At 34.0% G+C, this 72089-nt stretch overlaps 2 protein-coding genes and 1 pseudogene across 5 annotated transcripts; 2 read left to right on the forward strand and 1 right to left on the reverse strand.

The window, feature by feature from the left end:
- Positions 1 to 5520: 5520 nt before the first annotated feature.
- LOC104589093 (protein DMP6 pseudogene) lies at positions 5521 to 6351 on the forward strand (annotated as a pseudogene). The gene has a single exon (XR_016081416.1). The product of XR_016081416.1 is annotated as a protein DMP6 pseudogene (transcript).
- Positions 6352 to 22899: 16548 nt separating this feature from the next.
- Positions 22900 to 41609, forward strand: LOC104589094 (homeobox-DDT domain protein RLT2-like). Of its 3 annotated transcripts, none has more exons than XM_010247285.3 (18): positions 22900 to 23495; positions 23598 to 24062; positions 29817 to 29893; positions 31260 to 31784; positions 31870 to 31959; positions 32044 to 32208; positions 32302 to 32524; positions 34200 to 34300; positions 34455 to 34541; positions 34667 to 34819; positions 34920 to 35075; positions 36001 to 36210; positions 36288 to 37004; positions 37086 to 37622; positions 38161 to 38799; positions 38947 to 39051; positions 39941 to 40204; positions 40532 to 41609. In XM_010247285.3, exons 1-18 carry the CDS (start codon positions 23363 to 23365, stop codon positions 41393 to 41395), a joined length of 5511 nt encoding a protein of 1836 aa, XP_010245587.1. In that variant the 5' UTR covers positions 22900 to 23362; the 3' UTR covers positions 41396 to 41609. The 3 variants fall into 3 exon arrangements, with proteins under 3 accessions (XP_010245587.1, XP_010245586.1, XP_019051807.1); XM_010247284.3 differs by having other exon boundaries at positions 23201 to 23495; positions 29814 to 29893; XM_019196262.2 differs by having other exon boundaries at positions 23201 to 23495; positions 29814 to 29893; positions 40535 to 41609.
- Positions 41610 to 49256: 7647 nt separating this feature from the next.
- LOC104589095 (DNAJ heat shock family protein) lies at positions 49257 to 53053 on the reverse strand. The gene is made up of 3 exons (XM_010247287.3): positions 52615 to 53053; positions 51782 to 52206; positions 49257 to 49829 (listed from the first exon to the last, which is right to left on the reverse strand). The coding sequence occupies exons 1-3, from the start codon at positions 52777 to 52779 to the stop codon at positions 49391 to 49393; spliced, it is 1029 nt and encodes a 342-aa protein (XP_010245589.1). The 5' UTR covers positions 52780 to 53053; the 3' UTR covers positions 49257 to 49390.
- Positions 53054 to 72089: the final 19036 nt, after the last annotated feature.

Below are 72089 nucleotides of genomic sequence, written 5' to 3' on the forward strand. Positions count from 1 at the left end.
TTAGTGTATATTTTCTTTTGTTCATTTGTTAAAAATAAATGTAAAATTTAAAGAGAGGGAATTGAATGGGGTAAAATTTGTAGTTCAAACTACATTTTAAACCTCACAATTAAATAGTGATTAAATTCAAAAAATGAGTATTTTAATCAAAATAAAGTTTCAAAATATTATTCATATTTTTAATAGTAGTGTAAATATGGAGTTATAGATGTATTCATTTTTTTCTATATATATATTTTTTTTTATTTCTATGTGTGTAGAAACAATATTGTTATGTACACTTATTTTTATTTAACATGATAAATATACGATACAATGCATGTGTCCAAATGTTGTTTCGTAAACTTTATGTATTTTTTATTTTTGTGTTTTTTATATTTTATTATTTAATTATGACACTATAGATTGATAGGTTTGACCCAATAGTTGAACTATTGATCTTTGCTAAATAGGAAAATAATTTCATTTTTGGTTAGTTTCAGATTATATATTTCATTTTCATCATCAATAAAATAATTATTTTTTATTACACTTGTTTTTTTAATTGGATTAATAAAAATATCATAAATGTGTCTATTTTTATCTACATTTTTATAATTTTCTATATTAATTTCAATTTAAAAATTTTATTATATAACTATGAATTCATGGGTTGGCCAATTTGATTCGGATGGTTGAATTGCTTAGTCATCACTTGGATAAAGAATGGTTTTGTTAGTGAGTAAGTTTTAAAATATATGGGTTTATATTATTAAAAGTAATGGACATAGATCTAATCAGTAGCATTTATTAGTGAAAAAATAACTTAAATATGGGATTTAATAAGAGAGAATGAGAGTTAATACCTTAAATGAGGTGAAAGGCATTAATTGAAATTACATTTTCAACCTTCATAATTAGATATGGACTAAATAACAAATGTTGGCATTTTTTAGTCAAGAAAAGTTTTACGCCCTCATTCGTACTTTTTGTAATAGTATAGATTAGTGTTAGTAGATATCTTGATCATATTCTAACTACCATTTAGTATTTATACATTGGTGAATGACTAAAAGAGATAGGGATCCATCCATTTAGATCTGAATACCAGCCCCTAGCCATTAATTTATGGTGATGGGTTGTTCTCCATTTTAGAACTATGAAAGCATAACTTCTTTCAATACTAATGGCTAAGAGGACAAAAGGAACTCTCATACCTTCTTAGGATGAGGAAATAAGAGGAAGAAATAAGATATGCAAATGGATCAGAACTTTATGCCTTTTCTTATTTGAGTGATTGGTGCGGCAATAACATTGTTTGCCTATATACAGACCCCCCACCACCCAATGCGTTAGAATCTCCTTGTATTCGAGGACCAAAAAAGATGATAATATACTTGGATAATACAATATTTTGATTTTGGTCTACAGTCTTTTTTTTTCACTCATTGGTATGTTAATGGCATCTGCTTGACTGCCCATGGCAAACAGAGGGAAGGAATAAGGCTTGGTTTACAATCGGTTTTCCTTGTTTAGTCTCTCTATCCCATACCTCTCGAATCACTATTTTTTATCACAAATTTTCAAATTTGAAATGTAATGTATTAATGGACTAACCTTGCTAGTAATAATATTAGTGGGGACCCATGCGAAGCTCGTGCTTTGTTAAGTGAAGATAAACAATAGAAATACATAAGAGTATATAATTGTTTTACATTTTAACTTTTTAAATAATTAATAATTATTTATATTTTATATACTACTTATAATAACTTTTTACAATAAAAAAATAACAATAATTAATTTCATATAGGATTGTTCATCAAACCAATGAAACCGACTAACCCAACCCAACTTGACCTGAGTTGGGTCAGTTTTTGTTTTTAATACGAGAAAGTGAAAAAATTCTCATATTTCTTAGTCTAAAATATTTTATACCATAAACTTATTTATTAATAATACCATTGTAATTTTTAAGTTTTTAAGTTTAAATCTTTTGAACTAATCGACCAAACCGAAAATCGGCCCAAACCAATATAACTCAAGTTGGTCGATTTTTCACTAATGGTTAGCCAACTTCGGGTGACCAACTCCCCAACCTGACCAAATCAATTTGGTTGGCCAAACAGCCTACAACCAAACCTAACTGAACCGTGAACACTCCTAATTTCAGTTAAAGTACTAGTCTAATCTCTAATAAATAATAATAGTTTAATCTTCGATAATTATTAAAATTTTACAGTGAAAATACACAATTATTGAAAATAATTTTATAGTAAAAATACAATATATAAATAATAAGATTATAATAATTAAAAAAGTATAATATATACTAAAAATATATTAAATTAGTTAACAAATAGTATAATCTCAAATAATAGTTTAATATCTAATAAATATTAATCAATAAATTATAAGAAAATTCATAATTATTGAAAATATATTTATAAAAAATAGAAAAAGTAATTACTAAAAATACAATAAATTTTAATTTTAGTATATATTAAATAAATAATAAATATAGATTAAAATTTTAAAATTATTAATAATAAATTTTATTTTTTTTAGTTATTTTCTAGAATTATTAATTGATATAAGTGAAATTAGTTATTTACAATATTAATTAGTTATTTAAATTATATCATTTTTAAAATTTTTGACATACTAATTTGGGACTATTAATTTTTTATCAATGTTTAGATGGTTGATAAACAAAATTAAATGACACTTCAAGGGCATCTGCGTCTTTTTCAATGACACTTAACGGCTAGTTAACCGGTAGTTAATGGTGGTATTGGATTTGTCACATTTCGAAAGTTTGGATACTTAACTGTCGCATGTTAAAGTTCGGGGACCAAAATGTCACTAGACCCAAAGTACAGGGTAATAACTGGGAATTTTCCCTTAAATATATTATAATTATTTTTTGTGTTTTTAATAAACCTTTTAAAGTTATTAGGTAACTTATTTAAATAGTTCTTAATTTTTTTTAATTCAAACTTTCTTTATATAGATATAGATAAAAAAGTGGGGGAGATGATAGATAAGAATTAGAGATAATTTAGGCGAAAGTGGGAGATAGTAGTGCCTAGTGGTGTCAACGGTATTCAAAAATCCGATTATCAATTCGAGATTCGACATAATCGAATCGAATTCGGATAATTCGAATATCTAATCGGTCTAATTCGGATGTCCTATTCATACCAAATAGTTAATCAGATTTGGATTTGGATTTGGATTTGGATATAACCTGCTTCGATTCGATAAACATTTGAATTCGATCGATTATTTAATTCTTATATATAATATATAAAATATTTAAATGTTTTTATAATTTATATAGGATAGTTAAATTATATAAACAATTTATATATATTTATATACCTTATATAAATAAAATATTTATTTTATATAGTTATTAATTACTTTAAACAATCAATTGGTTGAATTCAAATTGAATTGAATATTAGAATATTTAATTGAATTTGAGTTTGAATTCGAATTCGAATATTAATTTCCAATATCCATCGGATATCGAATCGAATTCGAATATTGGATTTTAAATCGTATTCGAATTCAGATATTGCCTGATTCGGCTCTATTTCCATCAATTTACACCCCTCTAGTGGTGCCAGTTGGCTAGACATTAGAAAAGCAAATCCCTCTTTCTTTGTCTATTGGTTGTTAGAAATAATTTAGCGTATGTTGTTTCTCATTGGTTAATTAAAAAAACAATAATTCAAAAAAAAAGGAAGTGAGATTTTTGTAAATCCATTTTGCTTAATTTTTCTAAATTAATAATTTGCCAAAAATTACTAATTAGTTTTTGTAATTATCAAACAATAATTTTATTAATTTAATAACTTTGGTCATTCATTTAGGGATAATTAATTTATGTAAATTATTTTTGGTAGATTTTATAATGAAATTTGATCTATTTTTGTAAATTAAAAAATGAACAAAAAATATTATTTTTATAATTTATGAGTGAATAATTTTAGTAATTTTGTGAAATTATTAATTTATTAATTTTGTTAACTTTGGAAAATGATTAATTTATAAAAGTAAAGTAATATAGCTAATTTTTGTTGATTAATTTTGTTTTATGGAAAATTAAATTTGTGATCCATTTTTGTTATATTAGTTTTGGTAATTTTGTATATTAATTTATCTAAACTTTTAATTTTGATAAATAAATTTTGTTAGTGTTGGTAATTTTAATTTTGGTTATTTGAAAAATTAATTATGGTAATTTAGGTAAATTAGTTTTAACAATTTTGTTAAATTTTGGTATATTCCCAAAATTAATTTCACTAATTAATTTTTATTTATTTTTTGTAAATTAATCATTAACCAATTATTATTTTTTTATAATTTACGAATAAATAATTTTTGTAACTTGGGAAATTATTAATTTGTTAATTTTGGTGAATTATTAATTTCTGAAAGTAAAGTATTTTTGAAAATGTTGGTAGCATTTGTACACTAATTTTGTTAACTTTAGTGATTAATTTTGTTATATGGGAAACTAAATTTATAATTTGTTATATAAATTTTGGTAATTTCATATATTGATTTTTCTAAAAATTTTAATTTTTGATAAACAATTTTTTTTTGTAATGATGGTAATTTGTGGTAATTCAATTATTTAATTTTGATTATTCGAGAAATTAATTTTGATAATTTAGATAAATCAATTTTTATAATTTTGAAAATATAATATGATGCGCCCATTTGGAATGTTATATGCATGGTTCGTTTTAGTTCAATTTGTCTTGACCATGCCCGTGGATGCATAGCACGGGGCGTGACGTGACTAATAAAAAATAGATTTAATCTTCACGTGCAATAGCTTTATGCGTTTTATCATTTCCTTAGCTAGGGCAAAACATAGAGGGCTAACAGCATAGGACGCGATGGGATCGTCTATAATATATTCCTACACTGCCCAGGCCCATCTCTTTGTCCTTTCACTCAGGGTATAGGGAGAGACGGGTGTTTCTCTTGTTCATCAGGTATTTCACAGATATGGCCAGCCTCTTTGTCTCCAGTCCGCAAATTCTGAACAATCTGATATCAGGGTTCAGAATCCCAGATCCTCTTATTGAGTTATGGAAGTTAAAACTTAAAAGAGAGACCGAATCCTCTATCTTCAATGGAATGGCATGTGGTGCGTGGATTGTGGTTGTCAACTACACATAAATGTTACAAACACGTACTCTATCTTCAATCACCAAGTATATACGACCATGACCAAATTAAATTACATATATACTTTATGTACAGAAAACATCAAATTAATTAAGCTGAAAGGCAAAAAAAAAAAAGTTCCCCAGAAAGCAACTACTATTCCATGATCATTGCGTCTCAGCAATACCAAGCAACATCCTAACACTACATTAGCAAGAATCTCTTAGTTTATATTTTATACTAACAAAATTCCTCTCTCTCTCTCTCTTGCTTCCCAAAATTTCAGCTTTTGTTTTGGTTTCTGTTTCTTGCAAGATATCACTTAGCACACTTTCTTCTCCGTCACTCAAAAAAACCATCGCTGTTTTCAGTACTTAATTATAAGCAGCCCCAATCGATCCCTTACAACGGAATTGTAACAACAACAGAAGAAAGAGTACTGCACAAAAGAGGAATTGGGGTCATGGAGATTAAGATAGAGAAGGCAGAACCAGAGTATCTCGATGAACAACGCCATCCCCTCCTGAAAGATACGACGGTACCAGCAGGTTCTGAATCAGAGCAGAATAGCAAGACAACACCTGACAACGAACAGAAGACACTGATACAGAAGGCCATTAGCCAGACATTTAAGAGCACAGCCCATTTAGCAAATCTTCTCCCTACGGGGACCGTGCTTGCGTTCCAGCTTCTGGCACCCATATTGACCAACCAAGGCCAGTGCGACATCGTCGGTCGCTATATGACTTCCAGTCTCGTGGCTCTTTGTGGGTTCTCTTGTTTGCTGCTGTCCTTCACGGACAGCTTCAGGGATGGGAATGGGGATGTCCGCTATGGAATAGCAACCTTCCGAGGGCTCTGGGTCATCGATGGGTCTTGCACCATTTCGCCGGAGATGGCCGCTGGATATCGGATCAAGTTCATTGATTTCATGCACGCCTTTATGTCAATACTGGTGTTTGCAGCAGTTGCGTTGTTCGATCAGAATGTGGTCGACTGCTTCTACCCAGCACCATCGGACGAGACGAAAGAGCTCCTCACAGTATTGCCCGTCGAGATTGGTGTCATTTGCAGCATGTTATTTGTTGTGTTTCCCACTAAACGCCATGGAATTGGCTTCCCTCTCTCCCCTCTGTAATCTCTTCTCTTGTCGACTCAATAATATTCATGTAGATTCCATGACTGAATGCCCCTTAATTTTGGGAGTCAGAGATCTAGAGAGCTGTAAAAAGACAAATTAAAGTTTGCTTAATTTCCATTTGATCAATCGAATTCATCAAACTCTATGAAGTATGGACAAATACATTACTTGACGAAACAACTTAATTGCTGTGGCTTCACAAGTTAGACACACAACCCAAGCCATAGAGAGAGAGAGAGAGAGAGAATCAGTAGAAGCCCAATTAATTTGATCCCAAGTTCCCAACTGTAACATGCACCTATAGTGCCAGTAAAATTGCTCAACCCAACTCAATACAAGACGCACAGACTGAAACATGCATCAGCTTGTAATTAATCCAAAAGTCCAATTAGCTAGGCAAATAATAATGTAGCGATGAGCCTTTCTCTTCTTGCAATAAGCAAGATTCAAGTTTAATTGCAACTGGGTACAAAATGCATCCATTTTTTAACCCATTATTGATATATGCTAAATTCTTAGAGTTTGAACCCACTTTTGAAAGTAAATAACCTCGAACTCGATCGCTAGAGATGTCCTAGTCCTACCTCAACTCAATTCTTGAAACTTAGAAAATCTTCAATCTAAGAATAACCTTGCTTGCAAGTTAAAGAACCTATTCATTGACAAAGAATTTATTACAATATAAACATTCACTATTGAAGAAACCCACTAAGCCCATTATAATAACGTTTGCCAAGTTTTGACATGAAAATACTAGGCTGGAGATTTGGAATATATTAATATGCCAATATTGGTGGCTACACAGTATGTGCATACATATATGCGTTGAATATATATTATACATATATAATTATTAAAATACATATAACTTTATAGTAGAGCGAGCCGTCAATGGGTCGGGTCTGGTTTAGTACAGGGTATATCCATCTCATTCCCATTATTAATTGGGATAATAAGAAGGACCGAGAAGGCCTAGGACCAAACCAATTGGATTCGACCTGATTACACTAATTTTTCATAAAATTTACTCTTTCAGGCATAAAATATAATAAAAATTATAAAAAAAAATGGATATTCATTAACTATATAACCAGGTCAAGCTACTGAATCGGTTTGAAACAGCAAAAGCCGTCCCAACCCAATCGTTAATCAGGAAAAACCATATAACTACAAGTCTAGAACCAACATAATCAGTTCGGTTGGTTCCGTTCTATTGGAGAGACCCGACCAATTGGCAACCCTATTCTCTAGATATGCTAAATTTTCATTCAAGAGTTCATTTTTTCTAGCAATGCCGGCTTCTTTGAGGAAACCGGCCCTCAAATGGTTGGACATCATTTCTCTGTTGATGAGTGAATGAATAAAGGATAAGTCTAACCGAGGTCTACACTTAAAGAGATTTGGCTTTCTGGTCAAGATTCGTCACACAAAACTGTGCTACAAAGATTAGCTTTTCCTTGGATCCTTTAGACTATGTTTGGTTTGAAGGAAAATGAAGAGAAAGGTAGGGAAATCTATACAAGGTTTGTAAAGGTTTTTCTACCTTTCCCTACTTTTTCCTTCAAACCAAACATAAAAAAAAAAGAAAAAACTGAAGAACATGAATAAAATTCCAATTTCTGTCATCAGGTTTCCTCTGTTTTATCGTGATGAACCACCACTTAAAAGAATACTAGCGGGGCCATGGGATGCACGGAAAAAGGCTATGTCTAATGTGCTAACAAAAGGAGTTCAAAGGAAATGTAAATCTTATATCATTTGCCCCATGGAAAAAAAATAATGAAAAAAAAAGTCATACATTAATATAAGCAGAGGTGCAACTTGGGCGGGCCTAACCCGAGCCCAATTAGACACGAGTTTTTGTATGGGTTGGACCTGCATTTTAGGGTTGTGGGCTAGGATTGAAAGATAAAAAGCATGGTTTATAAAACCGAACCGGTTAGGGGTCTGGTTACGAGGTTGAACGGTCCGATCGTTCGACTTGAACAGTCGGCCCGTTCTGACAAAAAAAATAAAAAATAAAAAAATGGTCAAAACCGTTCAAACGGTTAACCACCTGGTTCAGTGGTTTGCTGACCAAAATCAACGTTTTTGTTTTTTTTGAGAAAATCCAGTTTTGGGGGGAAACGGAACCAGTCACCTGACCGGTTCCTGTTTTTTCTCGGTCTGGTCTGGTTTTGAAAACAATGATAAAAAGACTCAAGCCTGGCCTAAACTTGGTTGGGCTTGGGTTGAGGCTTCAGGTAGCCCGAGCCCAACACAACTTGGGTCTGATCCAACCCGAGCCCACCTGAACAAATACATACATACATGTATTACATTTATATAAAGTCATCTTTTTTCTAAACTTGTATATGTACATGTTTTCAATCATATCTACTCTTAAATTGGGTCATAATGCCCAATGAAAAATGATTATATAAAAATATATTCATTAATTCTTTCAAACCTAACCAACCCACCCAAACCAAGCCTGATTCAACCCAAATTATATTGGATTAAACTCAGCTTGGGCTTGGGTTGATAAACTTGGACTTGACCTTGGGTTGGGCTAATCCCAAGCCCGAGGTTTGCACCTTTAGAGTTAGGCATAGGTTGATCTTGATTTATCATGGGGCAACTTTGTATTTTAATAAAAAAAAAACTTTAATTGAGATAGTAAACCAAATGAACAACATTTATGAACAGAAAATCTAAGACTCCATCTATATTACTATTAAAAGTGTGAACTAAAGTGTAGGATTTTTTGTTTGACTAAAATACCTCAATTTTTATTTTGGTCACTCTCTCATTGTAAGGACATAAATGTAATTTAAACAACCACTTTTCTCCTCATTCAAATCTTTCTCGTTAAGTCTTATATTTAAGATATCAACTCCTAATTCATTTAATCCTATTCTTAACTATAATACCCCTATTTTTTAATTTGGTTTCTCTAATTCTAAGGGCATAAAATGTAAATTAAACTATTACATTTTTCCCCATCAATTCCCTCTCATCAAGTCTTTTATTTTGGGTATTAATTCTCATTTTCCATTGACTCGGTATTAATTGACCATATTAATATTAAAAAAATAAGTGTGCCAAATAATAATTATTTTATTGATGATAGAAATAAAATACAAATTTAAAATCAACCCAAAATGGAGTTGTTTTCCTATTTGATAGCAAGTCAACAATTCAACCTTTTAGGTTAAATTGCAAACTCTTGATGTCATAATTAAATAATAATAATAAAAGCTAAAAATGATGAAATCAAACAAAGTATAAAAATATAAAAAAAATTGTAGAAGAGATTTGGGCACATCTCTAATGTTGTATATTTATCATACTAAACAAAAAATAAGTGTGATAAATAAGAATAAAATTATGAAAAATTTTAAAAATATATTATTTACTATCATCATCATCCTCAAAAGAAAGCATAACTACATAAGCTGCCTTATCCTTCAATGAACCAATTTAGTTGATTTTGCTCTTAGATAGAGAAGTTGTCTCACGACTCTCACCGTTATCAGCCATAGAGTGGCACTATTCTGAGTGGCATTAAACTTAAACACTAATAAACAATAGAGCCCAATAACCCATCCTGACATCATTTTCAATAGAGAATGCAAGGAATAACTAATATGGAACTTAGATTTGAAATTATCTTTCCCTGAAAATATTACTTAATCCACTTTCTATAAGCTTTTAAAAGCTTTGTAAACATCTGGATCCTTCTTTCTCAATCTCAAGAAGTAACTTTGTAATCTGGTGCAAGTTAAGCATTTGTGTTCTACTTTGACAGTTTGTCTGGAGTTGGTAGTTAACAATATCAATCTCATTAAAAGAATGAACCAAAATAAATGGAAAATAAAGCATGCATGCAGAGATCTCTCTAAACAAAAAAATGTACTCAATCCCTCCAAAACCATGCAATTGAAGCTTCAAATGCATATCTATTGAAATTAAAATAAGGATCCTTGCTTGATTGAACATTTTCATTTAATCGTTTTTATAGTCAACCTATAAAATTCAAGAAAATACCCAATAATAATGCCACAACTTATTATTATCTGTTGAAATTAAAAATAAGGAGCCTTGCTTGATAGAACCATTTAATTGATTTTATGGTCAATCTACAAAACTCATGAAAATACCTTATAACACCACGGTTAATTTGAAAACATTAGTTTTGATTTAAATGCCCAAAGTCAGTAAAAAACACAAAATCGTAGAGCATCTTATGACAAAGTGAAGTTAATCTCTTTAGTAATTAAACTAAAAGGTTTGATTCTTTGCAATAAAGGAAATGGCAAGATTTCAAACACTCAAATTTCAGATATGCAATATTTGATTCAAACCCTCAAATCTTGGATTTCAAAATCCTCCCCTCCCAACTCCCAAGTAGTTAAAATGAAGCTAAAACCTGAATGAGTGGCATCAACAACAACCGAGCAGCAATGGATCTTAGATTATTAGAATAATGGCTAAATTGAAGTCAAGGAAAATAAAGAAGTAAAAAAGATAATGAATGTAAATATTACAATCTTAGAAATAATTTATAAAATTCATCACTTGGACGATGATGATGGGGCCATGTATATAATGGTGGGTCATACTTTTTTCAAAGCTCAATAGATGGGGAAATTAGCTTCCTCAAAGACTACAACTTCTCTTCATGTAGCCTTATCATAAATCACTCCTAACTTAATTTGTTGATCAATTTCAAAGAGCAAACATTGTTTAGTCATCATCATAACACATCGGACTCGAAAATTCCTTCTTGTCATAGTATTGATGCCAGGCAATAAGACCCCAACCTCTAGCAATGTGGACATCGATAAGGGCTTTGTAGTCACTGGTAAACCCCCTAGAATCCAATTTCTAGCATGCAATTGTCAATATGAGGATAAAACCAATGAAATCCTCACATGGAAGAAGATCACTTCTTTATTTGTTTCTCTCATTTTTCAAATCTAAACCCTTTGAGTCAAGCACAAACGTGAGAAGAAGCTTCAAACAAAAATGTGATGTACCTGTTTGAATACAGAAATGAAGTTATCATTGTTTCCAAAGTAGTTCCTATTAGTTTTCAAAGCATGAACTAAAAAAAAGAACACAAAGAGTTGTATTTTACTATATTGGAGCTGTTAGTTCTTCCTTACCCCAACCAAGCCATCAAGGCCCTTCGTTCACTCTCTCATTAGACCAACCAAGCCAGTAAGGGAGCTGTTAGTTCTCCCTTCGTTCACTCTCTCCTCATTCGTATCTTACTCCATTGGGCTAAGAAGGGCATAATGAGGAGAGAGAGAATGAAGGAGAAAGCTTGATTGGGGTAAGGGAAAAAGGAGAGAACATCTAATATGGCCAGCATTGTTTCTATTGTCTAACTGCTAGCTTTTTCTTAACAAAGTCCGTGCATTGCATGGGTCATCACTAGTGTGTGTTTGTGTATCTATCTATCTATCTATCTATATATGACTATTTTATATTTTAACATTTAAAATGATTATTAATTATTTATATTTTATATACAAATTTAATATATTTTTGCAATACAAAAATCCCAATAATTAATTTCAACTAAGGATGTTCAAATCAATAAAACTAACCAACCTAACACAACTTGATCGGAAATACTAGAAAACGGACCAATTTGAGTTGAGTTTTGTTCGGTTGGTCAAATTGTGTAGGGTTAGTTGCGGTTTAATCATTTGTAAACTGACAATCGAACCAACCCGACCATAGATATTATTTAAAATTGAAGCATAAGGAGCTTATGACATTTCTAGTTAGGTCAAACCAACCTGAGTCTATATTAGTTCTTATTATTTTAAATAAAAGTAATTTAAAATTAATAAATATTAGTTTTAATCGGGACCAATGCAATCTACAAACTTGCAAAATTGAAACCATGCATGATTAAAAGGACACTATATACAATTGTCAAAAGAACAAATTTAATGCAACATGTAGCACATGTCATTAAACGTGGTTTTGAGAAATGGTTTTGAAAATGGGTCATTTAACACTAATCAAATATGTTTGTGGTTTTGAAAAAAGGATCGTCTCACACATAGCATAACCCATTTTCACCATCTTCTTCACCCATAATGTCAATATGGATTTCCAAAAAACCCAAATTTGTCACAACGTATATTCAAACAATACATTTGAGTCGGCTTTTGACCCAATGCATTGTTGAAACATATATAGAATGTTTACCGTCATTTGATTGTTCGAAATTGATAAATTAATTAGGTTGTATATTTAAATATTTTGTAACAAAAATATGTAAGTAAAAGCATAAATCAAGGACCTATCTTTGCACTGCAGAAGCGGGTGTCTTCTATGTAGATTTAATCTCCAAAATCACTTGTATTTAGAAATTAGAACATGTTAAAAAATGACAGATCCAACGAAAGTAAAAAAGGAAAATATTATTGATCTCATAGATTTTGTTTTTGAAGCAAACGTTGATTACAGAAAATTCCTATCCACACTCCATAGGGACTAAGAAGCAAGGGTTTGACTCAATGAACATTGGGTATCGATGCAACTGTTGGTTTAGATTATAATCTCGTAGAAAAGTAAAAACCAAGTAACAATAATTTATGTGGGCCAATTTTTCAATCATTTATGTTTCTAATTAAATGGGTGGGATTCTTTTTTAAATCGCGTATTGACGGACAATGAGAGAGTTGGAATAGGGTAAGGGAGAATGAAGAGAGCATTCAACTAAAGATGAGAATAAAGAACCAGAGAAGGAGAGAGTTGTTGATGTGGCCTTCAATTCTATATAATATGGTATAGACTATAGACTAGTAAGGGCTCGTGTGGTGCACGAATTTTCTTATTCCCAATTCAAGTAAAAGAGATTTTGATGTTTGCAAATGTGTGAGGTTGACAAAAAATAATATTTTGTTAGTAAAATTAATATACTTCCTTTGTTTCTTAGTTTTTATGATTTTAATTATATAATTAATTTATGTATGGTAAAAAAACTAAAATACATATTTTATAAACATAATAAAATGTTGAACTTTAAACCTTTCAATTTGTGAGAGATAATTTCTTACAGAACTTAACTTTAAAATTCATTTACCAAAATTAGTCATCAAACATGCCACAATTAATCACCAAAATTGCAAAAAGTTTACTTTCTAAAATCCCCAAAATTATTGTTTGATAAACTATAAAAACTATTAAATTAATTCTACAAAACAGGGGTAGAGTTCAGGTTCGATTGTTTGTGAAGTTTAGATAATAAGTAGATGAATTTGAATTTAACTATATAGAGGGTTTCAACTTTTATGTGTTCCCATCCTTTTCCTTCTCCATTGATGTTTGTTTTGTGCTTGCAGGTTTTCATTGTGGGTCATGTTCCACATCGGTCGTTAATTCAGATAGATGACCCAAGGAGACTGAAGACGATCCATAATAGTAAGAGGCCCATGTGCCAAGATGATAATCATCATCAACCATTCAAATGCTCCAACCTTGAGGATCAATTCGACCAAAATCAACTTAAATTCTAATGAAAGTGAAAGGTTTTGAATACAAAAATTTGACAAGGTGGAAAAAATGTTTTACTTAATAGCTCTAAAAATGATATTTATATAATTATATCGCATTGGTCTCGCAACTTACAACACTACTGTCAAATGAGTTGAGATCTTCTACCAACAAACCATGTTCTAACCCTCTACCAATTTCATCTAACACCGCACATCTCACAATGAGACTAGGACCCGCCATTTATAAGATATGCGGTGTAAGATCATGTTGGTAGAGGTTGGAACGTGTTTGTTGGTAGGTGATTCAAACTCTCCCATCAAATTTAGAAAATTGCTTGTGCTTACTATGGGATAACTACATTATGGCTATGGATCTCCTACCCACAAGGTGCTACAACCACGCCTCTGGAACATCTTCCATGCACGATGACATACAAATAGAGGAGATGTTTCCATTGTGTAGTTGCAATGCCATGTGGATAGGTGTAGGTGGCAATATTTTAAAATAGACTTGGTGGCTGAGTTGTTTTTGTCTCTGGGTTATAGTCATTGGTTTAATCATTTGGGTCAGATGGTTCAGACCATGACATGTATCAATAAAATAATTTATAATTGTATCTACCATGTAATATATGTATATACGTGAATTATTTTGTTTAATTTGTATTTCATACTTCGGTTTCTATTTTTTTTTTATTTATAAAAATGTTAAAATTTGGGATTTGGGACAAAAAAAGGGTTTTGGGGCAAAAATAGCAGGAGGTGCCTTCACCACCTTGGAATATGTAGATCTCAAAAAATTACACAAAATCAAAATAAAGATTAACCCAATTGAATAACCAAGTGCAAGGTTATGAACTTATGGTCTCAAAAAGTCTCATTACATCTCATTGGCTAACTTGTGACTTAGTTATTAGGTTAAATGGGTCAATAGTCAATCGCTTGGGTCAAACGATTTTTGATGAAATCATTGGTTCTCGGAAATTTTCAAGAGAATTGGATCCAATAATGACCCGATGATAGTTCAATGATAGGTTCAAGTTGTTAGGTATGATTCTAGTGGGTAGGAAACTCAAGTGCTTGCATATTACCTTTTTCTCAAAAATTTGGGTTCAATGTTTTATTTGATTTAAGAAACTAATAGGTCGAATTTAGAGTAAAAGACTTGAAACTTCCTTGAAGTTTCTCATAAATACTAAAACCTCAAACCTCCCCTCTTTTTCTTGAAGAAGGACTAAGACCTCCCTTCTTAGTTGTTGTCATTAGATTGGGACCTTCCTTTTGTTAGTCATCTATCAAGCTCCATTTGTATGTAACGTTAAGTATGGTTGTTTTTTTTTTTTTTTTAAAAAAGCACTTTTGCCTTTAATGGTTGTTTATTTGTGTTCACTTCATTGGACAAAAACCTCCCCTTATAAAGATGGTTCAGTTTCACCTTTGGTAGGGATTCAGGTTCCTGATCCAAATCACTATACATCTTAAAACACAATGCCAATCCTCCTCTATAACACAATGCCCATGTGAGAATCATTGCAGGAACCATGACTCCAATTACCTGCACCAAAATAATGATAGTGACGAGGAGTGTTAACATCCTTGATTCCCATTACCAGCACACCATACAGTAGTGTTAGCACCACTTCCCAAACATATATTGGCATGAGAAGAGATTAAGCAAGAGAGACAAAAAGAGCAATGGATAAAACAAATAAAAGTATAAAGTTCTACTTCATAATTTTTCTTGAACGGCCAACCAGAAATGAATTATCGATCAAAACAAACTTTGCATTTCACAAAGAATTGATTTTGCTTACTAATTTTGCTTGAACCCTTATTGGAGTTACAATTTCTTCATATCCATATCTATGTTTACTCTTTGTAAGTTACATCTTTCTTAGTGTGATTGCCTACACAACTTAAAAACCTATCCATTTCTATTCTTAATGTATTGTTGAATCTTAGTAACCAAACCTTATTAGCTCACTTTAAGGTCTTTAGTTAGTAGAGCTTCATGTCTTCTTTGTTGTGGCATACTAGGTGGGAACAACAAATACTTCAAAATCAACTAAAATTTGAATCAATATTTAGTATGATGCCCTACTTAGCTATAATTTATGGCCGAATTTCATAAAAAAAAGTTTGTGAACTCAAGAATCAGATTCTCTAGATTTGGAGAATTAGATTCTCCTATGATTGATTTAGCATTGGATTGAATCATATTTGAATTCCAAAATTAAACTAAGCATACCCGATACGAACTCAAGAAATTGCAGCTCCTAGAGTGGTGGTTTATGCCAAAAACTCATACCCAAATCAGCCTCCCAATTGAAGATGGTGCAGTTGATGTTGGAGGTCAATCCTACAACAGGTCTTTATCCAAACTACTCCTCTAACAAGCTTAGGTTTTGTGCATATGTAAACCACTTAAAAATTGATGTGTTGCAGAAGAAAACATGGCAAAAAGCCAAAAGCATTGAGAGAACAAAGGCTCTCAAGGCTGGTTTGATATCATTGTTTATGGGAAGTAAGAGAAAAGGGAAAGAGTGCAAGAGAGTAGTAAGACTAGTAGTGGTCAAACTCTTTCTTGTGTCCTTAACCTCACTCCAAATGTAATTGAGACTTATCCAAATTGATTTGGGCATATCTCTAATTACATCAAATAATATGGAGAAATAAACCCATATATGATCAATGTGACTAGTCTTACTAGTTAATGGGATAAGGCCAATTTCTTTAAATGATTCATTTACATAACTTTTACAAGCCCTATTGAGCTTGAATAAGATATGGCATGGGGCCTACAAAGGTTTTATATCAGTCAATATGAATTTAACTCATGTTTAGAAACATATAGGCTGAATTCACTGAACAAAGGTAGTGAACCCCTTGGCCAATCAAATTGGGTTTAGTCTGGGCCCAACACTTAAGTCTAAGCAACCCTTTGTTTCAGCCACCCTATGAAGCATAAGGATAATGGATTGGCATACAATTAAAGCCCATTAGGTTTTAGCCTTGTAATGTTCTTTTTTATTCAACCTCTTAGCCCTAAATGATCAAAACACTTCTCACAGGGAATGACCTCTTTGTTGACTACTAATACAATATCACACTCTTGTTCAAATGGATTCTGAGATTAAAACTTTTTGTAAACTTTTTTTTTACATAAAATATAGTATATTGTAAATACAAATACATTTGCAAAGAGATTTTAGAAATAGTTAAAATCCATTGTTAATCGTTTTAAGTTTCTTAGAGAGAGCGTAAACCTTGATCTTCTCTTTGTGTGACAAAGAGACCAATCCTATCACAATGATCACTATACTTGTTCATTGGCTGGGTAGTGGGCTTTTGGAAATTTTCTTCACTAAACTACCCCTCTTCTTGAATTTGGTTCATCTCCATTGAAAGGTTACATTTAAGTCATTAAATAAATCACATTCCCTCATTAAATCCACCATTTATACTTTTATTTATCATCACTAAATTCCACTAATAAATTCATACACAATAATTTTTAGAGTTAATTAATTACATATACCCTATATATTTAAGAAACTATGTACCCTAAACTTTTAAAACCTACTCATATATACCTTATAATATGGCCCCACATAACACAAATAAGCCATCTATTAAAAAAGTGTCAGAATTATTAGATAAGCCATAATTTTTTTATAATTTCATTTTTACCCTTGTTCGTCCTTCCTCCCCTATCCAAATTGAATGAATAGAGGTGATGCAAATATGGAAATATAGACAAAAAAAAGTCATATTGTCAAAGACAACCATATCTGATGAGAATAAATCAAAGGACGTAGTCATTGATCTAAAACAAGATGAACTTATAACAAAAAACAAAGTAGATGAAATGTTGAAAATATTGTTCATTTGTCAAGGAAATGTTAGGAAAAATAAGAAGAAAAGCGACAACACTAAAGAAGGCATTTGAAAAGGTAAAGGAACCAAATCTCTAATACTTTTGATTTTGTTCTGACTCAGAATGATGATTATATGATCAAATCACATTGCTTCATTCTTTTCTTAAACACCTCCCAAGAACTACGACTATTCTAACATCCATACCAATTAATAAACTTCTTTTGCCTTTAATAAATACATTCTCCAACCCAAACTTGCTCTAGCAAATTAAAATAATAAGGAACTAATTTTATGGATACTTCAAAGGTGGAGAGTAGTGAGAGTTGAAGTTGTACCATTTTGTTCCCTCATAAAGACTTACAACTAGATTTGCTTGGGTGAAATTCTTGCTAATTTTGCTCATTTGAAGTTTTTTTTGTATAATTTGTACCTCTAATCGTGGAGTCTTAGATGGATTGAAGCTTTTGTTAAAGATCAATAAAAGACATTGGTGGCCCCTTTTTCTAGGCTACCTCTTCTTTTTAACATTATCACGTCAAATAGAAATTGCAGTGGTGGTTGATTGGTTGTGTAACAAGTGGGAGAACCATTTATTCATTGTTAAAATCCCCATAAAGAGAAAAATAGCTCTATGGATAATGTTCCTACTAAGGTTCCACTTTTCTATAATATTTTAGTGATTTCAAGTTTCAAGTGACATTGTACATCGAGACAATGAGGGCTAAAGAAGCATAAAATAAAGGGCATATTGGTTTGACTTATCAGGTCACTACAATGAAAACCTAGAAATAATCTATTTTTTCTTTATTTACTCAACTTAGTTCTAGCAGTGGTGTTTACAACATTGAAGAAGAAGAAAAAGAAGGAGAGAGAGAATAAGAATAAGAAGAAAAGAAAAACAAATGAAAATGGCATATTTTGAAAATTTAATGAATAATTAGGGATACTTGCATCTTTTTACATTTAATCTATTAAACTTAACCCCAGAAAAATCAACAAGGTATATATAAGTTGTTTTTAAAAGTTCAGGGTATATGTATATAGTTTCTCAAGTATATGGGGTATATAAGTAATTAATCCTAATTATTAATAAAATGAATTTTTATATTTTTAAAATAAACCTAAAAATGAAATCATATTTTTCATCCAAGTGGTGGGTAAGTAGTTCAACCATTTGGGTCAAATGGATGATTTCATGATATCCTGAATAAATAATACAAATTTAAAAATATAAAAATACAAAAAAGAATGAGATTTTGAAAAAAAAAATTGGACATGTTTCTATTATTATATATTTGTTATATTAAAAAAATAAGTATGGTAAAACAAACATATTTTTATTAGTGATGGGCATGGAATATATAGCTTAAACCTAATAAGAAATGATTGAGAAATGTAATTTCAATAATCATTTATTCCTCATTCAAATCCCACTCATTTAAGTTTTATATTTAAGGTATTGACTATTTTTGTATTTGGTCCCCCTCTAATTGTGGAGGCACAAAGTGTAATTTAGTCTACTGCATTTCTACTAATTCAATTCCCTTTAAGTCTTATATTTATGGTATTAGCCCATTATTTCATTGAATCTTATATTGATTGATCATATTAATATTAATATTAAAAAGTGTGTCACAAAAATAATCATTTTTATAGATAGTAGAAATGAAATATAAATTTAAAACCAACCCAAAAAGAGAGTTGTTTCATGTTTGGTGGCAAGTCAACAATTTAACCATTTGGGTCAAATGTATAAACCTTTGATGTCATAATTAAATAATAATAAAAATTTAAAAATATGAAAATATAAAAAAAAATTAAAAATCATTTGGGCAAATATTATTTGCTATCATCATCATAAAAAAAATTACCACGTGCAAAGCACATGAACCCTTACTAGATGTATGTATGTATATAATATTTCTTTTTCTTTGTTCCTCTTCTCTTTTTTTTTCAAGTAATAGTGCGATCATTTACTACTTTTGGGTTTTAAGGTACAAAGCAATTTTTTGTTGAATAAAGAAAGAAAAAATATTTTTCAAGCTTCTGGTTGGGCTTGAGTTCAGGCCCAAACTTTGGGCTTTATATGAGGGCTGGGCTTAGGCTCAAAACCTAGGCCTAGTTCGAACACATCTTGACTCGACTTGTGAACAAGTCTAGTGATCACCCTCTCAAGTAATATTATGAATTTCTCCAACATACCCAGGTGTTTGACCCTAAGGCTCCATTTGGTTTGAGGGAAGATTTTGGGTGGGATGGGATGAAAAAGTGTAAAAGATGGCATTGTTCACCTTCCTCCTTCGTTCGAGACGAACAACGACACGATTACCCCTTCAAATAGAAGACACCACCATATTGAAAAACCCCTTCAGGAACTTCCGTTCGTCCTTCTTTAGGAATTTCGCGAACAGAGGCATGACTGTTCGTCGCTGTTTTAGTAGAGTATGTGGCTGTTTTAGTAGAATGGGAAATATAATATATTCGATTGTGGCTATTTCAACCGATATCTCTCTGATTAAAATACAATGATCCTATATCTTTTCTTCTACTAATATTGTAACTCTTGCTTTTTGAGAAATTTTTGTTATTTGCATTGTTTTAACTGAAGTTAATTTTGGGAATCAATCAACTTTTAAGCAGAGTATCTGGGTTACTTTCACATTAAAACCGTGAATAAAGGAAAAAAAAAGGAAAATAGTATAATAGTTTAGAAGAGATGATTCTGGGTGACATTGGGCTGCGAAATTGAGGTCTATACATTTCTAGGTAGGACAATGAAGACTATACAAACCTCTGCGAAATTGAGGTCTATATAGACCTCAATAGGATGACGATGAACACTGCGAAATTGAGGTCTTCATTGTCGTGCCAAGACTTCGACTCCAATCGACCTATTGATGAATTAGAGTCGGAGTCTTGGCCTGACGGTGAAGACGATTCCCCAATTCGTCATTCCTCAAAACATGCGCACTCTCGCCAGCCCCCGACCCCCTCCATCCGAGCCAAAACTTCCTGTTGAGCCTGTTATAGTTTGAAGAGGAAGAAGAGAGAAGACGAGGGAGAAGAGAGAAGACGGTGAGGCAGAAGAGAGAAGAGGATGACGGAGTCACACTGAGAAATGGAGAACAGGACAGAGACAGGGGGGAGAGAGAAGAGGAAGACGAACCCAGGGACAGAGATAGGGGACTATCGTCTGTTCGTTGTCGTTGAGAAAGGGAGAAAGGGAGGAAGACGGAGTCTTACTGTTTCTCTCCTTCCTCTTTGTCGTCGCTGGTTCGCTTTTCTCGGCCTTCCCTCCTCTGCTCATCGTGATGGTAAGTGGTAACAGTGATTTCCCATTTTTTCCACCGGGGTCACACCAAAACAATGCGACCCCAATTCCATAATTTTGGGATCTGTCATCCCACGTCTTTCCCATCCCATCCCTCTTTTTCCCTCAAACCAAATAAGAGAAAATAGAATATTTTTGGAATATTTCCTTTTTCTCATCCCCATCCCACAAACCAAACGGAGCCTAAGAGGATATGATTAATTAGCATATTAAAAAGAACTTAGTGCAAGACCTAGTGCAATATCATTATCAAATATGAGGTTAAGTGCAAATTTTCGATTTTACCCATTCTTCGAAGGTCCAATGCATAATTGGAAATTATTCAATGTTTAGTATTTTTTGCAAACACTTTGTAAATGTATTTAGGTCTAATCATAGCAATCAAGACAAGCTTCTTTATCATTTTGGTAATACACCAATGCCAACATTGTAAAAATAAAGTCCCCAAGTCTATCAAATAGTTAAAAACCTTTTAAACTAACATAAATCTCATAGATATTCGATTTAAGATGTGATTTACAAAAATACTAATATGAATATAAAACAATAATGAATTAATATAGTTTAGTTTACATTAATCTGATTGGAACTAATTAGATTTAAAGGCATGTATTCTAAGAGGGGAAGTTTAACTCCAAAATAAAAAAAGAGAGGGAAAGTTCTAGTATTTAGGAAAAACCTGGGGGGTTTAATAATTTACCCTCCAATTTATAATTAAACAACAAAATTTATTCCCACATTTAAATTTTTTGGGGGGTTTTACCGTTCAGTCCAGCTCTAACTGCAACTACTACTACATTAGGGGTGGACTGAATCTGCCCGTGGATTCATGCCAAATTCAATTCCTGAGATCTATGTAGGGTCTTCACTTTTGATGTAGGGCATGAGCTGACTTTAATAATACCATTTTAGGGGTAAAGTGGGGCCTACGCAGCCATGCGTTTGAAGCAGCTGTCGTCTGATTCAACCTATCTCTGCTACGTGGATAAATGACGTGAGCAATCTGATTTCTGGCAGGCCACGTGTTCAATATTAAGTCCATTTCAAGTATTCAAACCTTTTCACACGTATTTTGTCTCCTTGAAATTCGATAGAAATGGCTGTCTGGTTCTGGCTGATTCCTTACGTAGGAGACGAATTTTATGAATGAACGGTTTGGATTCAAATCCTCAGTTCTAAGTGGTCAGTTTGGATTGGACTTCGCTATGGTCCATCAGATGGTTATTGTTATTTAAACATATCAGATGATGGGGCCCCACAAGTTTGGTGGTCCAAAGTAGCCATTGGGCCGGTGGGCTACGTTTCTTGCTCCCCGGTCCATGGTCTCCCAAACTAAAAGAATCTACTTGATTCTTTCTCAACCAAAAGTTGACCCAGCAGCAGCTGAAAGTTCAACGTCAAATCCAAATTGGGGAAAAGCCTTCGAGCCTCAACATCCAGCCCAGTTCTAAAGTTCTTCAATTAAAAAAAAAGTAATCAGTGGGCCCCACGACATCAGGCAGGGCCCACTACCCGACAGACCTGAGCTTCAATCCCAGCCCGAGCTTTTACCCGTAAAAACTAAACCCGCGAAAACGAGGGGCTTGGATTTAGAGAGAGAAAGCAAACTACAGATAGAGAGAGAGAAATGGAGAGAGAGAGGAACAAACAAAGATAACTCCAAAATTCAAAGATTAAAATAAAAAAGAGGAACCACAAATGGATTCGTGAATAGATCGTCCGATTTCAAAGCATCTTAAGCTTAGTAGTAATCCAACACCGAAGAAAAAAAATAGAAACTTTTAATTTTTAATTTTAATTTCTTTGTCATATTTTTTTACAACAGAAATTACAACGCGCGTTGGTATTTTAGATTGATAGGATACAAAGAAAAAAAATAAAGAAAAAGAAAAGATGGAAACGAGAGAGACTGTTCGTTGTTTCTCATCTTTAATTCTTGTTTCAATTACGATCTCTTGTTTTCTAGTTTTTCTTCCTTTTTTTCTCTCACAATCTCTTAATAATATTATTAATAGTAATCTCTTATCACAACTCCTTCAACAACTATTACTCCTTGTTAGTAATTATTATTATTGTTTATTTTTATTCTCCAAATCTCACCGCACATCATCCCCCACTTTTTTCTTCGCTATCACGACTCAGAACAATTCACATTCCCTTTTCGTCAAAACCCAAAACATTGTTATTATTAATTCTACATCAGAACGGGTTCCCAAATCTGTCTCTCTTCGCTTGTCTTCTCTTCCGAAACCCTAGTTTGTTCTGCTTTCTGGGTCTCGATTTTTAGGGTTGGAAGCGGCTTTGAATCTCTTTCTTTTGTGGGGTTGATCTTGTTATTCAATGGAGGCCGGTTCAGAGGGGGAGAAGAAAAAGCCTCCTGAAGGAGGAGGTAGCGGAGGCGGGGGAGAACAGAAGGTGAAGCGCAAAATGAAGACTGCTTCTCAGTTGGAACTCCTTGAGAAGACCTACGCTGGTCTGTTAAAATTTTGAATTTTTTCTGGTTCTTTTTAGTTTGGTATGTTTGCGTTTTTCGATTTCTTAGGGTTTTGATTTATTGGGTTTGGATGCGAATCAGTGGAGACGTATCCGTCGGAGTCTCTGCGAGCGGAGCTATCGGCGAAGCTGGGGCTGACGGATCGGCAGTTGCAGATGTGGTTTTGTCATAGGAGGTTGAAAGATAGGAAGGTTGCGCCGGTAAAGCGACAGAGGAAGGATGCGCCGGTGTCAGGTGGGGTTGGAGATGAAATGATGGTGGGTGGTGAGCTGGGTAATGAGCCTGGGTCGGGGTCGGGGTCGGGGTCCAGTCCATTTGGCCAGGGTGAGCCGAGGAAGGTTGTTGCTCGAGCGTCGTCCGCTGTGCCGAGGATTGGAGCTGATATGCCAATGATGAAGAGGTATTATGAACCGCCGCAGTCCATAACCGAGCTACGTGCGATTGCTTTTGTGGAAGCTCAGTTGGGGGAGCCGTTGAGGGAAGACGGGCCCATTCTTGGGATGGAGTTTGATCCTTTGCCACCAGATGCATTTGGCGCTCCTTTGGGTACTTATTCCACTCTAATGTTCTCTTCTCAGAAGTTGGTTCTTATTACACCTTACTTTCAAGTTCTTAATTTTGTGTGAATTGGTAAGGTCATCCGCATCATCTTATGGGGATTACAAAGTGTTTCATTACCAACATTTAAGGGCTTAGTTCTCTCTTATGTTATGGGTATCTGTTTATCTTATCAGTTGCAAGATCTCAAACCAAAGCCTTGACAACCTTAACCAAGGAACTGAATTGAACAAATGCACTGCCTACTAAGGAGTTTATATCATTGGTGATGGATCTACAATAATGCCCACAACCTGGGGACAAAGTGATGGTCATTTTATTTAAAAACGACCGTATTAGCATTTTCACCCACATGTAGATGATCTTGATAATCTGAACTGAAGGTTGACAAGTAATAGGACAAAAGCTTCATGCAAAAATGGAACCAGTGTTTTAAAAGTTGCACCTAATTTCAGAGGTCAAACTGATTTGTGGGGTGTGCCTTGCTTAAACCTAGGTGCTTCTAGCCTGGCTTGATATGTTTTGATGAATTAACTTTAAGTTTGATGTTTGAATGGGTAATTTAACATATTATAAATATAAGTTGTAATTATGATTTTTACGTTTAAACGTTTTTGCCTATATATAACTTGAACCTTCAAAGCTATAACCCTCATTTCTAACATACCACTCTAGTCAATTGAGCTAACAGATTTTTATTTTCTTTAAGAATTTTGGAATTGCATACTGTTATATTTTAAGTTTCCTTTTATTTTTTCATAGGATGCAACTCACTTTATTCAGGCCATGCCTTGTGCCTTGCACCTTGAGCTCTAAAGGTTTTAAATTTTGGAAACTTTGTCATTTATGTAGCGTTTTTTTACAAAGTTTGGAATTTTAGATGTTTTTGTTGAAATTTTAATTAATTTATTAATATCTTTAGTAATAAATCTTCATATGCTGTGTTGATGGTTAGGTCTGAACCAAAATTTCATTTTTGTTTTTTTTTGTTTTTTTGTTTTTTGTTTTGGGCTACACAACATGGGGGATTGCCCTTCCCTAACTATCACAAAAGCAAATGTAATTGAAAGATCAGCCTAGACCTAACCCTATCTCTAGGAAACACTTCATGGCCAGCACTGGCGAGCCCATCTACAGCAGCATTTGCCTCCTTGTAGATGTGAGCTTAGCACATGGTCAACCCATTTCTGCTACAAATCAAATGGCATTCTTCAATAAGAAATTTAATTTTCCATGGTGACTCATCTATCCCATTTAAGCAGTCTATTACAATTTTAGAATCACCCTCAATTGTAACGTTTAAAACCATAGGCACTAGGGACCCCTTGCACTTTAGTTGCACTTTTACCGGGAACCTTTTTCGTTGGAGGGCCAGAATAAACTGTTTTTGTAATCCCTCTGAACTTCTCTGTATCTTTTTTTCCTTTTCTGACATTCATTACAAACAACAATATCATCACAATAATGATTTAATAATCCATTAAGTCTAAAAAAAATGTTTACAAGCTTGTCATATAAATCAAACCTATCATTAATGAAGTAAAACCAATCCAAATCAATCCTAAATTAGATTTCTAAATAACAATAATTTATCTTTTCAATAATAAAAGGTAGTCTGGCTTGATAGAATGATTAAGAATTGAGAATGGGTATGATAACTCTTATCTTTAGATTGATGGGAGTGAGGATGACAAGAAAGAAATCAAAGGTGGGTCCATGGGTGTTTTCTTGTATTTTATGTTCTTGTTCAAAGTGACTCATTCATGTAATTCAGTTTTGTGGGGTAGGAAACATTGTTAGTGAGGGAGAGAGAATGGTGGTATAGTGTCTTGTTTTCTTTAATTTTTCTTTGAGAAAATCTAATAACGAAAGATGTGGAGTGAGAATAACAGGTAATGGTAATGTAGGTGGTAGGTCTTATCCCTTTTTTATCAGTAACATGAAAATTTCATTGGAATTAGGAGAAAATAAAATTTTACAACACGGGCTATAACAGCCTGGTCCATTAAAGATGTTACATTACATTACAAAACAATTGATCCCTAGAAACCCCTTGCTTGGCATACCATTTGCAGATGTTGTGGGCGGTAGGTCTTATCTTGGTAACCAAAACCATGCCAAGGGTGCATATTTTATGTTCAAACCATTGAATTTACCATTAATGACTCATTTATAGGATGCAAAAGCAATAAGTACTTGACCGCCAGGCATTGTGGGACTTGCCTGCTTATATTTTAGGATCCCCAACTCAATTGAGCCTTGTCCCAACTTTATGGGGTTGGTTACAATTACATGAATCCAATGTTTTAGAAAGTGACCTGGAACCGGAACTGTTCTGGCCACCCGTTTCTGGGTCGACGGTTTGACCATTTGGTTCGAATGGATATCCTGTTCCGACAAAAAAATAGTTAAAATAAAAAATGGCCAAAAACTGTTGAATGGGTCAACAGTTCAACTGCCCGGGTCAACTTGTCATCGACTGATTCAACGGTTTTTGGCCAGGGACCAGGTTTGGGGTAAAACCGAACCGGTTGCCTGTATGGTTCCTGGGCCAAACAGTCTGACCATCTGGGTCAACGGCGGTTCGAAAACCATGCATGAATCCTGTTCTGCCATTCCTCTCTGTTCAGTGTCATATTCATTGTTAAATAATTGGCCCTTGAATCATTTTCCTACTACTTCAACATATGTCCTTTTTGTTCTGCCCCTGGCTCATCTTGACTCTTCAACTTGTAAGAGATCACAAACCTCTCCTGTCTCCATCCAATAATATAATTATCTTTACTCTATGATGCCGATACTTGCCTTGGCTTTACATCGAGGCCATAAAAGTTTAATCATAATATTTTAATAGTTTATATTATGCCAATGATTGCAAAGAGCAGTTGTCCACAAATATTTTAATCTTTAAATCTAATCTCTGGGCTAAGACATTTAAAGTGGTACAGTAAAAAAACTTTTTCAAATTCTAAATGTCTTTTATTTTGACTTTTGCATGTGCATGGTACACTAGTCATTTATAAAAAAAAATAATTGAAGATGTGATGGACTATTATATAATGCAAAGAATAATATTAAAATGTTAATGTTTTTTATTGGTAACTTAGAACTTTATTGATTTTGATAATAAAAGATAGGAAAAATCTATGATACCAGAAAGACTTTGACCAATCAAAACTCACAGTGATTTTTTTGATAGTAACTCACCATGAATTTTGATGAAAAGCTACTTGATTGGTTACCATTTTTATGATGCTAGTTGATTGGTTATAAGTTTTTCTGGTATCATGTCTTTCTGACATCGTAGTCGAACCATAAAAGATATGTAAAACTGCCATGCAGTTGCCTAAAGGTCTGACCCAAGCAGCCAGGCCTACCCTTGAGTATTATCAACGAAAGTAATGGTTACTGGTTGTTGTGAGTATGAAGGTCTTTTCATACACTTATAGTACCTTTTTTATTGATCATCAACAATCAGGGTCTGTTTGGTTCACAGTCGGAATCAGAATCGGAATCTTGAATGGTCTATTCCCATAGTCTGTTTGGTTCAGACAGGAATCGAAATGGGAATTGGATTCAGCTGGAATGGGATTTCATTTTCAAGGGAGGGGGAGAGGATTCCATTCCTCTCATTTTATCATCTATTTGAGCTACTCCTAGGTTCCTTTGGATGAGTTCATTTTTTATCAGATCCATGATCGTGAGAGTTTGGCAAAGTTTTAGTTTCGGCTGCCAACCTGCTGAACAAGGTGATGTGGCAAGAGCAGAACTATTGGCTACAGTATATGGGGTTGAGAAGGCAAAGGAGCTGGGTATTGATAGACTAATCATTTAGGGTGACTTGAGAACTGTTGTGAAATGGCTAAAGGAGGGGGGGGTGACATGGCATTTGAGGAATTAATTCAGGTGATTTAAATGGTTATCAAAGGACATGGCAATCCAAGTTAAGTGGGGGAGGAGAACTGCTGACAGCTTGGCAGATTGTCTAGCTAAGCAAGGGGTACAATGGACTCATGTATTGGGCTCAATTGTAATTACTGGGTTGGGTCAGCTTTTCTATAGCTGTGTTTTTTCTTTTCTCACAACATCTTGTTGTATCCATGAAAGAATTTTCATGCTATTGCTCCCTGAATGTCTGGGAATTAAAACAACAAGATTAGTAGTGGTTGTACCGATTCTGGTGGGAATTTATCTTCTTTGAACCTATTTAATGGGTGGAGTGATTGATTGTGGAATCAATGCTGTTAAAAATTTTCAACTCTAAGATTGAGTAAATTTATGATAAAGATCTTATAGTCTATGTATGCAACACTAAGTTGGTGGCCCAAATTTAAACAAAACAAGATGAAATAAGGGGAGGATTTTCTACAGGCCACACGTTTTTGGTTGAGTCACAGGAAAAAAAGTCATGGTGCTTATCCAAATCTACCCCTTATGCCCATTCTGTAAAAGGGGCATTATGCAAAGACCCCTTAAATGTGCCGAACAAGAATTATGAATGGTTCAGAAATTTGAATATGTTCAAATTTATAAATTTATAAATGCTTAACCCCAAGTTTAAGTACCCTGACCTGAAGCTGTCTCTAGTCTCTAATTATGAAGAATGTAAACTAAAGTCTCCATGCAATTGAAAATTTGAAATGTTAAATGTTAGTACCACTTTTTTTCCATTCAGAGCACAACTAACCTCCTCTAGGGCTTCACATCCATTCTTGTTCTTTATATGTGCCGACTCTAAATTAAATGCTGATACCTCTTTGTTGTTCATCTCTAATCTAAACAACCTCTAATTCCTTCACTTATGTTTCATCTTGTGTGAAGCCTCATACCTTACCAAGGTGCTTTTGACATCCTTCCCTAGATATGCTTGCTTACGATTGATATAGTTGGGATTCCAAAGATGAATCTCTTTTACTCTTTTTCTCTAAATTATCCAGTTAACTATCAAAAGAAAACACTGTTGTAGTTTTCCAAATTCGCTGTTATTCTTCATCCAAAATTGCAAACTATAGTTCTAACTTCTAAATGCTTTTGATGAACTGTAATGTATTCCATCCAATAGCCAAAAAATTGCATGGTCAGCGCATGGATATTTCTTTTGTTACAAGAGATGAGTGTGGACCTTGGCAGTGGAGGTTGAGAGTACCTTTTTCTGAAGTTAAAATTGAAAAAACTACATTTGTGTCTCTCCTGGCAGCAAATGTGGCAAAAATTTGAGTTCGCATGAATTTGAATCCCCGTACATCTTTAGCACTGCAACATCCCTATGTTATATAAACTACTCATTAAAGTATGTGCTCCAAGGAAGATTAGCATGACTCCTTGCACAAATATGTCATTCTTATCAATGCTAAACATCTATTATCTTCCTACATTGAGAACATTCTCTATTTCTGTCTTTACTTGAGAATATTTGTTTGCAAAGTATGAAGCCACATTGTCTTCTTTGCTTTTTTCAGAAATTTTACTTTATGACTATAGTTACTTTCTTTATTTCTCTTTCATAAAGACTGAGCTGCCTATAAAATGGTGTCAAGATGTAGAATTTTGATTGCTAATGGATCTATTTCCTGTTTACTTTTCTTTTATGTACATGCACAAACACAATTTTATGATCTATTATTTTAAATAATTGTTAGCGAAATAATTGCTAATTTGTTGGAACTTGGGTTTTCTTTTATGCTAAATAATGTAAAGTAAATGATCCTGCTAATTTCCCCGAGTTTGTCTATGGTACAGCAGTAATGGGACAACAAAAGCAAGGTGGACGGCTTTACGATGGCAATGTGTATGAGCGGCATGATGCCAAATCGATCAAAGTTAGTTTTCACACATATGAATTTGGAATGTTTTCTTTCTGCAGTATTGTGTGTCACAGATTAAGATGAGATGTCTGGTGATTCATCATCGATTTATATGTGAATATCCTTTTCTATCTTGAAATGTTTGTCGTCCACTCCCCAACTATACTGTTGGTGTCATATTCAATGTTTAATCTCTCTGATATGCCTATTTACATTTTGTTTGATGATGAGGTAATTTGTTGAGATATGAAAATCTCTTGATTTGCACTCTTATTGATTTTTGATTTGACCTTTTGGTGCCATTAATCTTCACGTAAGTGATTACATGCCTTAAAGTATAGGAATTATGGGATGATTCATCATTGAAATGATAGTCTAGACTTTATGTTGGAACAGTGTAAAAAGGCCTTTACTCAATTCTGGTTCCAACTATCTGGAGTCTTGGGAGGGGTAGACCGGGTACAGTCCTAAACTTTGACACTTTCTTTTCCGGACAAAGTGTCTCCCTTCAGACTCAAATCCACATTCTCATGCATGCAAGCCTGAGATTTTACCATTACACCAAGTAATGGACCTTATATTGTACTGTGTAAGATTGTTTTAAAATCTGATTGTGCTTACTTGTTGCAATTGTTATTTCAATTTTTGATGTGGTGCCCTTATGGTGCAATGAAGCTTATCGACAAAGATTTTATTCCTAAGTTCTATTGCCTGAGTTTAGCAAGCCAATGCAATTTTGCTCAATTATCATCATTATCCAATCCTTATCCCTGCTTTTTGTTTGCTCAATTTGATCTCATGGAGGAATTTTTGCATTTTGCTAGGGAAAAGTTCTTTCTTTGGCATCTTGCACCAAAACTATTTTTATTTGCATACTTGTTGCCTGCTATTTTAGCTGAACCAGAATTCTGAAGTTGCAAAACACAACTAGCGTGAAGCAGGTCTTCAATTATCAAAAAAAAAAAAAAAAAACTAGTGTGAAGCAGGTCAGCCTGCCCCATATGTTTTGGGGCAACTCTATCCCCATACATATGTAAATGTCCAGTCCTTATTTTGGATCCCTTAAGTAAATAACAAGAGAACTAGTTTGTCAAATTTGAATAGACTAGATTATTGTTTAATGGCATGTTTAACCATTTTACTCACAATGTATTATTTCCTCTAATTATTTTATGGTAGCTTTAAGTCTTTCTCCATCACCTTGATGCATTGGGTTTTACACTCAAAAAATTCCATTCAAACAGCTTTTGGGTGTTGTTATTGTTGTTTTGTTCCAGAAATCATATCCTCTTATTTATGGTTTTAAAATTATTGGAACTTTATGTTTCATTTGTAAGAATTTAGAAGTTGCCTGATCTTGCTCCCTGCCCGTGTTTTGCAGACATCATCACTTTTACCCAATATGGAACATTGCTTTGTACCTAGTTCGTCTAGTGGAAAAAGAAAATCAGCAACTGGAGTTCATGTGGTTCATCCCCAGACTGCACCAAGGACTGTCCAGGAATATCAATTTCTCCCAGAGCAGCCAACTGTTAGATCTGATGCTTACGAAAGAGTTGCCCCATCTCACTTCTATGATTCACCAATTGACGGTCCAAGTTCCAGGACTTCATCATTATCTGCCGTAGGGACATTTCTTCATGGAAATGAACAGATGGGAATTGGTTATGGATTCCATGGACAGGTGCCAGGTGTTGGTCATTTGCCCCAGCAAGTTAGGCAGGGCCATGTCTTCTCATCAGGTTCAGGAGAGTATGAAAATGTTCCACACAGGAACTCCTATACAAACATTGGGATGGATGCTCAGTTTGCTTCCCATCCAATTGGACTGGAAAATCCATTTGTACCATCCGATAGGAGGGTTTTCCATGAAGACGATGTTTCTCGGATGGAGAGGAAACGCAAGGTATCCTTAACCTATATGAAGTGGGTTAGGTTTTGTTTCACTTTACTGAAGCAGTATTTCAGACACATTTTATTATTGTTTACAGAGTGATGAAGCACGAATAGCAAGGGAAGTTGAGGCCCATGAAAAACGTATTCGTAAAGAACTTGAGAAACAAGATATGTTGAGGCGAAAGGTGATGTCCATATCACTCTTAATTCTGTTTTCTACAAAGTTCATTAGATGTGAGCTAACATTTTAGATTGCATCCTAATTGAAGAGAGAGGAGCAAATGAGGAAAGAAATGGAAAGGCATGATCGTGAAAGGCGGAAAGAAGAAGAGAGGTTGATGCGGGAAAGGCAGCGAGAAGAAGAGAGATTCCAGCGGGAGCAAAGGCGTGAAAATGAGCGAAGGGAGAAATTTTTGCAGAAAGAAACTCTTAGAGTAAGTTGTTTGGCTATTTGCTATCATAAATGGTGAATTTGGAATTTTTTTGTGCCCCAGTTTAACTTGTAGAGGTTTTTTATCATAGTTCAGGCTGAGAAATTAAGGCAGAAAGAAGAACTTCGTAGAGAAAAGGAGGCAGCAAGAATTAAAGCTGCTAATGAGAGGGCTACTGCACGCAGACTTGCTAAAGAATCTATGGAGCTTATTGAGGATGAAAGACTGGAGCTTATGGAATTGGCTGCTTCAACAAAAGGGTTGCCCTCAATGATATCTCTTGATGGTGAAACACTGCAAAACCTTGAGTCATTCAGAGGTAGCATTTTGTAACATCTCTGTTAATTATTTGTAGTTCAGGGTCCATATGTTGCTAGGTTATATGTTATTACTAATTGCCTAGGTTATCTGCATTTTTGTATCAAGGTAACTATTAATGTCATTATCATTTTTGTCTAAGGCCATATCAAGGTGATTGTCCTCTATGCTTGGGACTGGAAAATGCCAGGCAAAGCTTGATATTGATGTCTCATTTATCAGAGAAATATAGTACTCTGTTATTGAGTTTGAGATTTTTTATCAGAAATACTTGGAATTATGTCCAATGTCATTGATAGTGAAAAGTTGCTGAAGGATGACAATTATATCATAAAGTAGGTAATTAGGTACTAACTGTGGTCATGCTATTTCCCCTCTTTTCCTCTCCTAGCACTATTGCTATAATAACCCCATATTGGTGGGTTATAGTTCTGTTTTAAGAAACCCTGTGATAGATTATCTCATCTTTTGTTCTTGTTCCATTTGAGGCCATTGATGTTATGTTTGTTGTCACATCAACAGAGCAATTTTCTGAGTGTAATGGTTCTATTTGAGAGAAATTCTCATCATACAGTGAGCAATGTCATTATGATGGTCCTGGTTTACTTTAGGTGTCACCTCGGTGATTCTTGGACCTTAGTGTGTTGGTGGTGCCTAGGTGATTAAAAAGGGCAGCCCAATACACGAGGCTCCTACCAATGCGGGGTCTGGTGCCCAAGTGCTTATTATTTATTCATTTATTTTTACTTGAGGTGTTCTCCTGGGACTGACTAGATGATGTTCTGGTGGCTTAGGTTAACACCTAAGTGATTTCCAATATTATTTGCCATTTTCTCTGTCAAAACTTTCTTTTGCTATGCATGTTATTATAAGTTATATTTATATTATTATGTTTCTGTTTATTATAATACATCACCTATCTGCTTATTGTTTTATTTTTATTGTTATAGTTTGTTGCATGAGGGAGGTCTATTTGTTAACTTTTCATAGCAGATATGTCCCTAATTTTCATAATTTGTTCCAATTAATTTTCTTTTTAATCTTCAAATACTGCCTGTTGGTTTAATCTTTAACTTATGATTCTAGGAGTTTCTTTTTTATCTCCAATTGCATATTTATGGCTTTTTCTTTAACTTCTATTTTGATTCAAAGAAAATTTTATGGTATTGTATTCCTGAATAGTGTTGCTCAGGGTCAGGGTTAATGTGTTAACCCTGAAAAACAAATTTATTTACTAGAATTGTGCGAACTGCATGCAACAGATTTTTCATTTTGCCTTGTTAAGGTAGAAGCAGGAAAACATATTAAAGGGAATAGAACAATGATCACTCCTGAAATGTATGATCTTCCAATTTTGGAGTCAAATCTTCAATTCAAGAAACACTGGATTAACTCACACAACATAGAGAAGCATCTTGATTTTGACTTTTTTCATAAAAAATGGCTAAAATATGAATCTACATCAACTTTGTTTCCCTTTTGTTTGGATATTAGATTGTATGAATCTTTAATTACTGAACTATTCATTTTATATACATTTCAGAGGCATAATTGTTTACCCAAAAATGAGATTCTGTTTGTTATTCTCTCTCTGTTCCACCCTGTATTTAGATATCTGATTTGTCTTGTTTCCAGTATTTCCTTTAATTGGTTTTAATAAGATCTTCATTACTTAGATATGTTGAGTACATTTCCTCCCAAGTCAGTGAAATTAAAGAAGCCTTTTTCAGTTCAGCCCTGGACTGATTCAAATGAGAACATAGGGAATCTTCTTATGGTATGTCCTATCTAACCTCTAATAGACATTACCGTGTTTTCTTTTCTTTCTTTTTTTTGGCTGGAGGATTGGATCTTAGGTAGTAAATTCAGTTTCAGAAAATCTCATGCATTAAATACTGCTCTGAGGTTTTAAGGGTTGTTGAATTTCTCAGGTTTGGAGATTTTTAATTACTTTTGCTGATGTTCTTGGACTTTGGCCTTTTACGCTTGATGAATTTGTTCAAGCTTTTCATGACTATGTAAGTTCTTATATTAGTTATGTCTTTTAGTTCTATTCCAGTTTCATTTTTATCCCTTTATTGTCTAATTTACTCCAATTTTCCGATTTTGATATTCATGCTGATTTTTTTTTTCAATATTTCAGGATCCAAGACTGCTAGGTGAGATACATGTTTCTCTTTTGAGATCCATCATAAAAGATATAGAAGATGTTGCAAGGACACCCTCTATTGGACTTGGTGCTAATCAAAATAGTGCTGCTAATCCGGGAGGCGGTCATCCACAGATTGTAGAAGGGGTAATCTCTATTTTATGCTATTTGCTGTTTTTATCTTAGTTTCAGCTTAGTATTCTTTTTTTGTGTAGGTTTTTGTTTAAAAGTCTGCTTTTTTCATCAGGCATATGCATGGGGGTTTGACATACGCACCTGGCAGCGCCACTTAAGTCCATTGACGTGGCCTGAAATTCTGCGGCAATTTGCATTGTCTGCAGGATTTGGGCCACAGCTGAAAAAGAGGAGTATTGGAAGGGCTTATTTTCGTGATGACAACGAGGTTCACCACTAATACATTAAAACCCTTTGTTATCATTGATTCAAGTTTTTGATGGTTTTTATTGAAAGAGAAAACTCTTGTGCATTCATTTTTTTTTTTAAATTTCCTCTCGATAGTTATTTATTTGAGATTTAGTAGTTTCAATATTTATTTGAACTGTTTGTACAATGTTGTGACAAGAAATGAAATTGTAATTGGGCTTACAATATAAATGCACAAAAGTTATTTGCTTAAAAAGCAAGGATCTTCTGCATTTTGGACTTTATAGACTGAGAAACTCAAGAATCTGTGAAAATAAGAGTGAGACAGAGGAGAGGCTGTTATCTATACTTGAAGCAAGAATATCATCTTTGGTTTGGTTTGAATAGTAATTTAAAGGGAAACCATTTAATTCTTTCTTACAGAAGAACCCTTTTTGTATAAACTAGAGGTGTTAGTGTGTATACTCGAGTCTACATGTCCAAGGTGGATATGGGGCTTTTCTTATCTCTTCTTGTTTAATACAAATTATACTTAATCCTTTTCTTCTTTAAAAGTAAATAAAAAAAGAATCTTGATTTCTATATAAATACAGGTATCACCAAGTTTGCAACCATCATTGTTATATTCTTTTTGTCGTAACTCTGTCAAATGGCTAAGGTTCAATTGGTAATAAGCTGGAGCAGTTTGCTAATATCAGTGAAATTGTGTCAGAATATATAAAAATTGTAGAAGCATAGATGGTTCTGTGATTTTAGGTTATCTAAGTTACCAAGTAAAAAATTGTTGCAGGGTGAAACGATTATGTTGAATTCTCTCGTTCTGATTGTAGGTTATTTTACTTAAGACTAATTATCTTAGAAGCTTCTATTTTTATATATTTTTGTTGGAGTAGTTGAGTGGTCTTCACTAGATGTTGATAGGGCATCTTTCTTTGTACATACAGGGCCATGATGGTGAAGATATTGTTTCTATTTTACGAACCGGAACAGCAGCTGAAAATGCTGTTGCTTTAATGCAAGAAAAGGGGTTTTCTCATCCACGCAGATCACGACATCGCTTGACCCCAGGAACAGTTAAATTTGCTGCATTTCATGTTCTTTCTCTTGAGGGAAGCAAGGGGTTAACAATATTAGAAGTTGCAGACAAGATTCAGGTATTTTTCATTACATTAAGACTACGTCTTTTGCTTTTCTGATCTCTTTTCTGATTCTTTTTCTTTTTTCCTTAAAGAAATCTGGTCTCCGGGACCTTACAACAAGCAAGACACCTGAGGCATCTATTGCCGCTGCATTGTCAAGGGATTCAGCCCTTTTTGAAAGAACAGCTCCTTCAACATATTGTGTTCGTCCTCCTTTCAGAAAGGATCCTGCTGATGCTGAGGCAATATTAGCTGCTGCCAGGGAGAAAATTCAGATATTTCAAAATGGATTTTCAGATTCCGAAGAAGCTGAAAAGGACGGAGATGATGCTGATGATGTTGAAAAAGACGAAGATTCTGATTGTGATGTTGCTGATGATCCTGAGGTTGATGATGTTAAAGAATTAACTCCAAACAAAGAAGCATATCATCATGGTGAAGCTAAGTCTGCTCAAGCATGTTCAAGAAATGAGAAGGGGATCTCTGGCAATGAGGTTGGAGAAACTCCACCGCATAACTTTCCCAATTCTGGGAAAAGCTTCTCTCCATTCTTTTCGGAAGGCACCAAGGAAGTGATTAGTTCAGGTGCCACCTTTGATCAGTCTGTTGATGTTGCTAGAAACTGCAATGATACAAGCAATCCTGATCAAGAGGACACGGAGATTGATGAGAGCAATTCAGGTGAACCCTGGGTTCAAGGGATAATGGAAGGGGAATACTCTGATCTTAGTGTGGAGGAGCGTCTCAATGCGCTTGTTGCCTTAATTGGTGTGGCTATTGAGGGAAACTCAATCCGTATTGTTCTTGAGGTAATAAGTTATTAGGTGCAACTTTTAATTAATTTAATGATTTATTTTTTCATCCATGGTCTGAAATTGAGTGTTTTGCAGGAACGTTTGGAAGCAGCAAATGCTCTTAAGAAGCAGATGTGGGCAGAGGCGCAACTGGATAAAAGGCGAATGAAAGAAGAGTATGTGACAAAGTTGCAATACTCGTCTTATAAGGCTGAGAATAACCTTATTAGCCCTGCAATTGAAGGCAGCCAAAGCCCATTACCTGGTGTTGATAACAAGAACAATGAGGCTTCTCTGAACCCATTCAAGCAAGAGCCTTTTCTTGATCCACAAAATGGTCAAAGTAACATGCCTGCTGAAAGGAACTTGGCAGGTCAAGAGATCACTGTTCAAGATAATTTCCCACTTCAGCAACATTCATATGCCACAGAAAAGTCACGCAGACAGTTAAAATCTTCTATTGGTCACAGAGCAGAAGAGATGTATGTATACAGGTCTTTACCTCTTGGTCAAGATCGTAGGCGTAACAGATACTGGCAGTTTGTTGCATCTGCTTCTAAAAATGATCCTGGCTCAGGCAGGATCTTTTTTGAATCTCATGATGGCTGCTGGAGGCTTATTGACTCAGAAGAGGTAGCAATATCTTTTAGGGCCTGCTTACAATTTTATAAATTATTTACATAAATTGCACATAGTGTCTTATTTTTGAATCTTAGGATTTGACAGTTTGCAATTTTGGCAAATGCCTCCCCCCCGAAAAAAAAAACAAATAAATTATAAACTTGTCACAGGTTCATAGCAGATGCAAATTTGCAATAGATTAGAGTTGAGTTTCTTTAAAGAAAATAATTAGCAAAAGAAATTAGGAATTTCATTGAATAGAGACAGGAGCTTAAAAATATACCCGAGGATAGATGATTCCAGATGCAATGACAGGAAAATTGTGAGTGATAAAATTAAACACGAGAGGTCCATGCTGGGATACTTTCATCTCCATGAATTATGAAGTCTATGATCTCTTTCTTCATTTGGGTTCAATAGTCTTATGGTGGAGAGCAATTCTAAGCTAAAGTGCACATTAAGCTACCCTCCTCTTTGTTAAAATACAGGATCTTGTGCATATCTATATTTTTGGGTCAATTTAGTTTCATTAAATTCAATTTGCATACAGGTTTTTGATGCTCTTTTGGCATCTTTGGATACACGGGGCATCAGGGAATCCCATCTACACTCTATGTTGCAAAAAATTGAGAATTCCTTCAAGGAAGCTGCAAGAAGGAACTCATCTAGCACCAACACTGTGGATGCAAGTGGAATAACTGTAAAAACTGAAGCTGCTGAAATGGCTTCTGGTTCTGATTGCACTGCTGGAATTGATAGCCCCAGCAGTCTGGTGTGTTCAGGTTCTGAAACATCAGAGCAGTCATTGTCATTCAGAATTCAACTTGGAAGGAACAAATCCGAGAAAAATGATGCCTTGAAGAGATACGAAGATTTCCAGAAATGGATGTGGAAAGAGTGCTTTACTCCTACAACATTGTGTGCCATGAAATATGGGAAGAAAAGATGCCAACAACTTTTAGGCACTTGTGTTTCCTGCCAAAATTTGTACTTTTTTGAAGACAACCACTGCCCCTCTTGCCATAGGACATTCAGCAACTTCTCTAACAACTTAAATTTCAATTTTTCGGAACATGTGATTCAATGTGAAGAAACGCAGAAGGTGGATCCTGACTGGAATTCTTGTGATCTAGATTCTTCTCTTCCCTTGAGAACCAGGTTACTGAAGGCAATGCTAGCTTTAATTGAGGTGAGAAGTTGGATATGTTTATTGGAAATTTCTGTTTGAATAAGAGAATGAAGAACATTATTGCACATATTCTAGCTGAAAATATGCTTTTTTTTCTCCATGTTTTGTACTTCTGCTCATTTCTAGGTTTAATTTTTTGGTTTGCAGGTTTCTGTTCCACCAGAAGCTCTTCAATCTTTCTGGACTAAGAGCTATCGTAAATATTGGGGTGTCAAGTTGCATAGTTCTTCATCAGCTGAGGAGCTTCTGCAGGTCTGTATTCTTATTTTCTCATCCATATGTTTCTTTGGTTTTTCCTATGTTTTTCTCAATTAAATCTGCTCAATCTTTGATGTTTCCAGAGTTTTTTGACCTTTTCTACCTTAAATCCATGAAGTATAGTCAAATATCAATTCTTAACTAGGATTCGTTTTCCAACAAAAATAATTTTGGTGTTTGAATAATATTTCCATCCAATCCACCATTCATTTATTTGTTTCTTTAATTTATGGTTGAACTTGTTATAAGAACTTCTTTACTGTCTTGAGATTACCACAAAATTTTCTGTATAAAGTGCAATAAAGGGCCTCAAAGGTGAATAGAAACTCTATTTTTTGGGCTGTGTTGTAATTGCTTTACATGTTGGGTGTACATTGGATGTATTCAGGAGTTAAGAATGTTTAGCTCCTTTGCTATGTAATTTTTCAATCCTTTAATAAAATTCATTGTTATTGATAAAAAAGACTATTACAAAGTTGTAATTTTTCAGAAACATAGCGTTGTGGTGTTTTATCTTCTTTATCCTTTTGGATACAAAGTTCTCTTTCACCATTAGTACAATTCACTGTTACTGATAAAACATTTTCTGATTTTCAAGACTCTTGTCTGTTTTCATCTATGTAGTTGGTATTCATAATTAGTGTCATGTTACTGATAAAAAAAATTAGTATCATGTTGGGGGGAGCAACTATATTGTATTGTAGTAGTCTTGGTGTGATTTTGCTTTGATTCTTCTACAAGTTTGCAATGCAAAATCTTGGAGATGGGATGCATTTAAGTAAGATCCTGCGGAATATATTTTTTCTAAATCAGAGCTTATGCTTCCCCTAATCTATGCATTAATTGCAATGCTTTCTTAAAATATAGTTGTTAATGTATGCAGCTATTGACTATGTTGGAGGGCGCAATAAAAAGGGACTGTTTATCATCAAATTTTGAGACAACCAAGGAACTGTTAGGTTCCTCTACAACATCTGGATCTAATACTGATGACTTCCCACCTCCTGAATCAATTGCCGTACTTTCATGGGTACCTCTAACAACTGCTGCTGTGGCTTTAAGGCTTATGGAACTTGATGCTTCCATCTCCTACATGCTGCATCAGAAAGTGGAGTTCAGTAAGGATAAGGAAGCTGGGGAATTCATCGTGAGTATTTATATCTCATGAATAGCAGTATACTCTTAAGTTAAAATATTTATAAATATGAGAATGATTAGTTTTGTAACGTTTCATGCATACTATTGGAAAAATCATGCATGGCAGAATTTATGAGATCGTTTATGTTGTTATCTTGCCTTACATGCAACAATTAGTGGATGTGCTTAGCGGTCTTAGATTATTGAATTGGTTGGCAAGCTTTTGGGTCATACCCAATAATTGTGTTTGTCAGATATTAAGTAAATGCTTGTTTCGGTTCTGTTTTTAAAAAATTTCTGGAATGTTTTTTAAATCAGTTTCATCTTTTTTCAACAGAAGCTTCCATCAAGATATACGGTTGTAAAAAATTTTCCTGAGATTGAACCAGCAGAAGCTGCTGACCAAGGTAAATATATGCAAGAAGAGAGCTGGATTGATCCAGGCAGTGGGCGTAATAGCTCTGGACGTGGACGTGGGGTTCGTGGGAGAGGTCGAGGGCGCAGTCGTGGAGGAAGGTGGCAGAGAAGAGGCACTGTATCCAGATCTGAACCTGGCAATAGTGTGAAGATAGGTCAAGGTCTGGAGCGGAAAGGCCGAACACGTGGACGTGGCCGAAGGCGGGGCCGCCGGACTGTCAGAAGTAGGCAGAGACTACAGAAGAGAGTGGTTGAGGAGACGGTATTGCATCATTTCAACAACATTGACAGCCCCAAGCAGGATAGTGGTGGGCAATCGCCAAGAAGCTCAGTTGGGGGAGATTGGGATATTGAAGAAACCAGGAGAATGCATCATTTTGAGGGGGCTGAAAATAGTAACAGTGCAGAAGCATCATCTGAATCCGATGACAATTGTCAAGGAACGGGTGATGAGTATGATGATCAGGGAGCAGATTATGCTGGGGTTTTTAATGGAAAATCTGAAGACTTAATGGAGGGAAGTGACGAGGATGTTGAGGGAGACGATGATGGAGATGGTGAAGAAGCAGATGTAGATGCTGATGGAGATGGTGATGATCGGGATGAGGAGGAAGATGGGGATATGGATGAAGTGGATGAAATGGATGGGGAGGTGGAAGGGGATGAAGAGGGAGATATGGATGACGGGGAGTTGGATGGGGTGGGGAACGAGGACGAGGATGGAGAGGGGAATGGAGATGAAGACCAAGGCATTGGGTCGACGTCTTCAGAGTATAGTGATTAAGAAAATTTTCTTGTAAGTTAATTTTAGTATACAGAAAGTTAGTGATTATTAGCCATAACGATGATCATGTTTACAAAGCCTGCATTCTTTTATTTAAGAGTTGTAGCGCTCACCCTGTAGCTTTTACTTGTAACATTCTGGGCGGGCGAAACAATGAAAAAAAAAAAAATATATATATATATATCAAAAAGAGAAGAAATTGAATTTGATCAAATCAAATACATTTTCCTTTCTAGATTAGCACTAAGCCGATACTCCAAAATGTATTCTTCTGAATTCAGTTGAACTGTTGCCTTCCAAGCTACGCGGGTATTCCAATTCTGCCCTTTTCTTTTTTTTATTATGTACTTTTCAAGTTGGCAGCTATCATTAAGTTTGGGTTGAAGTGTTGAACTAGAATAAAAAATTTAGTTTAATCTTAACAATCCGTCTTTTGCGACCTAACGAATAACAAGCTGTAACTGTAGTGTGTTTTCTTTATTTATTTTTTTCTTTTTTTTGAGGTTCTTTGTTGTTCTTGGAAGATAAGCGTGTTTGTCTTTATTTTGTAAATCTTTTATTGATGATTTAATGAAAGTGTTATTGATAAAAAAAAAATAACAAACAAAGTATTGTATTAAAGTCGAGGTCAAGTGAAACTGCAGGAAGAAACATCATCCCATCAGAATAATGGAGAACTAATTCTCAGGTTCAGCATTGTCCATCCTCAAAAGTCAAAACTCACTGAACTGAAAATGCAAGTTACCTACGTCTCTACCTCCTAGCTTTTCCTCATGGCCAAGATGTTTTTGCCCAGGATTCATTTTCAATCTATATGTATATCCTGAAAGCAAAAGGATGTACATGTATGGTCGATTTGTGTCCGTTTGCTAAATGGAATATTTAGTTTCACAAAATGGATCCATCTACACGAGTGTAGGTAGAGTGCGCGTGCGAAAATTTTAATAGAAAAGTTTCTTTACAATTCAATTTATTACTTTTATGGGGACCGACACATGTAAAAACTCATCAATTAATCTCATCGACCAATGGTATTTTTGCTTTAAAGTTTTAAATTTAATTTTTTTAAGTGTTTATAAAAATCCATCAAATAATTTCATTGACCAACGGTTTTTCGTTCCACATTTTTAAATGTTTTGCTTTAAAGCTTTAAATTTAAATTTTTAAATGTTTATAAAAGTGAGTTCTCTTGGTCCTCCCATCGACCAATTGTGTTTTTGCTTTAATGTTGTTTTAACTTGAATTTTTTAAATGTTTGTAAAGGTGAGTTCTCTCGGTCCTAAGAGCGACACGTGTAAAAATCAATCAAATAATCCCAGGCCAATGGTGTTTTGCTGCAGGTCTCTTTTCTCGAGTTTGCCTGCTTCCCAACGAGAGAGGGGGGAGGAGGAGGGGCGACGGAAGAGGGAAAGAAGGCAAGAGGGAGAGAGGAATGAACGAGAGAGAGAGAGAGAAGGGATTGGGTTGGGCGGGTATATAACTTAAACTAAAATGTATTTTGAACATTAAGTCTAATTATGTTAAATTTGAGTTTCAAATGTAAAAGGTGACGTGGCAGTTTTCTATTGGTTGAGACAGAAATTTTCCTGTCCCTTGTGCTTATGTTTTTTATATACAAAATGTTCAATAAATATTTTATATTTGTCATGCTTGTGCATAAAATATATCTTGTATATTATATAATATAAAATATTAGATATACTATGTATTACACGTGTCATAACATAATATTTTTTGGTATTAGTTAATTGGTTTTAAATAAAATGCATCTTAAATCCCCTGAAATCTCTCTTCCAAATCTTAGAAATTTTCATTCTTTTTTCTATACTTATTTTTTTTTTCAAATTGGTCAAAAATATTCTTTCCAATAGTAGTAATAACCTGATTCAATGAGAAAAAAAAGGGGATTTTAATGAACCTTGCATTATATTAAAGCTTAATAAAGTATGTTAATATAATCTAAACCTTACTTTAAATATATTAATTAATTATTTAATTTCACTGAACTTTAACATAAGTGGTGGTTAGAAAAAACCTTTTAACATAACTTAGTACAGAAAATGGGATCTTTTTTGGCTACAGGGCCGACAACCTATTCTTCAACATTATTAATTTAACAACTTTATTATTTTTGTTTTTATACTTTTTCATTATTTTCTATACTTTTATGATTATTATTGTTTTTAATGTAAGCAAAACAACATGATTTTTTATTTTTCTATTTTACATTAGTTAAAATATTTTTAATTTATATTTTTTATTATTATTCCTACTATCACTAACACTTAATTCTTATATTTTTTTTATTATTTTCTATTTCTTACCTTTGTTAAAATATCTTTAATTTAATCAAGTGGGCTTAGATCAATTAATTAATTTATATTACACATTGATCAAAATGGATGGAGGGAGAGAGAGGTTAGAGAGAGGTTATGTGGACCTGGGGTGGGGGAGAGGGGGGCAGAGAGGGTGGACTTAGATCAATTAACTAATTTATATTACACATAGATCAAAATGGAGAGAGAGAGATGTTATGTGGACCTGGGGGGATGGAGAGGGGGAGAGGAGACCGGATTTCCTGCCCACAGAACTCTGTCCACGCCTATTTACAATACACTACCTCCCATGAATTGGAAACATCTCCCCCAACATAATATTATGTAGAGGATGAGATGTTCTCCATGTGCGACTGCAATAGACGTGGACAGGAGATCCAGACTTGAGAGAGAGAAGAGGGTAATGTGGGACACGATGAGCCAATGGGGAGTGGTGTCATGAGAGAGAAAGAAAAGGATTGTGTAGGATTAGTTGTTGTAATTAGGGGAGAGACTAGAGAGAGAGAGTGTGGCTTGTGTCTTGTGTGGTATGGTGTTAGGGGGGAAGGGATAGGGGTTATGTGTCACTCAGTGTCATAATTAGGGGGGAGGGAGAAGGGGAGATGACACGATGAACCGATGAGGCCTAGTGTCAAGAGAGAGAAAGTGAGGGATTGCATAGGACTTGGTGTTGTAATTGGGGGAAGAGATCGGGAGAGAGTGGCTTGTGTGGGACTTGGAGTGTGGTGTCAGAGGGGGATAGGGGTTGTGTGGCACTCGGTGTCATAATTGGGGAGAGGGGGATATACCAAGAGAGTTGGGGGTTGTACAGAACTTGATGGGGCCTAATGTAAGAAGAAGAAGAAGAAGTGGTATGATTTCAATTGTAATATTTACAATGCGAAATCTATATTGCATCAATTTTCATAGAATGTTTATAGATTTTGTCTAATTATAACTTCAAAAATGTTTTTAGATATTCAATTAGGTAAGTTAAGCAAATTAATTTAGTATAATTTAATTAGCTGCCTTAGTTAATTTATTTGATTTAATCATGATAAATTAAATAGATTATTAACTTAATTAATCTAATTATATATTAAACTACATTAACTACTCAAAATTTAAAAATTATAGTTACAACTAATAAATTTAAGGTATTTAATAAATTATTTTAAAAATACATTAAGTAAAATTAATTTAGCATACATTTTAGAAGTGTATACCCTTGTAGGGGAGGGGAGAAGTAGGTATTTAATGGGATTTAGTTAATAACTTTTCAACGAAAATGTTCCCCAGCTCAAAATAGTAAGGCTGTTCACGGGTTGGATTGGGTAGGTTTATTAGTGTTTTTTCAACTAATCCGACCTGGTCGGGTTACCTATAGACCAATCCGAAATCGACCCTCTATTAAGTAAAATCAATTTGGTCGGTTTGAATCGATTTGGGTCGGTTTGGGTTTCAACCAACTCCAAGCTTGCACAATGCACATGAAGTCAAAGTGCTAATATTATATATAATATTTCAGAATATATTTTCTGGAAATATATATTTAAAACCAAAACATGTATACAGATATCTCAAAATATATATTTTCTAATTTCTAGAAATATATATCTGATATATTTCAGAATATATATTTTTTCAGATATATATTTATTATTTAAAACTAAAATAGCTATATTTAATAGATATCTTTTCAGAATATATATATTTTCACATAACCCGGTTCGGTTTCGATTTTCACATATGAAAACCAAAACTGAACCAAATTATCGTTTTGTTTATCTTTGCAATCCGAAACCGACCGATAGTGAGGAAAAACCGGCCAACTCGGGTTGAGTCGGACCAGGTTGGTCGGTTTGAATTTATTTGTGAACAGCCCTACAAAATAGGCTATAATAGATGTATTGGCATTTATATATATGTATCTATATATATAGATAGATAGATAGTTTGGATCATCTATTTTTAGTTGATTTTTTTTTGTAGGATACTTCCATGGTGGCTCCATATATCCATAAAGTAATTAGGTAATATTATTTTTTGCATCAATTTGATTTATATATTTTCTCTTAAAATTTTTGTAAATTGTCTGCTCACTAACCCCTATGAAGCAGGGGCATGACGCTAGTATATATTAAAGCCCCTTTCGCTAAATGGAATCTTCCTGTCAAAAAGATTTCATTTCAATTGTATGAGGCAAACGAGCCACCGATTCTCTCCCTCCCTCTTTTTTGTGAAAAAAGAAAATGAGACAAATGTGCCATTCAAAAACTTCATTTATTTCAAACTTTACAATATAGTCACAAACGACAATTTGAATTTTATGGGGCCTCTTGGTTGATTCATGAACAATAGGTATATTAAGCCTAACTGATTGTTTAGTAAATAGAACTTGCTAAAAAATATGATTTTTTACCAAGTTGTTTGAAGCAAAATATTAGTTTAATTATATTTATATTCCTATGCATTTCTTTAAAAAATGGTTTCCTTATTTGCTTGCCTTTGGTTAACTTCATTTAATGTTCAATGTTTGTAATTGATTGGAACCCAAGAGTACATAAAAGCAATATTCCAATGGCAATTGGAACAATGGATCAGTAATATTTTTGCTTTGTTGGTTCTTTTTTAGCAACTTACTTTAATATCACAATTCCATGGATTCATTTATAACTCAATTACTTTTCTAAGGTAGATGGACTTCATTGGTTTCAAGTTTATTGGTCTCTAATTTGATAGTGGTAATATTAGACACCAAATTTATTTTTCTTTATTGTATATATTTATATCAATTTTTTCTTGTGGATTGTCCTTTTCAATATTCTGAAGTAACCTAGGTATGGGTTTTTTATTCTTTAAATTTAGGAAAAATCCCCTCCATTACTTGGCCAGCCAAGAATTAAAGCTTCAACTCTATCGTTAATATGAATACTATAGGGGCTCTAATTTTTTTATGGAACTTGTGACTTTATGTTCAGCTCAATCTTAGTGGTTATGATGATCACATCCTTGGTATTTTATTATAATTTTTAATGCATTTAGTTGAGAAGCAACCCTTTTTCTAGGTTTCACCTTTAATAATATTCTCCTAACTTCTTATGAAAAAATAATTAACTCGTTGAAATCAATTTTTATTGGAAAAAAAATATTGCATCGGATGTGATTTTGTTTATGAAATTATAGTAATCTTGATATCTCGTAACCTCATTAAGAAGTTCATTAGTAAGTTGACAGTTGTTTGGGACAACACCCAAATGTATTGTAATTGCCAGCTTTTTGGAGGTTTATTGTCTACAATACTAAATAGAAAGGTAGAATAAATATAAACATCTAAATGACAACACTTAAGTGATTATTCCCAATAACAGTTCTCCCACCCACTTTGGGTTAATTTGCTTTTACATAGAAGTGATACTTAGGCCTCTTAATCCTTTATTCAAAATCTTATCATATTTTTGAAAATTAGGTATAAGTGGTTATTAAGTCATTTACTGATTTTACTTTGTAGATTAATTTATAATTAACATTATTTTATATTATCATCATTACCATCTAAACCTTATCCCAACTATACACACACATAGAGCCGGATACAAACCTAACTTGTGGAACATAGAATATCCTAATGGAATCAAGTCATGAATATCCGTTTCTACAAGATGTTTCAGAAGAAGTTGACAGGGCCATTAGAAATCAATATATTTTGCCTGGGTGAGTGAGTTATGTTGCCACCATGTGCCTTAGTAGTTTCCAAACTGTAATTCTATTGTTTGATCTATTCATGTTTTACATTTGTAGGATTGGGTCCTATCCAAGTTAAATATGTTGATGCCCCTGATGGTGAATGGAAGCTACTTGTCAGATTACATGCATCATGAATAATCATTTCAGTTCCTATAGGATCATGCTAGAAGAGTTGTGCATGAAACATTATATTTGTAATAGAAGAAATTAATTAATTTTTTAAGGGCTTCTAGCAAATAAGGGCAACTTTTTGCCCCTTAATATCAATAAAAAATAATATTTTCATATAATAACTAAAACGAGATACTTTTTTTAAAATTATCAAACAAGGGCAGTGGGCACTGTTGCTCATCATCCTCCTCTGCCTTTGTATTCATGAAAATGGAACTTTTAAAAAACGATGATAGAAAACAAGAATCCCATTGATAAACCACTGCTGGGTTTTTCTTACGTGCACATCTGAAAAAAATATTGTTTCTTCTTGGCGAAATAATTGCAAGGTGAAGTCCGTTAGTTCGACCAACATCTAGCAATGTTGTCGTCTCTTCTTGAAGCAACATCTAGTATTTTTCTAGCTTCCCTTTATTCCATTGACTTCAAATTTTCTAATCCATTTATCAATTTTGGCTTGGGATTACCTATTTTGAGAAGTTATATATTGTTTCATATTCTGAAATGTGTTTATTAAAAACTTAAAACGGAATTTAATTGCCATACTTAAAAAAGGATTTCAGCCTACACCTAGCCGGAACCATTGTAACCCATAGCAGGATTCCAGCAATCTTTGCAATACAAATGACAACAAACTGTTGGAAATACGATGCAAGTTTAGAGTATCTTTCACGGACAGAGATGGTTCTAATAGCACCAAAGAAGGCGAAGTTGAAGGCTAAGACAAAGGCGTTAAAGACCGATAGTTACCCCTTGAAGAACACTGCAGGAATAAGGTTTCCATCTATGATCTCAAACGGCAACTTGGTGAGTGTCACCACTGCTGTAAAAGTAGATCCAAATATGAACTCCTCAGATGGAATTCGAAAAGTAAACGTTTTATACGTTTGATTACTCTCCCTTCACCGTGTTTCATCGGAAAACATTTGCTTCAACAGCAAATAATATATACAGACGCTAAGCGATTAACAACCGATCAAGTGTTTGTATATAGGTATAAGGCAAAACCGTTAGATTTTAGGGTTTACAGTTTGATCACGAGTTTCTCACAAATCCATTTGGTTTCTGGTGAAAATTCCATTTACATGAATACAGAAAAAGAAGACGAGCAACAGTACCCCAAGCCTTTATTTGATATTTTTTCAAAAAAACTATCTCATTCTGATTATTATGTAAAAATGTTATTTTTATTAATATTAAGGGCAAAAAGTTGCCCTTTATCGACTAGAAACCCATTTTTTTAATTATATATATTATTCATTTTCTATTACATATATATTATTCATTTTCTCATTTTTTGCTCTCCCAATTATTCTGTGCGCTCCTTGCTAGTACCAACTAAAAATGAACTTCCTGAAGGACTCGCGAAGCTTTCAGCCATTACACTAAGAGCCTAATCCCTCTATTGACAGTTGGGGATTGCATATGGATGAGGAGCCCGAGTTCTGAACACCGAACCAATTGAGAAAGGCAAACTACTTCAGCAAGAATTAAAATATCGACTATCGTACTTAGGTTGAGGTGGCTAATTTTCCCTTGGATGAATTGCGTGTATATTCAAGACCAAGACAATCTTGTACTCTCCTTATCTTCAAAACCATCAACTGCCTAACTGTAAACTGGTCTAATTGGACCATCAAAATTTTGAGTTTATTAACTCAAATAGATTACAAATGTACTGAACCCAACCAAATTACATATTCAGCAAAGCCTTCTGCGAATGTATTCACATGACTTGTACCTAGGTTGCCAGATTCACAACTCATGGAGCCAGCAATCTCTTGATTCCCGCCTTCTGTTCTGAGGTTAGCCTCGTAGGAAACTTGATATTGAATTTGATTCTCAAGTTTCCTTTCTTTGATGGATCTTTCTGTAGAGGCATCCCTTCCCTAGGGACTATCTCCTCGTAATTTGGATGAATCACGTTGTTAATGGGGATGCTCAGGGTCCTGCCATCAAGAGTTTTTAATTGTACAGTGTAACCTGTCAGGGCTTCAGCAAGTGATATCTTCTGTGTTGTAACCAGGTCATTCCCGTCCCTTGTGTAAACATTATGTGGTTTCTCATCAATGATGAAGACAAGATCTGCAGGGATAACATTTGGCTGCTCATTTCCTTTTTCTGGGAAGGTGATCTTTGTGCCCTTCTTCCAGCCAGGCTTGACGTCAATGGTTAGAATTTCTTCTACAAGCATACTTTTCCTGAATCCAAAAATGGACAAAATCATAACGCATTTAATCATGTTATCAATAAACTGAGAAATCATCAATCAACACCAATACACTAGGGAGATTATGTTACAAGCAGAAGCAGACATGAAAGAACAGTTGGCATAACATTTAGCAACAATCTAACATACAATAAACACTACACTTAGAAGAATTGCACTAAGGAAACAATGGAGCAATATAATAAAGTGAAGATAGTTGCCACATAACCATTAAAGGATGCCAACAATTTGAGTGAATTATCAAATACCATGTAATGGCAATATGCCAAATTTTTACACCACTAGGTAAGTTGCAAGAAAGTAAAAGCAGCTTCAACCATTGGTAGTATCCACCTGCATAGCTTTTAATAACTGATGGATACTTGGCCAGGGGGTGCAGGTCGGGCCAGGTTGGCTGAGCTCGTCAGATTGAAATCAACCGTAGCCCAACTTGATGTGTTAAGACCTGAACTCTAATGCTAACCCTATGACTGCAACTTGGATGGGCCCGGGTTGAGCATTTTCTAAAATTTGAATAGGCGTGAGGGCCTGGCCTGTAACCCACTTGCACCCCTGGCTGATCTTCTTGCTTCACCCAAAGTTCTCAACCTTAACCCGACCCAATCATGAAATTGGGTTGGTGAGGTGAGTGTGGGTTGAAATCATAACTACCATACACATGCAAGAGCAAATGTTATATAACCTATCAAAAAATAAATCAAATGTTATACATGAAGATAATACACAGACATCAAATTACAGTAATATTTTCTAAGAAAAAAACACTATTGAATATTGATCATCATTTTCTCTCCTCCCCTCTCACCCAAACTTATTGTTCAAGTTGGCCCATCCCAAGTTGTACAAATGTGCATAGTCCTTGTACTTAAATAAAACAAGAATTAACTGGGCATTATAGTCACAGGCACCTAGAAAGGAGATATCTAGAGACATCTAGATGACCACTCCACCGAGTAAAGTACTGTTGTAAGAGAGTTAAGACAGCAAAGAAGTCCATTTTGACATCTGATATGTATAACTTGATGAGTTATTCTGCTCGTCAGGGAATCTTTGGTTGGTTAGTAACAGAATATCTATCCATAGCCCTCAAACAAGTATAATCTTGACCACTATTCCAACAAGTATTACCATTTGTTTCTTGATTATGGAGATGAGCAGAAAAAAGGCACCATGAGAAGCAAACTCAAAATTGTCACCAGAATGACACAAAATACTACCTAGGAAAAACTTGACAAAGGATATCCAACCATGCCTTGTATTTCCAGTTCTTTCAACCATCTAGACAGAAAACACCACAAATTAATTACTTGAAGGCCATAGGTTCTCAGCTTTCCCTACAAAGAACCCTGGCATCCCTTAAAAAATTCCAATATTCTAATTCATCAAAAAAATTCCAATATTCTACATTGTGTAAACGCAATAAAGTGGTCTACGACCAAAGTTCATTCAGAGGTTTCTGGAGAGAGTGCTCTAATATCATCCATATCTTTTCTTCCGATGGAGAAGAACAGAGAAAATGTTGATCCTCTAACACTTGAAATAGAAACATCTGCAAAAATAGCAGAATAAATCAAAGTAGGTTGATTGTGGTTTACATGGCAATAGACTCCGGTACTCTAAAAAAGAAGTAGGTAACCCTAAATGAGGTACACTCCTAAGTCCAATCATAAATAAGACCATAAGAGTACTAGTAAGCTTTCAGGTTAAAAGCAGACACTCAACTTAGACAAGCATGCAACAACTCCACAGCAGAAAAACAACCAACTAATCATCTAAAACGAAACTACTGTTAGCTAAACTAGCAAACAGTCAGCTTCAACAAAATATAAATCAGCAGACAACTGCAGCAAGTTACATCTAAACAGTCGTATGAATAATATCGGTTACCTGAACAATGCTGAAACAGATTAACTATGTACTCACCCGCTTATATCAGAAATCTCTCTTGATATCTTCATCTTCTTAGTAGTTCCCTTGTAAAGCTCCTCAAGGCTACATGGCAAATAATTCTCTATTGGAGCTGCCTTACGAGGACCCTGATTCATGGACGCCCCTTCACCGAATGACGCAAATATATCGTCTCCAAATAAGCCACCCGGGAACCTCGAACCGCCCCTGGTACCTCCACCGCCACCTCCCATACCTCCGAAAGGGCTCGAGAAGCCGAAGAACTCAGCGAAAATATCATCCGCGTTTCTCGGATTAAATCTGAATACATTCGGGCCGTCTCCAGTATGGAAGAAGGAAGCGCCACCGGGACCGCCAGCACCGGGTGGAGGCACTTGACCTTTAAGCCCCTCTTCGCCATACTGGTCATATATGGCTCTTTTCTGGGGATCGCTGAGAACCTGTAGATATTTAAGAGACAAAGAAGTCAGTTTCTTGATGACGAGGGATCTTAAAAAGGTTAGTTATACTAAAAAATTTATGCTTAAAGCAAATAATAGGTGAAATTCTGAGACGGTGGACGGTTTGAAAAGGGAACCGCAGATAGGAGAATTAAAAAAAAAATGAATGAATGAATCAAAAGAAAACAGAAAAGGTAGAGAAATGGAAAGATAGGATTTGGGGATGATTGATACTCAAGAAGTTTACATAGAAAGAGGGTTCAAAGAATTTGGGATGGCGGGTCCCAAAGAGGAAAAAAAATTAAAAACAAGGAAGCCCAGAAGCCAATATAAGATTTTAGATCGATGGGTAGTCTCAGAAAGGAGATATATGCATAAAAACCAGAGATGTTTGATAGATTCAGTCACCTCATAAGCCTCGGAGATCTGTTTGAACTTGGTTTCAGCTTCTTTTTTGTTGTTAGGATTTTTATCAGGGTGCCACTTCATAGCGAGCTTTCTATAAGCTTTCTTGAGATCGTCATCTTTGGCGTTCCTATCAACCTGTAAAATCTTGTAATAATCGACGCCCATCTTCTCTTCTGCTGCTCTGGTCTTCTCCTTATTCTTCTGGGTTTCTGATATGTGATTCTAGGAATGCGTTTCGTAAGGGTTCGTTCTAGCTTGTAGATCTGCTTGGAGTTGGTGGAACAAATAGATGTCTGGTAGCGTTTATGGGTGGTGTTGCAGCAGCGGTGGTATTCGTAAAAATGGCGATTTGAGGAGAGAGAAGGAGGTGGGCAAAAGACTCGAGATGTGTCTGGAAAGATAGGAAGGGTGTGGAAGGTTCCAGAAACAGTCTCAAACTCCAGAGCTTCCCAATCTACCCTTTTTCAGACTTTACTGGATTTTCTTTGAAAGAACTTGTTTTCCCGGTAGAATGAATGATTTTTTTTTTCTTTTTTTGAAAGAAAAATGAATGAATGATTTGAAGACTGATGAATACAACTATACAAGCAATAAACATATTATTAACAAGTTGACCGAGATTTAAGGTAAAATATAAAATCTTCCCCTAAAGTTTGTGACAATTATAAAAACCTCCTCCTTTATATAGTTTTATTTTAATAAAAACCTCCTAAATTTTTAAAAAATTGGACAAAAACCTCCTTCCATCAATAACCCAAACAAAAAACATTTATACTTACAAAATTACCACCCCTGAGGCGTCATTTAAAGATTTTGTAAAGTAGCATGGTGCAAACACGTATTCAGCCTCCTCGGTGTTATTTGGTCCTTCATTTCCTTCCGGTGAGCTTCTCGGCGAAGAAAAACTGATTTTTCCCATGAAGATTTCCTTTTCTAACTATTTGTCGTTATGCTTGTTGAATTTTTAGCTTATGGAGTATTTCTTTTTCATTAATGCAAGTGGGACGTGTCGATGTTGCAAATAATAAAGGGATCAATCTCTATACTCTCTGACGCGGGTCTAATGGCCTTGTTCTGGTTAGGTGAGTTCAGTCAATGAAACTGAATGTGTATGTACTTTTGTGTAGACAGTTAGTTATATTATAGTGTTAGAGTCAGCCTAAGCGTTGGCCGGATACGAATAACCGGCGTTAATAACTTATTAACGGTCCCCTGTTAGAGTCAATCTTCTCTAGCCACAAGAAGATTGAACAGAGAGCTGACTGAGGTTTGATGGGATTAGTCATTTACTGCAAGCGACGACTACGTTGGATGGCAATAGCCTGTGACATTTCTGGTAAATTAAGAGGTGTGTCAATTATCCCAGGTCCATTGACCGATATGTGGGACCAATGATCACGTTTCTTGTGGTCCTCCTGGTTTTGTGTGGTCGGCTCCATGATTGAAAATGCACCGATTCAGTTATCGGAAGAAGGTCTCCATGACTGAAACTGCACCGGTTTAGTTATGGTGCTCCGGCGTGTGGGAACTTGGTTGCAGCGTTCATCATGGTCATGCGTTTTCTAACGGGCCCAACAGTAATGGTTGCGGCTTCCATTACTATAGGATTACGAGGCCATCTCCTCCACATCGCAATTTTACATGTCGAGCTCCCTCAAGGGATCGTCCCTTTCGTCTTCGCCAAAGAGTATAACGTTCATCTGGCAATGAAGAGCTAAGTTCAGATTTGATATGCTGTTAATTTACCGTGTTCAGAAATTGATCTTGTTCAACGTTTAAATCTTAGGGTGATGTTTGGAATGTTAATAGCGTTGTCAATCACATTGGTTTATTACCGTGTTCAGAGATTGATGTTTTAATGTTACTCGAAGAAAAGAAAGAAGGCGCAAAGGATTTGGGTGTGTGATACAAACAAGCGTCGATTTTCCCTGGATTTGGGTGTGTGATAAGGGCAATTTCATAAATGTGGATGAATAATTTCGTAAATAGTGATGTTTTCCATCTGGGTTATTGACGGAAGAGAGATTTTTGTCTAATTATTTAAAAATTTAAGAGAGGTTTTTTTGCTAAAATAAAACTATAAGAGAGATTTTTATGATTATTAGAAATTTTAGAGGAAGTTTTTGTATTTTACCCCCCAGATTTATTAGCCCTCTAACTATCTGGGCTTGGGACAAAGCCCACTTTTTTCTCCTTGGCTGGAAATGGGCTTTTACTATGTTCGATCCATTATTAACATCAGAGTAGACATCTGAGACAAAGTGGGGGTATGTGGCATACTTTTGGGCTATGGGTCCTAAACAGGTGGGCTGATTTGGGGGGTCCATTGTTCTCTACGTGTCCAGTATGCAAATCAGCAAATGGTTGGGTCCCAATGTTCAACTGGATCCAACCAAATAAAAGGTTCTTTCCAAAATTGCTGGATTATTTGTTGTTCACTTGTTTGTGTGGTTTTTTTGGATAAAATTGTCATATATTGGAACAACCATGGGTAATGTAGTCAGTCCGACCTGCCACCAGCAGTTCACAAACGGAGTGCTCACGGTTCGGTTAGGCGGGATGCTTTCTTAAATGTAACCGGTCCTTCGGTTTTCTGAAAACTAGTGAATGATTCCGTATTAATTACGGGAAAGTTAATTATATATATATATATATATATAAATTCCTTTTTAAATATAAATTGACTCTTATATGTCAGGCCCGTAAAATTATACGAGTCATTAAATTCAACTTGAACTGGTTATTACATTAATTTAACCATTATTATTATTAATTTATTTTAATATTTAATTAAAAATTTTTGTTATATAGTAATAATAATAACTAAATTTGTAACTATTTAAATATTTACTTAAAATATTTTTTTCAATCGAGTATAATTATTATATAATAGATTTGTTAAATCATATTTTGCATTTAAGAATAAACATTAATGATTTAGCTTAACAATTTTAATGATTGTTAATAAATATTGATTCTTATTTAAGGTTTACTCTATTCGGTAATTATTATGGGGCGGCATGCTTTGAATAAACATTAATGATAACTAATGATTGTTATTTCGTTTTTTTATCATTTACTTCACTAAGTACTTGATGATTGTTATTATTATTAATTATTTCTATAAATAATTGGTTGTTATTATTATTTACTTAATCCATTAATTTTTAGCAAGTAATTATTTGAATTATTTCATTTTTTTAATTATTTATAATAGACATTAAGGGTAGGTTCTTTATTTGATTTAAGAGACATACCATGTTTTATCTAGACAATGACCCCGTACTAAGTAAGGGGCAACTACAGTATCATTTAATTTGAAATTTACTATTTAACAATAAAAAATCAATGTCCTATTGAGCAACCCACCCCCAAAAAAGTATCAATAACTTTGAAATCATTAATCTATTTATAAAATAGTAAAATTAGATGGATGTTTACAACAATATCATCAATACTGCTTAATATTTAGGGACGTACAAATGGATAAAAAACATTTAAATGATATCCATTCAAAGAGGCAAATAAGGAAGAAAATCGTTCAAAGAGGAGAACAATTATAGGAGAATAATAATATTATTAATTATAATTACTTGTAATAATAATAATGTAAATAAGTAACACTAATTATATATTTATAAAATATTTAATATGAATTATTATTAATTTAAAATGATTATATCCCAATAATAATTAATATTATTAAAATGCTTATTAATTATCATTAATTAATTAACATTATGAAGTAATAATTATCATCATTAGTATTAGTAATAATTAATTATAATTATTGATAATAATAAAATAATTATATTAATTAATATTTATAATTACTTATAATAATATAATTAATTATTTCATATAAATGTATGAATTATAATTTTTGATAATAATTATAATATAGATAATTAACATTAAATATTTATTTTCAAAATAATTAATATGAGTTAATATAAATATAAAATGATTATTTCCGAATTATTAATTACCATTATGAAAATATTTATTAATTATCACTTCAAATTAATAGTGAGCAATATTGTCAGTGATAAATTATTAGTAATTAAGTATTAGCAGTAATGATTTTCCGAATTAATAATGAGCAATATTATCACTAATTAATTATTATCAACAATTAAGTAATAGTAGTAATTATTATAAGAAATTATTTTCAATAATTAATTATTATTAGTGAGTAATTACTATTAGTAATTAGGGTAAATTAGAAAGACCCCCTTATACTTTGTTTTGCGACAAAGACCCCCCTATACTATGACTGTGAGACAAAAACCCCCTTCCGTTAGCCTTCCATCCAAAAAGGCCGTTATAATAATTTTTAATCCCCATATTACCCTTGTAATAACTATTCAGACAAGGGAGAAAAACACTGTTCATCTTCACTAACCTCACGATACACGAACAACAGCAGCGGTAATCCCCTCTACCTCAAATTCCTTTATGTTTCTCTCTCCCTCTCTCTCCTCTCTCTCTCCCTCGATCTCTCTTCTTCCCCTTCTCCATCATCTACCACCACAGCAATGTCACCATTCTGCATGCCATTTGCATCAATAATATCCAAGTCCTCACCCCAATCACCATCAACAGTCTCTTCATCATCTTCCTTTGCACCCCTCCCTGCATTATCCAACCCACTCTCAAAGATACCTTTCATAACTCTCAACAAGGGCCAATCTCCTCCACAGAGAATAGGTGATGGAGGCATCAAAAGCGATAGTACTCTCCCCTCTGGCAAGGTTGGAACATTATTTCCCAATTTAGCTGCAAGACGTTCAACAACATCTTGGAGACCATGGACAGCAACAGTAACATATGCAAGGGGCAAATGGCCAGCATTCTCCAAAATCTTGACATGCTCCTTGACATCACCCAAGTACAGGGCATTATGAAATTGGCCCATCACATCATTTACGTTTTCCTTTTCCGACTTGCTTCTTTATATTACCTTTTTTAACCTCCATCTCTCTCTGTCTCTGGTTGAAGTCTTGAAGACATAGTCAAAAGGGTACCGATAAACCCACTTTCCTACATTTCTTTCACTGTGTTTTAGAATGTTGAAGGTGAACATAGATTGTGCTGTTGTTTTGATTTCAGTTTTTAGGTGTTTTTGGGCAATTTAGTTTTGAAAAGCTATTCCACATTGAGTTCCTGAATCTCTAGTGGAATGTTTGAAGTTTGAAGGAGAAACTTGATAATTTGATATGTAAACTTTCGATTGAATTATGCCTTTACTTGCTTTCTTGTAGGATTCATGAGAATTTGGGATGAATAGGAAGCCAACTGATAATGACTTTTTTTGAACTTTTTTTGCTTTTGTGTGCTTGATCTTTGTTGTTGGTGTTTCTTTAATGGATAATATTCATTTCGTTTATTTTTTCTATTTTATTTCTGAGTGGTAATGCCAGACTAGTTAGTTGGATGACAAAAGGGCAAAAAAAAAGGCTAAATAGGTTTTAACAGAAAAAGGGTAAAAAAAAGAAAATATAAAGAATTTAGTGGGGTATTTTGGTAATTTAACACATTCCGTCATCTGACTTAACAGTCAAGGGGGGTCTTTGTCTCACGGTCATAGTACAGGGGGTCTTTGTCACAGACTCCATAGTACAGGGGAGGTCTTTGTAATTTACCCTAGTAATTAATAGCTGTAATTAATTAATTAGAAGTAGTTAATAGTAATTAATTAGTAATAAACAATAATTATTATTAGTAATTAATAGCTGTAATTAATTAATTAGAAGTAGTTAACAATAATTATTATGAGTAATCAATAACTAGAATTAGTTAATTAGTTTAGTAGTTAACAGTAATTAATAGCACAATTTCCCTTTTTTTTAGGAAATGATTGAAAGTGGGAGCTTCACACTTCTCACAACTCTACATGGTGGTGGGCTCCACTCTGCATGTTAGTGGGCTCTTTTCTTGAACTACTACTAATCAGAATTTGACATGTTTCTAGTGGGCTCTATTCTTGAACTACCATTAATCTTGGCACGTGTCCATTTTGTTTAAATCTTTGGAATGAGGTGTCTGAATGTAGATGGGCCACATGTTTAACTATAAGGGGCTTTGGCCTGAAATCATTCCTTTAATATATATATCGAATGGTTCGACTTTCTCAATTCAGAGTTTTCAAATTTTTGGTTTTTGATATCCCTAGTCACAAGCCCCTTTCTATTTTAATTAGTTCAATAAATTTAAGAATGAAGAATATTAAGGGTCCTGATTTGATTATTCCAAATTTGCATTCAATTAATAATCAATTTGGATACAAATTTAACCTCATCTAATTTGATTAAAATATGAATCCAATTATAGGTGACTAGGTGACTCAAACATACTCGTGAGCTACTTGAATTCAACCCGCTTAATGTTTGAATTGCAAATAATGTGTGCATGCATTGCACGTGGAAACTTTAAATTACAATAAAAATTATTATTATTATTATTATTATTATTATTATTATTACTACTACTACTACTACTACTACTACGACTACTACTACTACTAAAATTTGTATTCCATATGTCATAAATAAAAATAATTTTTATTTTAGCAATTATTTTATTTAATAAATGAATATATAACATGAGAAATATTCTCAAATATTTTTGACAAAATTCTGTATTTTTCCATTTTTTGTGTTCTATCTTTTTTTTTAATATTTATTATTCAATTATGACATTATGATTTTCCTTGAAAAGTTGGATCATTAACCCAACATCTAGATAAGAAAATAGCTTTGTTTTCATATCAGTTTTAAATTATATATTTTATCTACATTATATAAATAATTTTTACTTATTACACTTAATTTGTGTTTGATATAATTAATATATAATTTTTATATATTCTTTTGATTACTTGTACTTTTTTATCTTTTTAAAGATTTATTATTTAACTACCATATCATCAATTGATCCATTTAAACCAATAATCCACCACCCAAAAAAGAAAAATGTTTTGACTTCTAGGCTAACACTCAATTTTGTATTACATTTCCATCATTGATAAATTTATTTTTTATGTTTAATACTTATTTGGGGCTTTTATAATTCAGTCCACCCTAGGGTGGAGCTAGAATTTCTAGGGGTGGACTGAATCCTGCCTGTGGATTGATGCCAAATTCATGGGCAGGATGTGGTTTATAGAGGGGGGGGGGGGGGGGGACAACTAGTAAACTAGGAGGGGGCTGCAATTCAGATTTTTGAGGTGGATTGCAATCCAAAAATCCCTACTTATTTTTGCTATTTTACCAAAAACTACTTATTTTTGTTCACTATACTGAATGTATAGTATTAGATATGTGCCCAAAATTTTCTCTATTTTTATGTAATTCTTTGTATTTTCTATTTTTTAAAAAATTATTATTTGACTATGGCATCATTTCATCTCTAGGTTGATTATAAGTTTGGCATTCCATTTTCATCATTAATAAAATGATAAAAGACTTAAACCTTCCTTGAATTTTGTGATAAATACTTACACCTCCCTTCTAATCTTTTATTGGACTTAAACCTCCCCTGTTACAACAACATGCCATTATATTTGACAGAATACGTCAAAAGACATTTTCACCCTTCATAACTCTTTAAATTTTAAAATAAAACCACTAAAAACTGTTTAAAGTCAGGGAAGAAATGGGATGTGATGGCTTGCGAAACTCTCCCTTCATTGAAACAAGCTATCTAGGGCTTCCTTCAAGTCCTACTCCTACTTGATTTCCAAAAGATCATCTTGAACCTGAAGGCATCTCACATGAAAATAAACAATGTTATACGTTCTATTTAATTATAAACAACACAAGAGTCTTGATTCTTGAATTTCTAGGTTTCAATGCCTACTCGTTGGGTTAATGGAGGAAGCTCTCGAGTCATTCAATGAAAGTTTAAAATTAGAAAGAAGTAAATCTTTGCAAATTATTTTTGGAAAACTCATGAGTTATGAAGTGAAATGGCATTGCTTGGGTTGTTTTCCTTTGTTTTGCAAATATTCTTGGGTTTCTGCTAAAAATTAAAATTAGATAGTACTCATAAAATTGAAAAAAAAAAGACAACACAAATACCATATGAGACTATCGAATCACGAGGGGGTTTCGAATTGGACTGAAACCCCCCACTAATATGGGTTTTATTGAACAACCAAGTATTTCTACTGACGTCCTAGGGAGCTCTAGTAAGAGGATTAGAAGGCTGCTTTTGGAATGGTTACTGGATTATGCTATAATGGATAAGTTTTTGACCGAAAATGCTAGAAATTACCCATTTTGATAGTCATTTGTATCACCTTTTGGGTTGTAAGGTGGGATGCAATAGGAAATGGAGGATTGATTGTTAATTAATAGGGCCCATTCTATATCAAGAGCAACAATGAGAAAATTTGAAAAATAATGGATTTTTATTCTATAAGGGCAAATTTGGAAATTTCAAAAAACTTAAATTGCACATTATGTCAAGTGTAACAAATATGAATGGAAAGTTAACGGATGGGAGGCTTTTGTCCACTGATGTCAACATACAGGGGAGGTCTAAGTCCATTTTAAAAAAATTAGGGGATGTTTCAGTATTTACGTGAAATATGAGGGGAGGCTTAAGTCTTTTACCCTTAATAAAAATACTTCTTACATTTTATACTTATTTTTGTTTAGTATAATGAATAAACAATATTAGAGATATGCCCAATACTTATTAATTTTTGTAATATATATTTTATATATTTTAAATTTTTATTATTTAATTATGGCATTATTTATTAACCTATTTGACCTCAAATGGTTGAATTGCTTACCCACCACTAGGAGGGAAGAAAATGGTTTTTCTTCAAATTATTTTTCAAAATATTTATTTTTATACTATTAAAATTAATATTGTGGATTTAATTAGTAGAATTTAATGATAAAAAATATATCTTAAATATAGATTTTAATGAATTCATATATATCTTTGATATGAGCTAGTTTTATTTCCAATTGGTTTTAAATTTTACATTCCATTTCCATCATTAATAAAATACATTTATTATTTATAATACTATTATTGTTTAATATGTCAAATATATGATGTTGAAAATGTTCCCAATTTTTTCTTTTATTTTATCTATTTTTTATTTTATTATGTAATTGTAGCAATAGGAATTTTTATTTTAACAAATATTTTTATTTAATATGATGAATATAGAACATTAGCACTGTTCCCATATGTTTTCAACAAAATTCTAAACCTTTTCATTCTTTGTGTTCTCTTTTTTTAGATATTTTTATTCAATTATGACATCATGAGTATCTTTGAAAAGTTGGATCATTGATTTGCCATCTAGATAAGAAAATAGCTTTGCTTTTGAATCAATTGTAAATTATATATTTTATATAAATAATTTTTACTTATCACACTTAATTTTTGTTTGACATAATTAAGATATAATTTTTTATCTATTATTTTGATTACTTACACTTTTATTTTTTATTTTTAAAGATTTATTATTTAACTATCATATCACCATTAATCCATTTGACCCAAAATATTAACGTACCACCTAAAAAGAAAAACAATTTGATTTCTTGGTCGACATTAAATTTTGTATTACATTTTCATCATTGATAAAATTATTTATGTATAATACTTATTTTTGTTCAATATCCCAATATTTTTGTAACAACAAATAAGTGCCCCAATTTTTTTCTTTATTTTTGTGACTCTTTGTATTTTTTATTTCAAAAAATTTTCTTATTTGATTATGACATCATTTCATTTTTAGGTTGATTTTAGATTTAACATTCCATTTTCATCATTAATAAAATTAATTTTTATATATAATACTTATTTTTGTTTAGTATAATGAATATATAATATTAGAGATATACTCAATTCTTTTTTTTTTCTTTTTTGCATATTGATATTTTATTTATTTTTAATTTATGATTTAATTTTGGAATTATTGGTTAACCCAATTGACCCAAATGGTTAAATTGCTTATCCCCCACAAAAAGGGAAGAAAATGGTTTTTTTTTTAAATTACTTTTCAAAATATTTATTTTTATGCTATTAAAATTAATATTGTGGATTTAATTAGTAGAATTTAATGATGAGAAAATTATATCTTAAATATATGATTTAATGAGAGAATATACCTTAAATATGAGATTTAATGAGATAGAATAGGAAAATTAGTTTTATTTCCAATTGGTTTTAAATTTTATATTCCATCTCATCATTAGTTAAAACATTTCTTATTTATCATACTTATTATTGTTTAATATGCTGAATATATAATATTGAAAGTGTCCCCAATTTCTTTTAATTTCTATATATTTTTTGCATTTATTTATTTTTAATTTTATTATTTAATTATGGCAACATCGATTGACCCATTTGACTCAAAATGGTTTAATTTTATTACCACAACCTAAATGAAAACACCTTTTTTAGGTATATTTTAAAAGTACAAGTTTTTTGTTATTTGAATTGTTAATTTATTATGTATGGATTTAAATAATAGAATCTAATGATGGGAAGAAACAAAAATGCCTTAAATATATGATTCAATGAAGGTAAATGAAAGTTAACAACTTAAATGTTAGATTTAATGAGAGAGAATTCGATGCATCGAATATCTTAACATTACCTCTTTTCAACTCATTAAATATCAAGATCCGATTACCCTATTTGCCCTCTTGTTTTATCAATAAATTTAAATATGGAAGGGTAAATTTTGTTTTGAGAAAATTCTAGAAATATTTTTGTGGCTATTTGTTATATGCATATGTATATATATAGTAAAAGTGTACGCACATTGCAAGTGGCAATATCAAATGATAATGATGATAATAGTCAGCAACCAAATGACCTTACTGATGGAACCATTAAACTATTTAACCAGGAAAATGGACTATGATTAAGACATTAATTCATTTTTTCTTTGTATTTTAGCCATTTGTATCTTTACTAACCATAATTATTATTTTTCAAACATATTTTTGTTTAATATGAAGAATATATAATATTAATGCATGTTCACATTTTTCTATAAAATTTATAAAATATTCTATATTTTTATTTTTTATTATTTAATTTATGAGATAAAATATATGTTAATATTGTGATCAAATATATTGTTTGAATATTGGTTTTTAATATTGTGATCAAATCAACTATTTACATATATATCATTTATATTAATATATATGTTATTTATTATTTATTTATAGATATGTTATTTATACTGCATTTTTGTAAACTTCTTATATGATGAAAATAGTTGAAAAAATACTTATATTTTTTATTTTTCTTTATTTCATCTATTATATTTTATTTTCCTTTTAATAATTTATTATTATTTTTAAATTAAATCGGATAGTATCAGATTCGGATATCCAACATCTTGATCATATTCAAATTTGAAGCAATATTTATGAGATTCGATCAGATCTTTGGATTGGATTGAATTCGAATATACCCTGATTTAAATCCAATATGATCTGTTTGCATCCCTAACAAACCACTTGCCTATATTGACCTAGCTAATTAAATCATTGAACCATTTGACATGGTCATCCCATTTCTATATTAATAAAAATTTCTCATTAATCACATTTTTTTAATATGATAAATATATAATATTATAGAATGTACCCAAAATTATCTACAAATTTATACATTTTCTAAAATTTTATGTATTTTGCTATTTAACAATAACACCATGTGTTGATCCATTTGACATGGATAGTTGAACCACTAACCCACCACTTGGATGGAAAAACCATTTTTTCTTTTTTAGTTGATTTTAAATCATGTATTCCATTTTCATCATCAATAAAAGTAATTCTTATTTTCACATTTATTTTTGCACGTGGTAATATCAAATGATGAGAATGATAATAATCAACAACCAAATGACCTTACTGGTTGAACCGTTAACCTATTTAACTAGGAAAATGGACTATAATTAAGACATTAATTCATTTTTCATTGTATTTTAACCATTTCTATCTTTACTAACAATAATTCTCATTTTTTAAACATATTTTTGTTAGATAATGTATGCCCTTAAGTCCAATCAGATTGATGTACTGGTGCATTTACTGTAAATGACTAATAGTACATAATTGATTCGTGTTATATTATGATGTGTTTCTGTGTAATACCCTTAAACTGGATACTTATGAGACTCATGTTAGTTTAGAATCTTCACAGCCGTTGGATAGACCTGGGGAGGTTTATTCTGCCAAGGCTGACACTAATGTATTGCCAAGAAGGTTGGGGTGTCTTGTCTCGGCTGCCAGGATGAGACATGAAGCACATGTAGTGTGGGTTTGATTGAAACTTTGAATCAGACCATTTTCCAGTTATGTCCTAGACCTTGGAGATAGATGGGCAAAACTGGAAAGTTACACCTAACCCCTAGACTCGACTATGGTACTGCACTAGGTGTAGGATTGGGCTGTCCGAGAATTCACCTGAGTAGGTGATCATAGTGACAAGATCAGCCCCTTTGTTGGACAAAGTGAATGATCGGGGAATGCACTCTCTTTGATGGAAACCTAAACTGCTGGTAGTTGATTCCAAATTTGTTGAGATTTGTTTTTGCAAAATATATTTATATAGAGATATACATATATATTATGGTTTCACACAATGTTTGCAAAAATGTTTTAATTCCCGAGATTCATGTGAGTAGAGAGTGAAACACTGTACCTTGCAGCCGAGTGAGGTCCTCTCTCGTCGGGTAGTGTTTGATCATTATGGGTTAAGAGGTTAAGTGTAAGACCATTTAAGGCTTTTACTTGATGGGCTATTCTCACATCTGCCCACAGTCCTTGGGCCTTCATAAGATGGTTGGACCCAATGATCATTTAGTGTAAATGTTGGGCCCATTAAGAGTCCATACTAATGGACTCAGGGGTTCATTGTATTCAGCAGTGGATTTGACCTGGCCTTGTAACAGAGGCTAGACTGAACCCATGTGGCTTATGTGGAGATCAATGATAGGGTTCCATGCCATATAAAGAGAGCCAAGCTAGCCAGCACTTAAAGGGAAATGAGCCTGAAAGCTTAATGGGCCTAAAGCCCAATTCGAATTGGGTTTAATTTGATTAATTAAATAGGGGGTGAATCTGGGTATGGATCAACAGATAAGGATAAGAGGATAACTCTTATCCACTTAAAGAGTCCAGATTCAAATAAAGATTTGGATTAGGAAACTTCTAATTGGATTAGGAGAAGCTGATCCTGATCTGTAGATAAGATAAGGGATAAGCCTTATCACTTAAAAAGTCCAGATCCAAATAAAGATTTGGATCAAGAAACTCCTAATCAGATTAGGAGGTTAATAACCCTTTAAGGATTATATAAAGGGAGGAGGGCGAACTGGAAAAAGGTTACACAGTTTCACAATTTTTTTTCATTCAGTTCTCTCCCTCTTCTCTTGCCACCCTACCCTATTCGATCTCTCGTTCTTGGAGTCATCAATATTGGATCTTCATATAGTTATTGCTGGAAGAGTCAATCTTGAAGCTGTACACACATCCCTGCTTGGTTCTTGCTGAAGAATTGGGGTTCTTGTTGAAGAATCTCCTTGTTGATCTTGCCTGATCACCCTAAGCTGTGTCATCTTCAATAGAGGAAGGATTTGGTAACCTCTTTGGGCATGAACAACTACATTGGGAAGAGCTTCTTGTGTGGATTCCGTATCAGGTATTCCTCTCCCTAATCTTAGTTTCAGATTTGGTTCAGTTTGTTTCAAGAACGAACCTTGAAAATTATAGTTTTTCTAAATCAGGGAATAGGATTCCCAGATGGGAGAAAGAAATTTTTGAAATTTTGCCAGCCACCCTGCATGGTTTGATGGCCCATCATAAGATGCAATTCGGCCCACCCCTGTAAAACCAAGTTTTGGTGAATTAAAATTGCTTTAGCCCATTTTCAGCATAATTGCTATATGGGCCGAACTGCTTTTTACAGTTCAACCCGTATACCTAGATAATGTTATTTGATAATATTATGGGCTTTAATGGGCTGATAATGTTTTAATTCTAATAATTAGGGTTTTACAGATTTTGTGATTGATTGGATCAATTATGTGATTGTTTCATGCATGTGATGTGTGATGTGCTACGTACATGGGCCATAAGCACTTAGCCCATGTCCATTCGATAGTGGCTCTATACGTACACCATGACTGAATGCACATCACTGCCATGGTGCCCTCAAGATCATTGGATGATCTCTCTTTCGATGGGCCCCAGATCAGTTTCCTCCCCAAGAGGAACCATACGGAACCTTAGCCATTTTGGGCTCATTTGAATTTGACTTTAAGAAAGTCAATGTGAGTCACTTTGGTTTGACCTAAATCCATTCTAGGGATATAACAATTTGTTCTCCCCAGATATATAAATGCATGTGATAGGGAGATTCATATGATGAATTCTCTAAAGGCCTTCCATCATTAGCATGAGGATGGGTTTATCAGTAATGAGGAGATGCACCATAAAATTGGGCTTTGCATTTGCTGGTGAGTCTGTTTGATTGCTTCATAAGATGATAGGGGCATCATAGACCGATGTGGGAGGGGCCTATCCTAAAATGGAAGACTCTCTCACGGTACCTTGGCGTTCACGAATATGACGGGTCTACACTTATTGGACAAAAAAGGTTTAATCTAAAATGGCAATGAACCTTGTTTGACAGAGGCTAAAGGGAAAGCTCATAAGATGAGTGGATATGATCATTCACAAAAGGTGGTGAGGTTATGCAGCTGAAACAGTTGGCTCCATGCACTGTATGTTATTTCCCACATTTTCAAAGACATAATCGCGTCTCTATCACTGAGATAGGAGGGAAATCTCAGAGATGAATAAATGAAAATGGAACATAGATTAAAAGCCTTTTCTATGTAATTAACATGAATCAATTTAGGTTGTAGACTAATAATTTGCATTGCCTTTATCAGAAATGGAAAATGGACAGCTCGCCAAATTGTTGGATGACAACAAACTTAAGGGCCCAAACTATGCTGACTTGTTTTGTAACCTTATGCTAATTCTGACGTTCGAGAAATTGGATAAGGTTGCTAAAAACCCTGCTTTGGATCGTCAGGGTGATAAGGCTTTTGAGGCCCGTAGGGAGGAGTATCAAGAATGGGAAGAGAAGAACTCTCTTGCCCGGTGTTTTATCATAGCCTCCTTAGACAATCCGATACAGAGACAATTCGATCAGATTGAAGTGTCCAAGGATATCCTAGATACTCTGAGGACAATGTATGAAGATCATAATCATTCTACTCGACAGTCCTAAAACTGTTTATGACCAAAAAAATGGCTGAGAACCAATAGGTTCATGACCATTGTCTAAAGATGATGGGCTACATCAATGAACTGGAGGCTCTTGGTTCCGGGCTTGATCATGACACCAAAATTGATGTCCTAAATTCTTTACCTCCCTCCTTCAATCAGTTCATCATGAACTATAACATGAATAAGCTAAGTGTTAGCCTTTAGGAACTCAGCAATATGTTGCAGAGGGCTAAAGAACTAGTTAAGAAGAATAAGCCGATAGTCATGCTTGTTGAAGGTGGCAATTCGGATAAGAAAAAGAGGAAGGCAAAGAAAAAGCCACAGAAAAAGGTTAACAAGCCTAAAAAGCAAAAGAATGACAAGACATCAGATGCCTGTCACTTTTGTAAGCAGACCGACCATTGGAAGAGGAATTGTCCTCAGTATCTGGAGATTAAGAAGCAAGGCAATTTCAAATATTTTTTCATAGAGATCAATTTGTTGGTCACTTCTACTTCCTAGTGTATTGATTCTGGCGCTAAAACTCATGCATGTAACATATTGCAGGGGTTCAAGACAAGCAGAAGGCTGAATGACGAAGAAGTGACTCTCTACTTGGGGACTTTTGCAATAGTTGCAGCTACGGCTATAGGAACTATAGAGTTAATTTTCAGAAAATGCATTATTGTACTTAAATGTTGTCTTTATGTACCAACATTAAGAAGAAATTTGATTTATGTTTCAAAACTGTGTTTGGATGGTTATTCTATTTTATTCAATAATGTGATTACTATTAAACGGAATAACAAATTCCTCACTTACGGAGAACTTAAGAATAGTCTCTATGTTCTTCATCCTTCTCTAGAAACAAATTTAACCGAAACTATGTCGGATGTAATCCCCAAGAAGAGAACTCGTGATATAACCATGTGCCTGTGTTATTACCGACTTGGCCACATTAATATAGTCATATCACAAAGTTGGTAAAGGATAGTCATTTGGATTTTCTAACTATAGAAGATCTTTCAACTTGTGAACCTTGCCTTTAGAATAAGATGACGAAACAACCATTTATGGGTAAGCCTAAAATATCTACAAGCACTCTTGACCTGATACATACTGATGTATGTGGTCCCATTAATGTTAGGACATGTAACCAATACGTTTATTTTATAACATTCACCAATGATTTTTCATGGTATGGTTACGTGTACCTAATGAGACACAAGTTTGAATCATTTGAAAAGTTCAAGGAGTTCAGACAAGAGGTCGAGAAACAGTTAGGGAGACAAATTAAGGCCCTTCGATCAGATCGAGGAGGCGAATATCTTTTCGATGAATTCAATGACTATTTAAAGGAAAATGAGATTGTATCACAAATAGCTCATCTTGAAACACCACAATTAAACGGTGTATCGAAGATGATAAATTCAACTCTATTAGATATGGTCCGTTCACTTCTCGTCCACTAGAGTTACCTATATCCTTTTGGGGTTTTCATTAGAGACTACGATTTACGTGCTAAACCGGGTTCCAACCAAATCCATTTTTAAGACTCCATATAAGCTATGGACCGGTAAGAAACCAAGTGTAAGACACTTAAAGATTTGGGGATGTCCGGCACATGTTAAAAGAAGTGCTGATAAATTGGAACCCAAAACCAGTTGTCTATTTGTAGGATACCCCAAAAGCTCTATAGGTTACTTATTCTATGATCCAAAAGATCAAAAGGTGTTTTGTAGTTGAAATGCCCATTTCCTAGAGGAAGATTACATCTTGGACAATCATCATCAGGAAGTTGTTCTTGATGAGGAGAGCTCAGGGGTAGTGGGAGATGCCCCACGAGCTCTAGATAATAACCAACCTAGAAGGTCTACCCGGGTATCCAAGCCTCCAGTTCGTTACGGCTATGATCAAGAAAGTTACTTGATGGAAGCCACGATCAGTGATGAGGATCCCATGACTTATACGGAAGCTATGTTGGACATAGATTCCTTGAAGTGGGTAGATGTCATGAAAGTCGAGATGGACTCCGTGGAGACCAACAAGGTCTGCACTCTTGTAGACCCACCCCCTAGGGTGAAATCAACTGGTTGCAAATGGATCTACAACATGAAGAAGGGCCCTAATGGTAACATTGAGACTTACAAAGCTTGTCTTGTGGCAAAATGGTACACTTAGAAATAGGGAATTGGCTATGAGGAAACCTTTTTGCCAGTGGCCATGTTCAAATCCATTAGGATCCTCGTAACTGTAGTAGCACACCATGATTACGAGATTTGGCAAATGGATGTCAAAACCGTATTCCTGAATGGAGATCTTATTGAAGATATCTACATGCAGCAATTGCAAGGATTTATTATTACAGGTACACAGTGTGTAAACTTAACCGATCCATATATGGACGTAAGTAAGCTTTTAGGAGCTATAACATCCGGTTTGACTCTACGGTCAAACAGTTTGACTTTGAGCAAAATCCGGATGAATCTTGTGTTCACAGGAAGACAGTGGGAGATAAGGTTACATTCTTAGTTCTGTATGTAGATGACATTCTACTCATTGGGAATGATGTAGGAATGTTAAATACGGTGAAAGTATGGTTTTTACAGCAATTCTCCATGAAAGATTTTGGAGAAGCCTCTTACAACTTGGGACTTCAACTCTATAGAGATAGATTGAAGAGGATAATAGGATTATCACAGTCTACGTACATTGACAAGATTGTCAAAAGATACAGTATGAAGAACTCCAAGAAAGGAAATGTTCATTTCAGGAATGGAGTCATTCTCTCAAAGGGTATGTCTCCCAAGAATCCCGAAGAGATTGAGGTAATGAGACAGATTCCCTATGCTTCAACCGTAGGGAGCATCATGTATGTCATACTGTGCACTCAGTCTGACATTGCTCAGGCAATGAGTATGGTAAGTAGATATCAATCTAACCCAGGACAGGAGCACTGGACAACTTTGAAAAACATATTGAAATACTTTCGAAGGACAAAAGAGTTTTGTCTGGTGTTCGATGGTAGTTCACTACAGATTGTAGGGTATACCGATACTGACTTCCAGTCAGACCAGATGGTAGAAAGTGTACATATGGTTACATCTTTATGATGGGGTCTTGTGTAGTAAGAAAAATAGTCCACGACCCAAGCCAAGCACATTGCCATAAGTGAAGCTGCATAATGGATGAAGTTGTTCATCCTGAAATTAGGAATTCATCACATCACCCATTCCACTGTTGTGTGACAATACTGGGTCTACGGTAGATTGTTGTTAGAAGTTAGCATCAACAGAGAATGTGGCAGACCCATTGACTAAGCCATTGACACAAATACTGTTTGAGAAACATGTGGACAGTTTGGGATTGAGGCTTGTACCTGATTGGACCTAAGTGCAAGTGGGAGCTGTTAGACAGTGTATGCCCTTACCTCCAATCAGATTGATGTACTAGTGCATTTATTGTAAATGACTAATAGTACATAATTGATTCGTGTTATATTATGATATATTTTTGTGTAATACTTTTAAACTGGACACTTATGAGACTCGTGTTAGTTTAGAATCCTGACAGCCATTAGATAGACGTGGGGAGGTTTATCTTACCAATGCTAACACTAATGTGCTGCTAAAAAGGTTGGGGTGGCTTATCTCGGCTATCGGGGTGAGACCTGAATCACATGTAGTGTGCATTTGATTGAAACTCTGAACTGAACCATTTTTCAGTTATAACCTGGACCTTGGAGATAGATGGGCAAAACTGGAAAGTTACCCCTAACCCCTAGACTCGATTATGGTACTGCACTAGGTGTTGGATTGGGCTGTCTTTGATATGCCAATCAGTGAGATCCTTAGAGGGGGTCAAAACCTGGGTATGTTGGGGCAGTTTGAGAATTCACCTGAGTGTGTGATCATAGTAAGAGGATCAACCCCTTTGTCAGATAAAGCGAATGATCAGGGAATGCACTATCTCTGATGGAAACCTAAACTGTTGGTAGTTGATTCCAAATTTGTTGAGATTTGTTTTTGCAAAATATATTTATATAGAGATATACATATATATATTATGGTTTCACAAAATGTTTGCAAAAAGGTTTTAAATCCCAGGATCCATGTGAGTAGAGAGTGTAACATTGTACCTTGCAGCCGAGGGAGAGGTCCTCTCTTGTCGGGCAGTGTTTGATCTTTATGGGCT

This window comes from Nelumbo nucifera, chromosome 1 (genome assembly GCF_055504915.1).
Source record: "Nelumbo nucifera cultivar China Antique chromosome 1, China Antique-T2T, whole genome shotgun sequence".
Lineage (NCBI taxonomy): Eukaryota > Viridiplantae > Streptophyta > Magnoliopsida > Proteales > Nelumbonaceae > Nelumbo > Nelumbo nucifera.

Bases quoted from the DNA above. Each gene is read 5' to 3' on its own strand.
- LOC104589094 (XM_010247284.3), top strand. From the start codon at position 23,363: ATGGAGGCCGGTTCAGAGGGGGAGAAGAAAAAGCCTCCTGAAGGAGGA. The intron at 23,496-23,597 runs GTCTGTTAAAAT...GATGCGAATCAG, and splicing joins CCTTGAGAAGACCTACGCTG to TGGAGACGTATCCGTCGGAG. The intron at 40,205-40,531 runs GTGAGTATTTAT...TTTTTTCAACAG, and splicing joins AGGAAGCTGGGGAATTCATC to AAGCTTCCATCAAGATATAC.
- LOC104589095 (XM_010247287.3), bottom strand. From the start codon at position 52,779: ATGGGCGTCGATTATTACAAGATTTTACAGGTTGATAGGAACGCCAAA. The intron at 52,207-52,614 runs GTGACTGAATCT...AAATATCTACAG, and splicing joins AGATCTCCGAGGCTTATGAG to GTTCTCAGCGATCCCCAGAA. The intron at 49,830-51,781 runs GTGAGTACATAG...TTTTGGATTCAG, and splicing joins GAGATTTCTGATATAAGCGG to GAAAAGTATGCTTGTAGAAG.